Genomic DNA, 72,089 nt, shown 5'->3' with positions numbered 1-72,089 from the left:
TGTACTCAGATATTTCTGGAACTCTGAATTTCGGTTCCACAACGTTAAACCAATCCCATTAAGAAAAGTTTCTCGATATATTGTCCCTGCAGTGCGAACTCATTTTGGTATGTCTATGAGGTCATATTATATCCCATGTATATTCAATGAGATGCCTGATAATGTTTTCAACTTGAACACTCGCAGACAGTTACGTGATGCTATTGCCGAGCTTGAACAGCTCTAGTGCATATGTTTTAATGTAGTACACAAAACAATGAATTGATTTGGTAACACAGGTTGTTGCTGCTGCCGGACGGCGCCCTACAAGCCCAATTGAGGCTTTGGCGCGTCCGCGTCTTGTATTGTTTCTTTGGTGTGAATAAAGTATTTATTTATTTATTTATACCCTGTGGAACCACCTGACCTAGAGGACGCTGAGACCCTGCCCTGCCTCTTAGCTATCTCTGATCTTGCCGATATTGCCAACGAACAGCGCCACGACTCATCTTTACGACCTATCTTTGATGGCATCCGTTCTGCAAACCGATCTCCGTCTCTGAACCTTTATGTGCTCCAGAACGGCATTTTGTATCGCCGAAACCTACGCTCCGATGGCCCCCCGCTCCTGCTCGTGATACCCCAACGTCTACGCTCTTCTGTCCTTGAAGAACTGCACGATCTGCCGACAGCCGGTCACCTTGGCGTGTCCAGCACGTACGCTCGGGTGCGGCATCGCTTCTTTTGGCATGGTCTCTATCGTTCCGTCAAGCTTTACGTGGCCGCTTGCGACCTGTGTCAACGTCAGAAAAGGCCCTCCACTTTGCCTGCCGGTCTTCTGCAACCCATCGACATACCTCCGGAACCTTTTCACCGTGTTGGCCTCGACCTTCTTGGCCCTTTTCCGACGTCCCTCTCCGGCAACAAGTGGATCGCTGCCGCAACTGATTATACGACTCGGTACGCCATCACGCGTGCTTTGCCATCCAGCTGCTCTACCGAAGTCACCGATTTTCGTCTGCACGACGTCATCCTTAACCACTGCGCCCCTCGTCAACTGCTCACCGACCGCGGTCGGTATTTTCTATCCAGAATAGTTCACGACATTCTTCGTTCGTGTGACACGCAGCACCAGCTCGCGACAGCTTACCACCCACAAACCAATGGGCTTACGGAAAGGTTCAACCGCACGCTCACCGACATGTTAGCCATGTACGTATCGCCAGACCACCGAGATTGGGACGCAGCCTTGCCTTATGTGACATTTGCATATAACTCTTCCCTTCATGACAGAACAGGCTATTCTCCTATCTACCTTTTGTTTGGTAGGCATCCCACCTTGCTTTTGGACGCACTCATGCCGCCTTCCTCAGCCCCCACCACTGCTTACGCTCGGGACGCCATCTCCCAGGCCACGCTGGTGCGCCAAATAGCACGTAGTAGGCTCGAAGCCTCTCAAGTTTCCCAGAAGTCAGCCTATGACCGCCGTCACCAGGCCGTCGAATTTACCCCAGGATCACTCGTCCTTCTCTGGACGCCCTCTCGCAGCGTCGGTCTCTCCGAGAAGCTCCTTTCGCACTACCGTGGCCCTTACCGTGTCGTGCGCCGTGTTACCGACGTGAACTAAGAAATTGCTCCCCTTGAAACCTCCCCATCGTCCTCTGGCGCCACCACCGACATCATCCACGCCTGTCGCCTTAAACCTTATCACGACGCTCATACGTCGCCGCCCTAACGCCGAGACGGCGTTTCAGCAGCCGGGGGTCCTGAAGCGGGTAGACGACGACGACGACCAAGAGCGTGGGAAGAGTAGAAGACGACAACGAAGTTCGGACTGTGTTCTCGGTGCCGCTCGCAGCTGTTCTTTTCTATTTGTAAATATTTGTAAATATATTCTTTCCCGAAACAATATCGTTATAAAGAGAAATGTTCAATCATCTTGGTAGTATATATTGCAGCATAGCAAAACCATATTTTATTCTACTTCTGGGTACCAAAAACATTTCAGTGTTTCTAATGGTATATGGAGTGTTGTGTGGCACCAGCTGCACAATACAGGACAAAAAGGGGTCATTTCTTGCCATCTGCGTTTTGGAAAAACAGGTAAACCTGTACTCAAACAACCTAGGAACTGGAATCATTTTGTATTTTATTCGTGTGGACGCTTCGGGGTGTCATAGCAGGAATTGTAATGACTCGTAGCATTTTCTTCTGTTGAAAAAAAAGCTGTAGCAAATTCGACACTGGTATTTCCCCATACCAAATAACAGTAGCCTAAGTATGAGAAAAAGAATGCATAGTAAAGGTCATGTTTTGTTTTTGCAGGTAGGATATGTTTATTGCGAGAGACGACACCTATAAATTTTTGGAAAGCTTGATGCAGACCTTGTTTATGTGAGCATCCCATGACATTGAAGGAGCAAACTCTACGCCAAGTGATGTGAATGATTGAATATATTGAATTTGTGTGCCGCAGAAAAAGATAGCGCTTGTCCTTGTCTTCCTTCTCTGTTTCTTGTTCCTAGTCGCGGCGCTGGCGAAATTTTAAAGATAGGTGGTGCATGCCCTACGAACTTGAACTTAGCATGAAATATTATCGCCTCGTTTTTTCCTTGCTTAGTTTTAAGGAGTTTGAGGATGGCCATTCCCTCAGAGTAGTCAATACTATGGTCGCTCATTCGGTTAACTGATTAATATCAGTGGAGGAGCAAAGCAAGCTGCTGTCGTCAGCATAAATAGTAAATTTTGTCTCGTTGTTTATATTAGCGATGTCATTTATATATAAGTTAAAAGGTATAGGAGCCAAGAGACTACCCTGTGGCACGCCATTTGAAATTTGTAGGAGATCAAAGCGGCAATTATTGATGACAACATATATTGAACGTGAGGACATATATGACTTGAAAAGGTTTAGGGCATGGCCACGTATACCGTAATGCTCAAGTTTGGCAAAGAGTGTATTATGATTAAGGGTATCAAACGCCTTGCTGAAATCTGCGAAGATTCCAAGAATGAGCTTCTGGGGTTCAATGTTACCTAATATATATTCTTTTTGATCAAGCAATGCATGTTCCGTTGATTTAGTTTTGGTAAACCCGTATAGGCAGTCATTTACAATAGAGTGCTTTAGAAGGAAATTATGAGTTCGATGATGAATTACGCGTTCTAGCCTCTTGGAGAAGAAAGGTAAGAAATATATGGGCCTGTAATTAGTTAAATTATTTCTATCCCCCTTTTTGAAGATTACTGCCACCCTAGCAAGTTTCATATCAGCAGGAAAGTGGGCTGTAGTCAGTGCCGTGTTATATATATGCGTTAAGCAGGGAACTATTGAAGGCAGGACGTAATTTATTGGGCGACTCTGGCAATCACAAGAGTCGAAGCTTGTCGTGTCTCGGTAGTTTTTTAGAATAGAGTACACTTCATTTTCAACTGTAGGTTCAAAGAAGAGGGATTGTGAAATTCTATCACCCAGAAATTTTGAGAAGTCAGGGCTGTGATACCGATGGCCAACGGTAGTAAAATATTTATTAAAAGCACCGGCCAAACGAGACGCACTCAGGTTAGTGCCGTCAACTGCTAAACCTGTCATGTTATTTGGATGTGCAATTCTATTCAAAAGTAGATTAAGGCGCCTCCATTTTTCTTTAGGGCGATTGGAGAGTTCCTTATGAAAAAGGTTATTGTGGTAAGCCAGCCTAGCTGTCTTGAGTTCTTTGTTCAAACAGTTCTGAAATGCTTTAAAACGGGCCAGTAGTGAAGTATCCCTAGTAATAATAAATTGAGCGAACATCCTGTGCTTCTTTTTTTCAAGCCGTATAAGTCTTGGGGACCTCCATGGTTTGCGAGCGTTTTTAGGCAGTTTTACTTCAACAGTAGGAAAGCATTCGTGATAGATTGGTAAAAAGAGTCGCAAGAAAGCTCCATAGGCAGCATCCGAGTCGGTGCTTAGGAAAACAGGTTTCCAGTCTACTAGCTCTATGCGACTTCTAAGTGTTTCAAGGTTTTTCTGGGAAATAAACTGCCCACGTGGATTAAAGGTTTGTGTTGGGAGGGGTTTAGTCTCAACGCGCGGAGAAACAGGTAGATGGTCACTGATGTCTACTGCAAAACGTCCTACGGTGAGAGGCGCATCATAATTAGTGATGAAAATGTCGATAATGGTAGATGAAGTGGAAGTTATGCGTGTTGGGTTATTTATAACGTTCTGGAAGCTAGTGGCTTGAAGAAATCTTGTGAGTTCTTGTTGTGCAGGCCTGTTTACACCCATGCCTATATTAAAATCACCTCTTCACTTCACTTCACTTTATTTCCTTAAAGACCCCACTTTGGGGGTATTACATAAGGGGTGGGAGTACAAATATAGGTTGAATATGATTGCTTACATGATATTTAAGAAATGCATATTTAAATTGTTCACAAAACTTGATTGGCAGGTGATGGCATCAACGTCGTGGGGAAGGCCATTCCAGTCTTTAGCAGTGCGAAGAAAAAAGGATGCGGAAAAAGTGACGGTGCGGGCGCGTTGGCATGACACTTGCAGTGGATGGCCGGTGCGATGAGATATGCGAGCGGGCGGTGTGATATAGGGTTGCTGTCCGAGGGAACTGTAAAAAAACTTATGAAACAGACTAAGAGAAGCAATGCGACGACGATGGGCAAGAGTTGATAAACCTGATTGTCGTTTAAGTGACGATACACTGATGTCGTATGAATAGGCAGAATGAATGAACCTCGTGGCGCGATTTTGGACAGATTCTAGTGAACTGATGAGATATGCTTGTTGCGGGCTCCAGATAGCAGATGCGTATTCTAGTTTTGGTCGAATGAGTGATTGGTAGGCGAGAAGTTTAATACTTCGAGGGGCGTGCCGTAGATGACGTTTCAAAAAACCCAATGACCGGTTAGCTGATGCGATGATGTTCGTTACATGAGAACGCCAGGAGAGATCCTGGCACAAGGTGACACCTAGGTACTTGTATGAGTATACAGATTCTAGTGGAACGTTAGCAACTGAGTAAGGGAAAATATAGGGGTTACGCCGGCGGTGAAAAGATACGAGTTTACATTTGTTAGGATTAAGCGACATTAGCCAGTCATCACACCAGGCATGCACTGTGTCAATGTCGTTTTGGAGCTGTGATTGGTCAAAGGTGTTAGAAATCGTGTGGTAAATAACGCAGTCGTCTGCAAACAGACGAACATTGCAAACCAGGTTTGAGGGTAAGTCGTTAATATAGATTAAGAATAGGAGGGGAGCAAGTACAGAACCTTGGGGTACGCCTGATGTTACTGGAAGAGGGTTGGAACTCTGGCTGTTAACGAGAACAAACTGGGAGCGGTTAGAAAGGAATTCTTCGATCCACAATAAGACGTTAGGATGCAGTTTTAGCATGGTTAGTTTTAGCAGTAAACGCCTATGGGGAACTTTATCAAATGCTTTAGCAAAGTCTAGAAAAATAGCGTCAGTTTGTAAATTTAGGTCGAGGTTAGAGTGAACGTCATGAAGAAAGACGGCCAGTTGAGTTTCACATGACAAACCCTTGCGAAACCCGTGTTGTGAGGGATGAAAGAAGTTGTTAGCGTCAAGAAAGTCCATGATTTGAGAATAGATGACGTGTTCCATGATTTTGCAAGGTATGCTGGTTAATGATATCGGACGGTAATTTAAAGGAGAATCTTTGTTACCGGACTTAAAGACGGGAATGACCTTTCCCACTTTCCAGTCATCCGGAATGGAACCTGTAGAAAGCGACTGTGAAAATAATAACAATAAGTACATTGCAGAAATATTCTTAGTGTTGCGCAGTATTTTGGAGTTAATTTCGTCGACGCCGGCCGATGATGAAGTTTTAAGGTGTTCAATGAGCGAGGAAATGCCGGCTTCAGAAAACGCGATAGCAGGCATGCTGGACTCTATATTGACGGCGAAAGTTGCAGTTGGTGGGTGAATTTCATTAGTGAACACAGATGAAAAGGCGTTATTAAAAATGTCAGCACACTCAATGTCATCAGCTTCTTCTCCAGACTCTTTAGTTAGAGTGATGGTATGTGCCGGGTGTTCACTTATGACCTGCCAAAACTTTCTGGGATTGGAAGTCAACAATTTGGGGAGGTCCTATACAAGATAAGAAATTATCTGACAAAAAAGCGATTTCTTTTTCGAAAACACGAGGGAACTTATTCATATTGCCTTGTGGTGGGTGGTAAAGACGGTAAATGATTGACGGCTAGATTGCACTGTAAGCATTTCAATATTCTCGTCGCTCAGACTGTGCTCCGATAAGATATGGCACGAATAGCTTTCTTTTACTAGAAGGGCGACGCCCCCACCACGTTTTGAGCGTCCGTTAAGAAAGACTGTATTACAGCCCGGAAATCGAATACAGTCACTATCGAAGCGATACCATGTTTCAGATAGCATGATTACGTCAAATGTACACTTAAGGCTTGTTAAAAAAAGGTTCAAATGATCCGTCTTTGTTCAAGTTTAGCATTTCCAAACATTTTCACCGCTTATTGTTTGTTAGGGAGCAGTTGAACTCCGATGGTGTGAAAAGGGGCGTCTCTTCCATATTAGTCTAAGTAAAGGAAAATAGATGGATCTGCTGAGCGACCAGTTACTATTCAATTTTTGACAAATCACCGCGCAGATACAGGCGAATGACATGGATCCATCAGTTTTGCGTGCGTAAATAGCCACATATCTTGTCCACGCGTACTTCCAGTCAACTTTCTTTTTCTTTGCTATTGCAGCTCAAAGAAGTTTTTTTGTTTTCGGGCTTTAGATGTTCGTTGATATAGATTGAAGCCGTGCCTTCCAGTCCAACATCCTCGGCAGTCAGCCGCATCTTTTATGATTTCTACTGCATATCATCACGCTTGGCTTTGGATTTCAACCTAAGAACAATATTAGATTTGCACGAGTTGCGAGTGGGAACGCGGTGGAAGGCCTCAACATCCAAGACTGTAATTGGTTCATTGACTGCATCACCAAGTTTTGACAGAATCAGAGCGACATTTTCTTCCTCATTCTCTGGGGCACCTTGAATTTCAATGTTGTGGTTTCTGGAGTATTGTTCACAGTGAACAAGCCGTATCTCAAGATCTCGAGCCTTTTTTTCTAAGGAAGCACATCGGGAGTTGAGCTTCTGATTTTCGAGCATTAGTTTCGAGTTTTTCTTCACTTCTAGCTGCAATTTTTTCTCTAGTTCCTCTATGTCCTTCTGCGTATGCTCAGTTCTGTGAGTAAGTTCCATCTGCTCCTTTTTGACCTCGCGGACTTAGTTCCGCATGCCGCTTTCGGAAGATTCAAGTAACGTCTTCACCTCTCTTTGAAATTCCTCCTTAAGCTTCACAAACTCGTTAGGAAATTCCCCTTTTAATTTTGGAATAATTTTGCAATTTTGCCATTCTAGCACGCACGCACGCACGCGCGCACGCGCGCACGCACGCACGCACACGCGCACACGCACGCACACGCGCACACGCACGCACACGCGCACACGCGCGCACGCACGCACGCACGCACGCACGCGCGCACGCACGCGCGCACGCACGCGCGCACACACGCGCACACACACGCGCACACACACGCGCACACACGCGCGCACACACGCGCGCACACACGCGCGCACACACACGCGCACACACGCGCACACACACGCGCACACACGCGCACACACACGCGCGCACACACACACACACACACACACACACACACACACACACACACACACACACACACACACACACACACACACACACACACACACACACACACACACACACACACACACACTTGTGCTTGGCAGCAGCGATGACAAAGAAAGGGGTCAGGAAAGTGTACTTTTACGAACACAAACCTGCAGAAGGAAGCAGGGCACCGCATTCGGCGTGTCTCACAAGCTGTCGTCAGTGTTGTCAAGTTACCGGGCCAGGAAGTGAATGCTTCTTATATATTAAGCGGCGCTCCACCGGAACCAGGACTGAGGACCACGTGCGCTGCTGACGAGTATCGCCTCCTGACGCCCGTTGGCGCTGATTCCGTGGTTGATCGTGCTGACGAAGCGCGATAATACGCCGGCTTACGTCGGGCGGCTCGTGCACATCGCAAAAGTGATCTGCAGAATTAAGCAGGGCACCGTGTTAGGCGTGTCTCGCAAGCTGTCGTCGCTGCTGCCAAGGCTTGAGCTCAATGTTCGCCATTAACTCGTGACCAGCCAACTAGGGGATATCTCCCGTGATGGAAGCATTGAGCTGCTACCGACGACAAGAATAGCCCTGCATTCTCGCTACAGGGTCTGCAGCATTTTTGCTAAAAGATAGCAAAACAGCAGGAGCACATGAGCTCAATATTCCACAGTAACTCGCGACTAGCCAACTAGGAGATATAACCTCTGACGGAAGTATTGAGGTGCGAGTGACCACAAGACTGACCGTGCATGTTTCCCACTGGGTTCGCGGCTCTTTTGCTAAAAGGTTGCAAAACAGGAGGTGGGCTTGAGCTCTATGTTCGACAGTAACTCGTGCCTGGGCAACTAGGAGATATCTCCCCTGTTGAAAGTACTGAGCTGCGAGTGATCAGAAGAATGGTCCTGCATGCTCGCTACAGGTGTCGCAGTACCTTTGCTAAAGTGTAGCAGAACAGCAGGAGCGCATGAGCTAAATGTTCGACAGTAACTCGTGCCCGACCAACTAGGCGGCATCTAACCTGTTGGAAGTGTTGAGCTGCGAATGACCGCAAGAATAATCCTGCATGCTGAATACTCGGGTCGCATCACTTTTCCCAAGGGATTGAAAAACAGCAGGAGTGCTTCAGCTAGATGTAAGACATTAACTCGTGACAGGCCAGTTGGGAGATATTTCCCCTGATGGATGTATTGAGCAGCGAGAGACCACAACAGTGGTCCTGCAGGCTTCCTATCGCGATCGCGGCACTTCTGCTAAAGGATAGCAAAACAGCAGGAGTGCTTGAGCTCAATGTACATCAGTAACTCGTGACCGGACAGCTAGGAGATACCTCCCCTGATGGATGTAATGAGCGGCGAGAGACCAAAAGAGTGGCCCTGCCTGCTTCCTATCGGGTTCGCGGCACTTTTGCTAAAAGGTAGCAAAACAGCAGGAGTGCTTGAGCTCAATGTTCGTCAGCAACTCGTGACCGGACAGCTAGGAGATATCTGCCCTGATGGATGTATTGAGCTGCGAGAGACCACAAGTGTGGTCCTGCATGCTTTCTATCGGGCTCGCGGCACTTTTGCTAAAAGGTAGCAAAACAGAGGAGTGCTTGAGCTCAATGTTCGTCAGTAACTCGTGACCGGACAGCTAGGAGATATCTCCACTGATGGATGTATTGAGCTGCGAGAGACCACAAGAGTTGCCCTGCTTGCTTCCTATCGGGTTCGCGGCACTTTTGCTAAAAGGTAGCAAAACAGCAGGAGTGCTTGAGCTCAACGTTCGTCAGCAACTCGTGACCGGACAGCTAGGAGATATCTGCCCTGATGGATGTATTGAGCTGCGAGAGACCACAAGTGTGGTCCTGCATGCTTTCTATCGGGCTCGCGGCACTTTTGCTAAAAGGTAGCAAAACAGAGGAGTGCTTGAGCTCAATGTTCGTCAGTAACACGTGACTGAACAGCTAGGAGATATCTCCACTGATGGATGTGTTGAGCGGCGAGAGACCACAAGAGTTGCCCTGCTTGCTTCCTATCGGGTTCGCGGCACTTTTGCTAAAAGGTAGCAAAACAGCAGGAGTGCTTGAGCTCAATGTTCGTCAGCAACTCGTGACCGGACAGCTAGGAGATATCTGCCCTGATGGATGTATTGAGCTGCGAGAGACCACAAGTGTGGTCCTGCATGCTTTCTATCGGGCTCGCGGCACTTTTGCTAAAAGGTAGCAAAATAGAGGAGTGCTTGAGCTCAATGTTCGTCAGTAACTCGTGACCGGACAGCTAGGAGATATCTCCACTGATGGATGTATTGAGCTGCGAGAGACCACAAGAGTTGCCCTGCTTGCTTCCTATCGGGTTCGCGGCACTTTTGCTAAAAGGTAGCAAAACAGCAGGAGTGCTTGAGCTCAACGTTCGTCAGTAACTCGTGACCGGGCAGCTAGGAGATATCTGCCCTGATGGACGTATTGATCAGTAAGGCATGTTGTCGGGCTAGTTGGTTTTTCATCTTGAAACTTGGGAAAAAACCCACCTAGGCGCAATTGATTTCACGACACAAAAATAGACGAGGAGACAACAGACAGGCGCCAACTTCTATTTATTGCTCGAAAAAGACAGATACATTTACAGTCTCAGGCAACGCCCACATTTACACACCACTTGCCTTATCGCAGCCCTGACTTATCGCCTAGCACGAACATTATTGCTGAGAAAATCGTACTCCGCCGCATACAACTTAATTGACGTGTCACTCACGCACAAGGCTGCCTTTTTCTTTATGTGAAAGGCTTCCCATAAAAGCCTCGCCTGCGTGAATTTGCTTTTGCCCAGAATCCTCGCCTTTTCCAGTCGAGGTGCACACTTGCACACGTTAACGTGGCCCACCAAAGTGGCGTATTTATCTTTATTATTCACTACCTTTTTGTCATGTTTCCCAAGGCGTTTGTTGATGCACCTCCCCGTTTGCCCTATATAGGACATACCACAGGTCAGGGGTATCTCGTACACCACTCCTTCCATGCAGCGTATGAAGGTGCGCTGATGTTTTATGCTGCACCCAGGGCGCTCAGTGCCACAAGTCCGGGGTATAAATTTGCTGAACTTGTTTGGGGGTGAAAAAACGAGCGGTACCTTGTGCCTTTAAGCCACCTTCTTCAAATTGTGTGACACTTTGTGCACATAAGGCATGACTTCCGGTTTTACCGCAGGGCCCCTTTCTTCAAGATTCTTTGGACTGGTGCAGCGTTTTGTTTTTTGGAGGAGGGTTTCAGCGACAGCAGTCAACACTACCGAGGAGAAGCCTGCAGCCAAAAGGCGCCCAATCTGATTTCTTAGGCTATCGTGCATTTGGTGCGGACAGGACTTCGAGAAAGAAAAAAACAGCGCTAAATTCTACACAAACTACACAGAAAGACGGACAGGACGGGCGCTGACTCCAACTAAGTTTATTGAAAGCCACATGTAGCATATATATAGACCGAAGCAGGTGAACGCATGCGCATTTCCCACATGGCAACAACACCCACACACACACGCACGATAACTTCTCACAATCGCGTATTTTTTAACAATCTGTGCTCACTTCCTCGTAGGGAGATAGAAGTGGTGCTGACGCACATGCTACCCCTCTCTGATAAAAAAGGCTTCTGCCAGTTCGCGAGCTAATCTATCCTTACTTCTCGTTAGAATTTTAATCTCTTCAAGTCGTGGTGCACAGTGCTTTTTATTTTCATCAATGCAAGAGCGGCCATGGGCGGGAAGGTTTTCGAACGAATCCGGTGCGTTCCCTAAGGACCTTCTATGTTCCCCGGCACGCTCGTTGACGCAGGGTCCGGTCTGACCGACGTACACTTTGCCACATGTAAGGGGGATCTCGTAGACCACTCCCGTGCACACCTTACGTAGGGCTTTGAGTGCTTCTTCCCACACCCAGATGTGGCTTTCGCACCGCTGCTAATCTTGGGGCACATCTTTGCCAATTTTAAGGGGGCGGAGAAGACCATGGGGACTCCGTACTTGTTGCCAACTCGTTTTAAATTGTGGGACACCTTGTGCATATACGGTATCACCACTGGTTTGGCTTCACCGAAAGGTTCTTTCCTCCGTTGCCCCTTTGGCTTGCCCTTAAGTTTCTGCAGCCATGCCTCGGTTACGGCGGCCAAGACGTGGTCAGGCAACCCTGCTTTACGCAGTCTTGGCTGCCGTAACCGAGGCATTGCTGCAGAAACTTAAGGGCAAGCCAAAGGGGCAACGGAGGAAAGAACCTTTCGGTGAAGCCAAACCAGTGGTGATACCGTATATGCACAAGGTGTCCTACAATTTAAAACGAGTTGGCAACAAGTACGGAGACCCATGGTCTTCTCCGCCCCGCGCAAATTGGCGAAGATGTGCCCCAAGCGGTGCGAAAGCCACATCTGGGTGTGGGAAGAAGCACTCAAAGCCCTACGTAAGGTCTGCCACGGGAGTGGTCTACGAGATCCCCCTTACATGTCGCAAAGTGTACGTCGGTCAGACCGGACGCTGCGTCAACGAGCGTGCCGGGGAACATAGAAGGTCCTTAGGGAACGCATCGGAATCGTTCGAAAACCTTCCCGCCCATTGCCGCTCTTGCATTGATAAAAATAAAAAGCACTGTGCACCACGACTTGAAGAGATTAAAATTCTAACCAGAAATAAGGATAGATTAGCTCGCGAACTGGCAGAAGCCTTTTTTATCAAAGAGAGGGGTGGCATGTGCGTCAACACCACTTCTATCTCCCTACGAGGTAGTGAGCACAGACTGTTAAAAAATACGCGATTATGAGAAGTTATCCTCCGTGTGTGTGTGGGTGTTGTTGCCATGTGGGAAATGCGCATGCGTTCACCTGCTTCGGTCTATATATATGCTACATGTGGCTTTCAATAAACTTAGTTGGAGTCAGCGCCCGTCCTGTCCGTCTTTCTGTGTGGTTTGTGTACAATTTAGCGCTGTTGTTTCTTTCCGGAACACAATGTCACACCAACTAGACCAGAAAAAGGTACCGTTAAACAGGACTTCGAAAGCGAGGACTCAAAGCATAACGAGGCGATAGCGCGCTTCACAATTTTTGAATGCGCCGTATTGAAGGGAAGCAGTTCCTTGCTAGTACGAGGAAAATAGTTGGCGCCTGTGAAGCCTGTGAAAATAGTTGGAAGTTGGCGCCTGTCCGTTGTCTCCTCGTCTCTTTTTGTGTCGTGAAATCATTTGCGCCTAGGGGTTTTTTTTCCCCAAGTTTCAGGATGTATTGAGCTTCGAGAGACCACAAGAGTGGCCCTGCATGCTTCCTATCGGGTTCGCGGCACTTTTGCTAAAAGGTAGCAAAACAGCAGGAGTGCTTGAGCTCAATGTTCATCAGTAACTCGTGACCGGGCAGCTAGGAGATATCTGCCCTGATGGATGTATCGAGCTGCGAGAGGCCACAAGAGTGGCCCTGCATGCTTCCTATCGGGTTCGCGGCACTTTTGCTAAAAGGTAGCAAAACAGCATGAGTGCTTGAGCTTAAACTTCGTCAGTGACTCGTGACCGGACAGCTAGCAGATATCTCCCCTGGTGAATGTATTGAGCTGCAAGAGACCACAAGAGTGGCCCTCCATGCTTCCTATCGGGTTCTCGGCACTTTTGCTAAAATGTAGCAAAACAGCAGGAGTGCTTGAGCTCAATGTTCGTCAGTAACTAGAGCCCGGCCAACTAGGAGATATCTCCGCTGTTTGAAGTACTGAACTGCGAATGACCACAAGAATGGTCCTGCATGCTCCCTACTGGGGTTGCTGTACCTTTGCTGAAGTGTAGCAATAGAGCAGGACAGTAACTCGTGACCGGCCAACTAGGAGATATCTACCCTGTTGGAAGTACTGAGCTGCGAATGGCCACGAGAATGGTCTTGCATGCACTCTGCTGGGGTTGCTGTACCTTTGCTAAAGTATAGCAAAACAGCAGGAGCGCTCGAGCTCAGTGTTCTACAGTAACTAGTTAACAGCCAACTAGGAGATATCTCCCCTGTTGGAAGTATTGTGCTGCGAATGACCACAACAATGGTCCTGCATGCTTTCTACTGGGGTTGCTGTACCTTTGCTAAAGGGTAGCAAAACAGCAGGAGCACTTGAGGGCAATGTTCGACAGTGACTCGAGCCTGGCTAACTAGGATATATCTGCCCTGTTGGAAGTGTTGAGCTGCGAATGACCATAAGAATGGTCCGCGTGATCCCTACTGGGGTCGCTTTAGTACCTTTGCTAAAGTGCAGCTGCGAAATGAGCTGCGATGTGTCCAATGTCATCAGCTACTGTCAGAGCTTCGATGAGGTGCGGAAGCAGCGCCTTTCCATCCGGCGCGCCGGCTTTTAAGACGCCACAATATCCAGGTTGGTTCTTTCCAGGGACCGTGCTCTGGACCACCAGTTGCTTTTCCAGCACATTCAGCAGTTTATCCGTGAGGATATCGCCCGCGAGCTATGCTTGTTTACCTGCCCACTTAAGCCTGCTCCGCCGCTCACTCCCAACATCCAGCGTGTCTTACAGGAGCAGGTCACCGAGGTACTGCCCTCTCCTCCTCCACCTCTCAGCAGTCACTGATCGCGGCTCCTTTAACAAACGCGGATGCTGTGATGCGACCGCGGCCGTCGCCTGCTGGTCCTGTCTACGGCCCTCTTCCCAGCACATCTGCTGGCAACCGCTGGATCATCGCCGCCATCGATCATCTACCCGCTACGCCGAAACGTCAACATTACCATCTGGTACAGCCCACGACATTGCATGCTTCATGCTCCATCGCATCATGCTTCGCCACGGTGCTCCCAAAGAGTTGCTGAGTGATAGAGGTCCAGCCTTTCTATCTGAAGTTGTAGAAGCAGCCCTTCAGGAATGCAACTTGTTCACCGCACCACCTCCGCCTACCATCCGCAGACAAATGACCTGGTTGAGCATTTTAATTGCACTCTTGGTGACATGCCGGCCATGTATGTAGCTTCTGATCACTGCAACTGGGACTGTGTGCTACCTTTCGTCAGCTATCCTTATAACTCCGCTGCTCAAGCCAGCACCAGATTCTCTCCATTCTTTTTCCTCTAAGGCCGTGAGCCTGCTTGCACAATGGACACAATTCTCCCTTACCGCCCTGATGATACTGAATTTAAGACTCTTTCTCAAGCCCCCACTTATGCCGAAGAATGCCGCCAGCTTGCCCGGTCTTTCACTTCACACACCCAGCAGCAGCAGAAAAGCATCCGTGATCCTTCTGCACTACTTCCCACTTATCTTCCTGACTCTTTGGTTTGGCTCTGGGTTCCTTCCTCAAGTCCCAGCCTTCCTCGAAACTTCTCGGTAAGTACCAGGGCCACTACCCCATTCTTAAGCAGACACCCCCCGTCAATTACCTCATCGAAGCCCTTACACCGTCTACAGATCACCGTCGCCGAGGCCCTGAAATTGTCCACACCTACCGCCTCGAACCATACCACGACCCCGCCGTTGCACATCACCCTAGACCGCCAGGCTGGCGCCTTTTAGCCCGGTGGCAGTTGTAAGACAGGCCTTCGGCTCCCGAACCTTCGGCGGCTGGCTTAAGGAACAAGACGACGGAGACCATGGCGCCGATGCCCGTGCGTGTGCGCTGATCGCTGCCTCTGTACTGAATGAAGCCTGTACCGCTAGCCGCTCGCGACAAAGCGCCTTGGATGACGTCCACAGTATCATTGATGACAATGATGAAGTAGGCTTTATGGGTCAGTGCGGAGTATCTCTGGACACCTTTCTTGTACTGCTGCCAGTTTAATCAAAATCTGCTCTTTGGTGGCGCCTGTGTTGAGCAATATTAGCTGGATTGATAAACAAATCAGTAAACATAGTTATGGAATGGCAGTGAAGAGTTTCAGATATGTGGTGGATTTTTCGGTGCTCATTAAAAGAGAGAACTTTAGCAGGAGTACAAATCAGTAAACATAGTGATGGAATGGCGGTGAAGAGTTTCAGATATGTGGTGGGTTTTTCGGTGCTCATTAAAAGAGAGAACTTTAGTAGGAGAATGATAGACATTTTGAAGTTGTTTCCGGAGTGTGCAAATGATCTGTCGTTTACATATTGCAGAAGAACTGAGGATTGGGCGAGTTGGTGGTGAACCATCGTACAAAAACCAGCGCTTACGAACACGGACAGAGGACAAGGTGAAACAGACTGACTGCGCTGAACTTACAACTGCTTAACTTTGCAAACGCTCTTACTCTCACGCAGTATCCCACAGGCTTAAGAGAGTAGGGGCCCGATACGGAGTAAGCCTGGTTTTTTCTGCTCCCAATAAACTAGCAAAAGTAGGGCCTGCAGTGCAGAGGAAACGCGAGGGGAAAGAGGGCAAGAACGTTTGCAAAGTTAAGCATGGAAACAAGTACGTTGCCTGTAGGAAGGGAGTGGTGTATCTTATCGCTTTGTCTTGCGGCCGTGTGTACATCGGCCAGACGGGCCGTTGTATCAACATTCGCCTCACAGAACACGCCAATTCGGTCAGCAGCAAAGATAATTGAAATGTAGCACAACACTGCCTCACGTGTGATTGTGTTCCGTATTTTGTTGACGCGAAAGTGTTGTTTGTACATCACGATCAGCGCACGAGGGAGATCGCGGAAGCATTTCACATCATCAGGAAGGGCGAGGGATGCGTAAGCAAATCCTCGATTAGCTTGTCAGGGATGGAAATGAGCCTGCTTCATTCTGGGTAGGGAGGGTGAGGTAATGACACACGTGCCTTGAATGGATGATTGCTGTTTTTTGTTTCCTCTATTTTTACGCATGTGAGTGGCAACAGTGTATCCGGGTTTGACAAGATGTCTTTGCGCATGTCTATGTAAATGTATGAATTCACTGCCTACGTATGAATAAAATTCAGTTGTAAGTTCAGCGCAGTCAGTCTGTTTCACATTTCCCTCTGTCCGTGTTCGTAAGCGCTGGTTTTTGTACGATGGTTTACATATTGCCACGAATGTTTGTAGTGTTTGTTCGTTCATGCTTCAAAGCAGCTGGCGCGCGGCTATATCGCTTTGTTTTTGATGCAAGACGCGCCCAGATTTATCTCGATTGATCGCATCCAAGCGGAGCGAACTCTACGTGGTTCCACAGTGTCCCAGTAACTTTCCAACCTTTATCTCGAATGTCCGCTATCAACTTTAAAAAGAGCACGGCCGAGAGCGGTGGGCATTCTGTTCGACGACCGCCGAGCACGCTTGTTGCTTACGCCGCCGCCGAGTTTTTTTTACCAGATCCAAGGAGCACTGCTGAAAATGGTCAACGGCTTTCTTCCGGATGGGTTACGTCCGAACTCTTTCCGCGAATGTCGCATCATACTCATTCCGAAAGCGGGCGGTGACCCCTCCGACCCGCAAGCATGGCGGCCCATAAGCCTCTTAAACACAGACTACAAAATAGTCGCATCTTTACTAAACAGAAGAATGCGGACGATCCTGCCTCACCTAATCCACCGGGCTCAAACCAGCAGCGTGCCTGACCGCTTTGTGTTTTCTGCGTTGGCACTCACAAGAGACCTGTTCACATTTGCCAGCAGGACGGGCTTCACCGGGTGTTTTGTTTCGCTCGATCAGGCGAAAGCATTCGATCGGGTGGAACACTCGTATTTGTTCGGAGTCCTCGAAGCCTTCGGATTCCCGCCGCAAATTGTCAGCAGGCTGCGCCTACTTTACGCAGACCTGAACGCTCATCTCTCCGTAAACGGCCGCCAGAGCGCTCCCTTCTCAGTCACCCGGGGCATAAGGCAAGGATGCCCTCTCTCCCCAACATTCTTCGTGTTATGCCTGGATCCACTCATCCGGCGCATTAACGACAGTCCATCCATACGCGGCTTCCCTCTGCCTGACCAGGGCCAAATCAAAGTTTCGGCCTACGCCGACGACGTGTCGCTTTTCCTCAAGGACGAGGATAGCTACGCCGCTTTTTCGCGGCTGTTTCTCGAGTACAGCGAGATATCAGGGGCCCTATTGAACAGGGGAAAAAGCAAGGCACTAAGGTTTGGCACCTTCACACCGACCCTTGCGGGCGAGGTGGAGTGGGTGCAGGGAGTGAAAGTCCTGGGAGTAGTATTCCTCGCCAGCGGAGAAGTAGCCCGCGAAACCTGGACTAACCTCCGCACGAACGCTGAGAAACGCCTCTTGGTGGCGTCAACTTTCCGCCTTTCAATGGCAGAGCGCTGCTATTTAGTTAACTCCACAATCCTAGCCGCATGTTTTTTTGTCGCTCGCGTCGCAAACCCACCGCGCACGTTTGCTCGCAGGCTAACCTCGGCCTGTGGCTCTTTCGTTTGGGCGGGCAAAACCGAACTTGTGTCACAAATGTTATGGGTGGGTTTGGTATACCTTGTATCCGCACCATGTGCAATGTGCTCGCCTTGCGAGGAGTACGAGATCTTGTACGCAACCCAGACTATCCCGGGAGACCACTCCTCACATACTTTCTGGGTACAGCGCGTAACGTGTTTTTTACACAACACGTGGTTGGCCCTACAGCCGAGCAGCCGCCGGCATTTTTAGTTAACGTGCGTCGCACACTGGCGTCGTTGTCTGCCAGCGTGCCTGATCTGGATGTTGATGAAACCCCGCCCTCCAGGATGTGTGAAGCACTAACGGTAGCTGAGCTGACACGCGAACAACTCCAGAAAACGAGACGGGCACGCTGGCGCCAACTTACCTCAGCTGCGCTTCCTGCAGATGCCAGGGACTTCGGCTGGCTGCGAGGCTGGCGGGTCCTGCCCACAAGAGACCGTCTTGCGGCGTGGGGCGTGGCGCCCTCCGCCCGATGCCCGCAATGCGGTCTTTTAGAAATTTGCGGCACGCTATGTTCGTCTGTGTAGTGGCGCGCACCTTTTGGGTATTGGTGTCACGGATGTTTTTAACCCGCCTCGAATCGCGCACTAGTTCACGCGAACTGTTTACAAATATGCTCTTGTGTGTCGGCATGTTCGTTTTGTGGCGTCAGCGTGGAGCGGCTTCCTTAAATGGGCGTCCGCAAAGAGCAATGTTTCCAATGTTGCAGCGCCTCCGCACGCGCCTCTTTGAGCAAGCATGCGTGGACGCACTGTCAATGAGTGAGGATGAGTTCTTGCGCAAATGGTCGACATATTTCATCGTCCTGCGCGGCGGTCGAGTGTCGGCTTTCTTACTGCCTTACTGACGTGCTCAGTGCGGCGTCACTGCGCATGTGCTTGACTGATCAGAGCATTGAGTTCCGCAGTTTTTATTGTATTTTTGTACACATTAGAAAAAAATAAACTTCTCTTTCTACGCCGCCGCCGAGTGATTCAATTTTTTGCGGGCACAAGTCACCCGAAATAAAGAACTTCGTTTGCAAGTGTTTGTTGCTGTCTTCCTGATCCCTGGACTGCCGTCCCTACAACGTGACATCTTGTGGAGGTGCTGACCTGCTACCCTGCTATGCCCTTCACGATGGAACCTGGCGCACAGCCAACGCCCGTCGTGCTTCGCCCGCCCCGTGAGCCACCGACTTTCCGTGGAGAACATCACGAAGATGTGGAAGATGGGCTGGACTTGTACGAGCGTGTGGCAGCGCTAAACAATTGGGACGAGAGCGCTAAGCTTCGCAATTTTTTTGCATTGGATGGCACTGCGAGAACGTGGTTTCAAAACCACGAATCTTCTCTTACGACACGGGCGACCTTCAAGAAGCAGCTAGTGGGTGCGTTTACCAGCGTTTTACGTAAGGAAAGAGCGAAGGTCCTGCTGCAGTCAAGAATCCAACGCCCAAACGAGACCGTGACTGCGTATGTAGAGGACATGAAACGCCTTTTCAGGCGCGCCAACACCGACATGACTGATGAAAAGAAGGTGTCCTTATGCATGGCGTGAAGGAGCAACATTTCGCCGGCCTGATCCGGGATCCTCCACAAACCGTCACCAAGTTTGAAACTGAAGCTTCAACCATCGTAAACACCCTGGACGCCCAAACCCGGCACTACAACCGACCAATTGAAGTGCTGCCAACAAGCCCCCCACAAGACACCCCCGCAAGCGAGTAATACGCCAAATTGTTTGCGAAGAACTTCGCCGACTGCTTCCATCCCCAACACGGCCGACGCAGGAGACTCAGGTGGCATCGCTCACGGACGTTATCCGTGAAGAAGTAGATCATCCACTTCGGTCCCCGTAACCAACAACACCAACGGAAGCTACAGCCATGACCTACGCCGCAGCACAACGCAGTCCTCCGCCCCGACGAGATCCCCCAAACCCTCTTCGACGGGCACCAGCTCTACAAGAACGACGACCCCTAGCTTCCGACTGCTCAACTTACGAGCGAAGCAACGGAACTAGGAAATGCGACTAGTGGAGGACTCCGGATAACCGCCCAATATGTTTCCATTCTGGCCATGCCGGGCACATACTTCGCCACTGCCCGTACAGACGCATCGGGCTACGAGGTTTCGCCATCGACGCCCCACGACCGCTCTCCGGCCAGCCACCACGGGAAATCGACGACTACCTGCGCTGAGGGGAGTACGTGTTTTCAAGCCGTCTTTCCCGCTCCTCGTCGCCTCTCACCACACGATTTGCATCACCGGGCCGAAGCTACGCCGCGGCTGTCCGAGGAAGGTCCCCTAGCCCTCGTAGGGGAAACTAAATAAAGCAACCTGTGGAGGTCAGGTTGCTTTCCGAGGAAACGACGAAGATCCTCCAGCGACCACGCCGTATGAAGACGCCGCACCCACTACGCCGACGCCGCATACAACGACAACCTCGACCACGACGCGAACCATCTTCAACATGACGTCGCCATCAAGAAAAGCTTCCTCCTCACGCCCCACCTATGATTCACATACTAAAACGCATCACAGGTGAAACGCCGTGTGCCGCTGCGCTGAAAAACTATAAGTTTAAATCAAGTATACCAACTGGCCCAAGATCTAACTCTACGGACATACCTATCCCGCGACCTTCGTAGGGCTGCGACAGTGTGCCCGCGAAGTTATCTTGGGCATAGATTTCCTCAATGAGCATCAGGCGATCACCGACTTGCGATCCAAGTTGATCACACTTTCCACGGACGAGGCCATCCCGTCGATGATAACTCCGGAACATCACGTTGCACTTAGTGTCCTGGAGGAACAAGTGATTGTCCCATCCTGCTCAAGCGTCATCGTCACCGTAGGTGACAAGGAAGCGAATAACACAGAGGCCATTATAGAGGGATACATGCAGTTGCTTCTAGACCGAACAATCGGCATCGCCAGAGGCATCGCACATTACAGCAAAGGACAAGCCGAAGTACTCCTGACATACTTCAGCGAATAATACCGGCACGTTAAAAGAGGAACGACGATTGCTTTCCTCGACGAAACATCTGACGTACGGGACTCTTTCGCCCTCTCCGATCCATCCGAAGAAAATTCGCCCGACGAAGAGAACTCACCCACTTTCGACATAACCCCAGCCCCGCAATCTCCTTTGAAGCTACAGCGAGTGCTTCTCGTCATCGCCGAAAGTCCTACAAACGCCGATTGCCAAGCATCGCATTATAACCGACCAGCACGCCTGACCTCTGCGCCAAAGCACCTACCGACTGTCGCCGCGAGAACGACAGGCCATCCGGGACCAAGTGGAAGAAACGCTGCGCGACGACGTTATTCTGCCTTCAAAGAGCCCCTGGGTGGCACCGGTTGTTCTAGTGAGAAAGAAAGACGGTGCATTTCGATTCTGCGTTGATTACCGCCGCTTGAACAACATCACAAAGAAGGGCGTCTACCCCCTCCCCCGCATCGACGACACACTGGACCGGCTCTGCAACGCGAAGTATTTCTCATCGATGGACCTCAAGAGCGGCTACTGGCAAACTGAGGTCGACGAGAGAGATCGCGAGAAGACCGCATTCATCACTTCAGATGGCCTTTTCGAGTTCGAAGTGAAGCCGTTTTGTCTCTGTTCCGCACCAGCGACATTCCAGCGAGTAATGGATACAGTGCTGGAAGGCCTGAAGTGGCAGATTTTTCTGGCATATCTAAATGACGTCATTGTCGTCGCCTAGACCTTTGAGGAGAACCTTAAAAGGCTTCGAACAGTACTAGACGCAATCAAATCGTCGGGACTAACCTTGAAAGCTGGGAGGTGCCACTTTGCCTATGAAGAGCTGCTGTTCCTAGGCCACATCGCTAGCACGGAGGGAATACGTCCAGACCCGCAGAAAACAGCTGCTATTGCAATGTTTCCGCCACAAGCCGATAAGAAAGCTTTGCGTAGATTCCTCGGACTGTGCGCGTTATTACCGACGTTTTGTCAAGAACCTTTCGCACATCGCCGAGCCGCTGACCCACTTGACAAAGGCAGGTGTGCTAGTTAAATGGGAAACGCCGCAAGCGGAAGCCTTCAAGGAACTTCAGCGCAGTTTACAGTCCCCACCGATCCTCGCGCAGTTTGATGAAAACGCCGACACTGAAATTCATACCGACGCAAGTAGTATGGGCCTAGGTGCTGTCCTCGTTCACAAAACTGACAGAGGGGATAAGGTCATCGCATACGCTAGCCGTTCTCTGTCCAAAGCCGAGGCTAATTATTCGACAACCGAGAAGGAGTGCATTGCCATCATCTGGGCTACGTCGAAATTCCGCCCCTACCTGTACGGACGACCATTCAAGGTGGCCCGCGATCACCACGCGCTCTGCTGGCTTGCCAGTTTGAAGGATCCCTCCGGTCGCCTCTCTCTCGATGGAGCCTGCACCTCCAGGAGGTTGACGTCACCGTCGTTTACAAGTCCGGATGCAAGCACTCTGACGCCGACTGCCTGTCACGAGCGCCTGTAGATGCACCGCCGCCGGACGACGATGAGGACGACTTCCTCGGACCCATCAGCTCTAGCTCGTTTCCACAACAGCAACGCTCGGACCCCGACCTAAAATGCCTCATCGAATACTTGGAAGGCAAGGTTTATTCATCCCCCGCCTCGTTCAAGAGAGGATTGCCTTCGTTCTGTCTACGGAATGCTGTCCTCGTGAAGAAGAACTTTGCGGCGAACAAAGCAGCCTACCTCCTTGTTGTGCCTGCAAGTTTGCGGGAAGAAGTTCTTCAGGCTTCACACGACAAGCCGGAAGCTGGACGTCTCGGGTTTTCTCGTACCCTCCGCCGCATTCAATACAAGTATTACTGGCCCCGACTGTCTGCCCAAGTTGTACATTATGTGAAAACCTGCCGAGATTGTCAGCGACGAATGAGCCCTCCAACACGACCAGCAGGATTTCTGAATCCCATTGAACCCTTCGCAAATCCCTTTCAGCAGATCGGCATGGACTTACTTGGCACTTTCCCGAAGTCAACATCTGAAAATAAGTGGATCATTATAGCTACTGACTACCTGACTCGCTACGCCGAGGCAAAAGCCCTACCGAGCGTAACAGCAGCAGAAGTCGCCTAATTTTTCGTGGAGTGCATTCTCCTGCGATACGGCGCCCCCGATGTGCTCAAGCCATCCTCCACTAAAGCCAAACCAACTACCGGAGAACAATTGCATGCCTCCCGCAGCCCAACAGACTGACCGGGCGCCTCAACAAAACCATCGCCGATATGCTCGCCATGTATGTCGATGCCGAACACAAGACCTGGGATGTCATCTTGCCTTACGTGGTCTTCGCCTACAACACCGCAGTGCAGGAGACCACCGAGATGACGCATTTTAGGCTCGACCATGGCAGAGAGAACACGACAACGCCAGACGCCATGCTGCCCAACGTTACCAAGGAAGTTAACGTCGACGTCGCTGCCTACCTTCAACGCGCACAAGAAGCCCGAAGACGTGCCCGATTAAGGATCAAAGACCAGCAGCGGACCGACGCCAGAAGCTACAACCTACGAAGACGCTACGCGGAATACAAGCCAGGAAATCGAGTCTCGGTTTGGACGCCCATTCGCCGCCGAGGATTGACTGAAAAGGTTTTGCGCTGCTATTTCGGCCCGTACAAAGTTCTTCGTCGGCTAGGTGAATTGGACTATAAAGCCGTCCCTGACCAAATGACTGCAACCCAGCGACGGCGCGTACGACCAGAATATGTCCATGTCGTGCGCCTAAAGCCCTATCGTGCACGCTAAAGGACGCCGTATTTCCACATTCGGTGTTTATTTTTGCACAATCCGTTTTTGATTGTTTGTAGCCGTATTATGTTCTAAAGCATCGAGTCGATGCTTCTTTGAGAGCGGAGTAATGCCGCGAATGTTTGTAGTGTTTGTTCGTTCATTCTTCAAAGCTGCCGGCACGCGCTTTATCGCTTTGTTTGTGATGATCGCATCCAGGCGGAGCGGACTGTACGTGGTTCCGGAGTGTCCTAGTAACTTTTCAGCCTTTGTCTCGAATTTCCGCTATCAGCTTTAAAAAGAGCACGGCCGAGAGTGGCGGGCATTCTCTTCGACGACCGCCGAGCACGCTTGTTGCTTCCGCTGCCGCCGAGTGATTCAGTTCTTTTGCGGGCGCAAGTCAGCCCAAATAAAGAGCTTCATTTGCAAGTCTTTGTTGCTGTCTTCCTGACCGCTGGACTGCCTTCACTACGACGTGAAAATATGAAGTGCCCTTGAAGGATTCTCTCTAGTTTTTGAGTATTAAGTTGTTATTCAAGAGCGACTATATATGTTGGCTTTACTCCCCAATGTCCCAGAAACAAGTATTACACTTTCCTTCCGGACACTAAAAAAATGTCAAAAGTGGAATTGCTGTGTCGGCCCTTCGCTACAGCTTACAGAATTCGTGTTTTTATTGTATCGAAGAGAGTGTATTGTTACAAGTCCACAGGCTGAAAACCGCAGGGTTCCCTCATTCGGTTATTTCGGCAACGTGTGAAAAGTTGGTGCGGCTGGTGAGGACGGATTTCGTCAAACATAACAGGGACAAGGAATGTAAGAAAATGGCAGTCATTCCCTACTTACAAAAAGTAGCAAATAATCTCAAAAATGTAGCGGGAAGGTTTGAAGTTGATGTTGTTTTTTCGGCACCATATACGTTGAGCGAGCTTTGCAGTGGCCATCAGGAATCACAGTGAAAAGGCCTTAAGAGTTAGTCCGTTCAAATGCCGGGTTGTACACAGATCACCGTAGGTGGATTGAGCATGTTTTGTAGTTTACGAACTTCCACTATCATGAAAAAAAAGCCTACATATATCTAACCGGTCGCTGTATTAACGTTCGCCTGAGCGAACACCTTAACTCACTTTCAGGCTCTAGATATTCGGATCTTAAAGATCACTGCCGCGATTGTCGGAAATATAAGGATAAAAAGAAACAGAAAAAGTGCCGCCCCTTGGTCACAAAAATTAAAAATTTTGTGTCGCCAACGGGATAAAATGACCAGGGAAATAATTGAAGCTTATTTCTTCAGAGAGAAGCAGTCACAGTGTGTCAGTCAGCCTTCATTGGCATTAGTTGAAAAAGAGGTTTCATTTTGAGATAATTCATGACTTTTTTTACTTGGGTTTTTCAGGGGGTCTTTGATCTGACTTCGACACGTGTCGGATGAGTTGCGATTGTTGTTGGTCTTGATTTTGCTGGACCAGTGCTCTTTGCTCGGTTTTTCCACGTTATTATTGCGTATACATGTTCGCTCCTTTCAATAAAAAAGTCAGTTTCGAGTCAGCGCTCGTCTGTGTAGTCTTCTTCTTGCTTCGTCCTTCGTCTTCTTCGCGCTGGAGCCCCCATGATGAGTAACTCGTGACCGGCCAACTAGGACATATCACCTCTGACGGAAATATTGAGCTCCGAGTGACCACAAGAGTGATCCAGTATGCTGCTTGCTGTGTTCGCGGCACGTTTGCTAAATGGTTGAAAACAGCAGGAGCGCATGAGCTCGATGTTCGACAGTAACTCGTGACCGGGCAACTAGGAGATATCTCCCCTGAAGAATGTATTGAGCTGCGAGTGACCACAAGAGTGATCGTGCACGCTTCGTAGTAGGTCTGCGGCCCTTTGTCTAAAGGGCTGCGAAACAGCAGGAGTGCATGAGCTCAGTGTTCGACAGTAGCTGATGTCTGACCAGCGAGGAGATATTTAGGTTGAGAAGGTGAAGCGGCGTACCGCAGTGCCCGAGAGGCAACTAGGAAGCCTTGTATACGACCGCCTGCTCTGTTGTCCCAGCAGCACAAACCGCATTTGGGACCTTGTAAGAGCTTTGAGCACACACCGGCAGTCAACAATGGATATAAATACTGCAGATATCAAAAAAGATGGCCGCGTCGCTCACCAGGTCATGAGCCGGCCTGCGCCGGAGCGTATTTTGAGGAGTAGGTGTGCTCGTTTGCACTAACCCAGTATGCGGACTACGTGATAGGCTCAAACTTCACTAGATTGCTGAAAACGCTGCTTCTTCCTTTACTTCGTGTAATGGTAGCACAGGGTACCTCAACCTAGGTTTTTTCTAGTTTATTGTTCTATGATGGGAAGTGAAAAGCATTCAACAGATAGAAGCCTCTGGCGAAATGTTCTCGCGGCATGTGAAAATGATGTCATCCTTGAGGGCCGGTTTAAGTTTTTAATCAGATAAAAGCCTCTGGCGAAATGTTCTCGCGGCATGTGAAAATGATGTCATCCTTGAGGGCCGGTTTAAGTTTTTAATCAGATAAAAGCCTCTGGCGAAATGTTCTCGCGGCATGTGAAAATGATGTCATCCTTGAAGGCCGGTTTAAGTTTTTAATCAGATAAAAGCCTCTGGCGAAATGTTCTCGCGGCATGTGAAAATGATGTCATCCTTGAGGGCCGGTTTAAGTTTTTAATCAGATAAAAGCCTCTGGCGAAATGTTCTCGCGGCATGTGAAAATGATGTCATCCTTGAGGGCCGGTTTAAGTTTTTAATCAGATAAAAGCCTCTGGCGAAATGTTCTCGCGGCATGTGAAAATGATGTCATCCTTGAGGGCCGGTTTAAGTTTTTAATCAGATAAAAGCCTCTGGCGAGATGTTCTCGCGGCATGTGAAAATGATGTCATCCTTGAGGGCCGGTTTAAGTTTTTAATCAGATAAAAGCCTCTGGCGAAATGTTCTCGCGGCATGTGAAAATGATGTCATCCTCGAGGGCCGGTTTAAGTTTTTAATCAGATAAAAACCTCTGGCGAAATGTTCTCGCGGCATGTGAAAATGATGTCATCCTTGAGAGCCGGTTTAAGTTTTTAATCAGATAAAAGCCTCTGGCGAAATGTTCTCGCGGCATGTGAAAATGATGTCATCCTTGAGGGCCGGTTTAAGTTTTTAATCAGATAAAGGCCTCTTTCGAAATGTTCTCGCGGCATGTGAAAATGATGTCATCCTTGAGGGCCGGTTTAAGTTTTTAATCAGATAAAAGCCTCTGGCGAAATGTTCTCGCGGCATGTGAAAATGATGTCATCCTTGAGGGCCGGTTTAAGTTTTTAATCAGATAAAAACCTCTGGCGCTATGTTCTCGCGGCATGTGAAAATGATGTCATCCTTGAGGGCCGGTTTAAGTTTTTAATCAGATAAAAGCCTCTGGCGAAATGTTCTCGCGGCATGTGAAAATGATGTCATCCTTGAGGGCCGGTTTAAGTTTTTAATCAGATAAAAACCTCTGGCGAAATGTTCTCGCGGCATGTGAAAATGATGTCATCCTTGAGGGCCGGTTTAAGTTTTTAATCAGATAAAAACCTCTGGCGAAATGTTCTCGCGGCATGTGAAAATGATGTCATCCTTGAGGGCCGGTTTAAGTTTTTAATCAGATAAAAGCCTCTGGCGAAATGTTCTTGCGGCATGTGAAAATGATGTCATCCTTGAGGGCCGGTTTAAGTTTTTAATCAGATAAAAGCCTCTGGCGAAATGTTCTCGCGGCATGTGAAAATGATGTCATCCTTGAGGGCCGGTTTAAGTTTTTAATCAGATAAAAGCCTCTGGCGAAATGTTCTCGCGGCATGTGAAAATGATGTCATCCTTGAGGGCCGGTTTAAGTTTTTAATCAGATAAAAACCTCTGGCGAAATGTTCTCGCGGCATGTGAAAATGATGTCATCCTTGAGGGCCGGTTTAAGTTTTTAATCAGATAAAAGCCTCTGGCGAAATGTTCTCGCGGCATGTGAAAATGATGTCATCCTTGAGGGCCGGTTTAAGTTTTTAATCAGATAAAAACCTCTGGCGAAATGTTCTCGCGGCATGTGAAAATGATGTCACCCTTGAGGGTGATTTAAGTTTTTAATCTTGCGCAAAAATCTGCTTTGGTGAGATATGTAAATATAGTTTCTTCCCCAGAGCAATGGAACAATGGAACAATGGAGAATGGAACATGCCTCCGATTCCGTAGTTCCATCTTCTTCGCTCAGTGCATTTTTTGTTAATTTAGACTCTTTTATTTATTCCGGGAGCGCGGTGTGCTAACATGACTGGGTTAAGTCCGTGTATTGTGTTTCGTGTCTTTATATAGTGTTTTACTGTGCAGATGCTCTTGAGTGTGCGTGATTATGTTTTTTGTTGCTCTCTTCTACAATGTAATAGGGCACTGTGTACACTTCTCTCGTCCTCTTTAATGATTTGTTACGTGTACAATGCGCTTGATGACAGATTTGTTAGTATTTTTGCTTTCTTTTTTTTCCCTACCACTCCTGTAATGACCCTTCAATAGGGTTAACAGTATCAATAAACAAACAAGCAAACAAACAAACAATATTTCGCGTTTGGCAGAAGTCTAGCATTTGAATCCTGAAAACAGCAAATGAGCCGTGTTATGAGCAAACAGCTAACGCTTCTGAATAAAGCGCGCACAACAAGTAACCAAATGTCTTACATATCCTTTATTAACACAATGATTTATCACAACTTCATATCGAGTCGAACAGTGCACGCAAACTGTCACGAACTCACGGCAGTAAGACCATCAAAAATAAATAAAAATAAATAGACATGTTCGCTTCAGTAACGTCAAAAAGACGAACGCAGTAAAACAGATTGTGCTGCGCTGCTTGCATTGATCCACAAAGATCACACAAATCTTCACAGAAAAAACATTCAAGAGCAATAACTAGAAAAATAGGCTTTTGTGAGTATTCGGAAATGCATGCTTCTACCAACATTGTCAGACTTGCACTGCATTCTTCGCAGGTTAAAATGAAGACTATGATCGCGAGACGCATACGATGAGTATTTTTTACTTTATAGTACAAAAATAGTGCCTCGAGTTAAAATTATCTCTAAAGCCGCCGCGATATTTTTTTTACCTTGTATTAAAAGCTTGATGAACTTTTTGTCCCACAAATGCAGGAGCTCGAGCTGCGCATAAAACATTCGTTATGTAAGAGGAAAAACAAGTTTAATCTCCGAGGAATACATGCATACTCTTAATGAAGAAGGGAATGATGATTTCACAGAGCAATGCCAAATAACTGGACGAAAAGCAGGCTGGAGGAAAGTTCTGCAAGAGTACAATGTACATTATTCAATCTGAGCTCTGGTTCCCATTATTTCTACGCCTAATCAAATGCAATCTTCCTTTTTAGCAAGAGTATTAGACACTAACAAAAAATAAATGGTTTAACTTAGTGGAATACAAGCGAAACCTAGCGCCCAAGCTGCTTTCTAGGTTCATGGTTGTTAAGAATATACATCCTCCTAAAGTTCTTCGTAAATCAAGAGAGCACTTTGTTGGGCGAGTCGGTCGTACATACTTAAAGAAGGGAATTGCGCTAAAGAGACACGGACGAGAAAGGACATGGACGGGCGCAAACTCGCGACTGATTTTATTCAGAAAAAACACAAATATATATAAACCTAGATGCTTATCCAATCATTGCCTAAGCACACATGCCAGGAAAGTTTTTCTTATACAATATGATACTGGAATCGCTTACGCATTCATCACCTGACTTATCAATAAAGAAAGCCTCTGCGAGTTCACGTGCTACCTGGTTACGACTGCGCTTAAAGATTTTGGTTCTAGCCAGCAAAGGCTGGCATGCTTTATCAGGTGTAGCCAAAGGGCATGCACCACAATGTAAGGGCAAATTTGACCCTTTTCCGTTAATCATAGAAAGCTTATGTTCCCTTAGTCGTTCATTTATACAACGGCCCGTCTGGCCGATGTAAACTTTTCCACATGTCAGGGGAATCTCATACACAGCCCCGACAGAACACCTGACAAACTGGGTAGCGTGATGTTTCGTGCAGTCTCGCACGGATTCCTCGCCGGAGACAATCCGGGGGCACAAAGAGGCCAACTTGCGCGGGGCAGAACTCGCAGAGGCTTTTTTTATTGATAAGTCAGGTGATGAATGCGTAAGCCATTCCAGTATCATATTGTATAAGAAAGAGAAAACTTTCCTGGCATGTGCGCTTAGGCAATGATTGGATAAGCATCTAGGTTTATATATATTTGTGTTCTTTCTGAATAAAATCAGTCGCGAGTTTGCGCCCGTACATGTCCTTTCTCGTCCGTGTCTTTTTAGCGCAATTCCCTTCTTTAAGCTTCTTCGTAAACACGTCGATATCGTTTTCGGTCCTATACGGAGCTTAAGAGCTCCATCGTACCGTCAGCAGCGGAAGAAAAATCGTATCGACGGTTTATATCAATATTTTAGCTTAGCGACCAAGGAGCGCTGGTAGAAGCTGATTATCAGTGCGATAAGCGCAGCCATGATAGTTGCGTTCAAGTGCAAGTGAACGATGAACGCAAGCTGTTTAGACAATATATACCCAGTAATGCAAGTTGCGGTCGCTGAAGTGAACAATTGAAGCTAGGCATTGTGTTCTCCGGGCTCCTTCGCGCAGGTATTTGCTACAGTGCCTAGCATTACGGGGAACTTCTACGAAGAGTTTGAAACCCAATGCATTGCATATTTCATCTATATGATCCCATGATGTCAGCGAAGCCGTTCGTCCGCTAAAACCAATAATGTCTGTTGAGTATGACGTCGTGCCATCATACATTGTTAAAGGTTGGTCAAATGTTTTTTTTTTAGGGGAATCCCCCAAGGTGGAGTAGATTTGTAATAAGGGAGTAATTACTCATTGGCATCCACCCGAGCGCAGCCATATGGCTACAGAAGAAAGCTATACAGCTTTCTCAGAAACTTCGTAGTTAAAGAAAAATTCGACCTGGTGCGGGGTTCGAACCCAGGACCACCGGTACACCGGAGCAGTCGCTCTACCAATTGAGCTAACCAGGACGGCAAGCTTATGGTAGGGCGAGAGCGACTTGATCAATAACTCGAAGTGGGAACAGTGTTGATCAAATGTTTAGGGGAATCCCCCAAGGTGGAGTAGATTTGTAATAAGGGAGTAATTACTCATTGGCATCCACCCGAGCGCAGCCATACGGCTACAGAGGAAAGCTATACAGCTTTCTCAGAAACTTCGTAGTTAAAGAAAAATTCGTCCTGGTCAGGGGTTCGAACCCAGGACCACCGCTGAGAAAGCTGTATAGCTTTCCTCTGTAGCCGTATGGCTGCGCTTGGGTGGATGCCAATGAGTAATTACTCCCTTATTGTTAAAGGTTGTGATATGTTTCTTGTTGATGCGCCTTTTATCTATGCTTTTCGCATGTAGTATTCCCGGAAAACTGGAAGGCGTAAGCAGTTGTTCTGGGGCATAAGAGTGGCACCTCTCTTGATATTAAACACTAGCGGCCAGTTTTCTTGAGTTACACCTTCGCAAGAATGTCCAATATTATCCTCCGAAAGCCAGTTGCTTTCTACTTCCGGAAAAAAAAAAACAGCTACTCGTCCTCAAGGCTTTATGAAAGGAAGATTGATTGAATCTAACTTGGAGTCCATTCTTGCTCACGTTGCTTCAGTTTTTGCAACCGGAGGACCAAATAGTTGTGTGCATTTCGATCTTTCTTTAGCTTTCGATTTAGCAAGCCACTCCTTACTAACAAAAAAAATTGAAGCTTATGGGGTGAGCGTTCCTCTGGGTAACTTTTTTGGAAGTTATCTGCATGAATGCAAAAACTACGTCCCCGTTTCTGGAGTGACATCGCGGACATTCATTGTAGTACACGATCGTTCCGCAATGCTAAGTACATGCTCCCTAGTAGTTTAATAATTTTGTTAACTTGTCGGCCATTCTCAAAGGAGCAGCCATGCTACTGTATTAAGATGACAGGACGTTGCTTATGCCTGTTTGTGATTTAAAGGGATGTGTCTGGAAGCACGAAGATAACGGTAGTGTTGAAAACTGGTGCACTATAAATGGCCTTATTTTAAACCCGTGCAAGACGAAGATTGTTTCGTTTAATACGAAGGACGTTGTTATTTATTTTTGTTTTTTTTCTGCGCAGGTAGCCTGAAGACGAAGGGCATTTGGAATCTCAGAGTTCACGTGGACTCGTGCTTGAGACTTCATCAATATGTTAACTATATTATTATTTCTGTTTCCTCAGTGTGTGTGTTCGTTATGATCACACACACATTCACTTACTCCTATTGTATTATTCCCCTGTTCGTCCATTTGCGCGCCCTGCGCATGAATTTGCATCTGTTATTTGAAATGGCACTGGAGAGAATTTAAAACGTTTAGCGTTGTTTCCCACGCTTTTACTGTGACGAGTCCCTCGGTCGGCGTTCTTATTACCAGTATGCAAGAATGATTAAAAAGTGCAGCCAGGAAGATTTGTCAGCTAAGAGAGAAACGAGGTCTGATAATCCTTTATGACTGCATAGACGGCCTACTATATTTCTCTTACATATCAGAATTAATATTTGCAATGCACCAAAATAAGGCTTGGGTGCCGATATATTTTCTCGGTCAAAAACATTTGATTTGACTAACCCGGCTGTATCCGCACAGTCGTTATTTAACAACTTAGCTGACCGCAATAATGGTAATGTTGTCGAAATTCTTGAACCCACTCCAGACGCGTTCAAGATGCATTGTAAACAGCCAATCCATTGTAAACAGCGCTGTCAATGGCACTAAATAGGCAAAAGCCATTTTAAGCGCCGCAGGTTGAAACTGAATGTAGGGCAAACAACGTACCTAATAGCTGCCGCCTAATATGTTTACTTCCAGCCACATACGCGGACTATCTTTGGTTGCTGACGTCATGGTAAACTTGGACCTTTAAGGCAGCACGCAGTTGAATTTTTAAAAGTGAGGAGCACAAATGCTTGTCAAGTAGAGCAGTTCTAAGGCCCTCATAACCTTAGTATTGTATGCATGACTGCATTGTTCCTAATCGAACAGCTCATCAGTAACAGATCTGTAAGTAGACTGAGCGACATTCAGCCTCAGGCATCGATCCGCGGTGGATTCAGGTGGTTATGGGTAATACGAGCACCACGACAGTTCTTGTTGCAGATCATTTGCCGACAAAAAGAACAATGCGGCAATGTTAGCACTGAGAGATGCTGACAAGAACTGCGAGCATGATGGAGCCACTCGTAAAACAACACCGACCGCAACACTGTGCACTAAACAAGACTCCCTTCCAAGTGCGCACCGTTTCGCGGCTGCGATTTTGACCCTGCCACGGGCTCACGAGGGCCAGGTGCGACCGAAACGCGTCCACAGTGGGCGCCCCTGCCAGTCACGGCGAGTGGCTGTCGATCCCCTCACGCCCCTGGTGTCAGACGGTGTAGTCCAGCAGGCGCTCGCAGTATGCGCGCACCGACTCGGTGCTGTTTCCCGGGTCGTCGAAGCAGCACATGCGGTACGCCTTGGAGCTCTTGGTGAGCACGGCGCAGTCTTGGCATCGCTTGCGCACGTGCGTGCCCCACAGGCAGTCGCCGATCTCGTCGTGCCTGAGCGTCACGGGTGGCGTCACGGTGCTGGGGGGCGGAGGACGGCACCACGCCAGCCCCGCCGCGAGGAGCAGCAGGATGCAGATGGGCGGCACAGGCGGCTGCATGTCTTCTGCACACACGTGGAAGAAATGACTCCTGTTAGTACACGGCCCTTTCTTTCGAGCTTTTTCAGCTTCACGAATTCGTATCACGCACGAAAACCTCAAGCCAGTACTAGGGCAGACAAATAAATTCTGAAGAGTCCGGCGCGGTGGCTCAGTGGTTGTGGCACTCGGCTGCTGACCCGAAAGAGGCGGATTCGATACCGGCTGCGGAAGGCGAAATTCTAGAGGCCCGTGTGCTGAGCGATGTCAGTTCACGTTAAAGAACCCCAGGTGGTCGAAATTTCCGGAGCACTTCACTACGGCGTCCCTCATAGCCTAGGTAGCTTTGGGACGTTAAACCCGAATCAACCAATGAATACTGAAGACAACCACTCAAAATCCAACACATTCAACCATTCGTTATATATTTTAATATGTTTTACAATTTTATTTGAATAAATTCTCTGCGTCACCTCATCCCAGTTTCGGCGAACAATTTCTTTTTAAAACGTTATTTCGCATAGCCGAGGGTTCACAAATTAACTGATAACTATATCCCTAAGCGCATCGTCACCTCTAATCCACAAGCACCTTGGCACAACTCTTAGATTAGGCGATTATCTAACAAAAAGAAACGTTTATACCGCCGTGCGAAGCTTTCACCATCTATCACGCGATGGGCGAAATATAAGTCTGCTTCGGACGCTTACGTCAACGTGATTAAACTAACAAAGAATAACTTTTTGTCTGCCACATTACCAAATATTTTGAAAACGAGTGTTAAGAAATTCTGGCGCGTATACACCCTGAGAACGACCCATTAATGAGACTACAAGATGCCTCCGGTAAACTTATCCCCAATGATCTTTGTGCTTCCGTGCTGAATGACACATTCGTTGAGCACTTTTTCCTCCATTTCAAGCGTTAATCTGCCTCACATACAGCACCACAGGTTCCCGACAAGGTCACCTATAACTATCGATCCACCTGGCGTAGCCAAATTAATTTAATCTTTAAAAATGATTCTTCACCTGGTTCTGATGCGATTAGCGCTAAATTACTAAAAAAATACTTGTGCTTATAGTTCAGTTATACTAAACAAACTTTTTCGACAGTCACTTGACACAGCAAGCCTTCCTAACGACTGGAAAATTGGGAAGGTGGCTCCACTTCACAAGTCCGGTGGTACGCACTCCCCTCAAAACTTTTGTCCCATTTCGCTCACTAGCACATGCTGCAAATTACTAGAACACATCATTTTCAAGCATGTCGTTACCTTTCTCGATGAGAATTCATTTTTCACACCTGCACAACATGGTCTTCGTCAAACATACTCGGGTGAAACTCACTTGCCTTTACTGATAAGCTATACCGCATACTAAACCACTGATCTTGTGCTGACTGCATTTTTTTTTTAAATTTTTCCAAAGCCTTTGATAAAGAAGAGTCTTCTGGCGGGCTAGTTGGTGCTTTTCGTTCATGGTTAAACAGCGCGAAGAAAACACGGAGAGAGACAGAAAAAACACGTACACACACTGAGCGCAGATTCTGCGCTCAGTGTGTGTACGTGTTTTTTCTGTCTCTGTCCGTGTTTTCTTCGCGCAGTTTAACCATGACACCTTTGATAAAGTATGTCATAAATTGCTGCTACATAAATTGAGCCATCTGAATCTCAATCCTAACGTCTTCGACTGGATTAAATCTTTCCTTCTTAACCATGGGCAATTTGTGCATGCTAATAACACTAATTCACCGATTGCTAACTTGCTATCTGGTGTTCCACAGGGATCGGTCCTTGGACCAATCCTATTCTTAATCTATATTAATAACCTTCCTTCTACCATATCCTCCAACATTCACCTTTTTGCTGACGATTGTGTAATATTTCGGGAAACAAATAATGTTAACGATACTGACACTCTCCAGTCAGACCTCAATTTGGGGTCTGACTGGTGCACTACATAAAATACGGAATAAAACACTAATAAATGTAAAGCTTTGCGTGTTTCCCGTGCACCTATCGCTCTCCCTTCATATTATCTTAATGGCACACCTCTTGATTGGGTAGAATATAGGTATTCATATTAGGTATTAGAAACCTAGGTATTCATATTACTCAAAATTTAACATGGTCTATTCATATTGACTACGTTATTAATAATGCTAACCGCATGTTAGGGTACTTACGTCGCAATTTCTCAGCCGCTCCCTCATCTCTTAAGCTTATACTCTATAAAACACTTCTACGTCCTAAACTAGAATACGCAGCATCACTATGGGACCCAACACTTGAAAACCTCGTATGTTCCTTGGAACTAGTTCAAAATAATTCCGTTCGCTTCATTCTTTCAAATTACAACCGTACGGCAAGCATCACAGCCATGAAATCTAACGTGTCACTCCCACCGTTACAATCTCGCCGTAAAATTGGTCGCCTACTACTATTTCACAAGTTATATAATCATGTTGCGCTTCACGACTATTTCATATCACCCCCAGAATACATTCCACGTCGCATCGGTCAAACCGCCACAAGGTTGGCATCCCAACATGCCACACCAAATCTTCTTTTCAGTCATATCTTCCTCGAACCTCCGTGGAATGGAACCGCCTTCCCCCCGATATTGCAGTGATTGCAGACAACAAAACCTTTCACGACGCAATAGCTAACATTGTTTATTCAGAAGGAAGTTGATCATGTGTTATACCTGTTTCCACTGTGTTGTGTACATTGATTTTATGTTATTTAGGCTTTGTGAATGTTGTTTGTTTTACTCTGGAGGAAATTTATTTTGAACTACCTGTTTTCACTGTATTATATTCATTGTTCTTTATCCTAATTAACCCACTCCCCTCTGTAATGCCTCGGGCCGAGAGGCCGAGGGTACGCAATGCCTCTGGCGAGGGTAATTCCTCTGGCCGAGGGTACACAATAAATAAAAAAATATATTTTACATTGGCTTTGCCTGCTAACGCTAGTGGTGGAGACAGAGAGATTTATTCCTTTTTCTAATTCGTTTCAATACTGCCACAGTCCTCTTGGGACATGGGCAAGGGTTCGCATTAACAAAATGGGACGGTCAAACTATCAAAATTTTTGGAGATATCACGAGCATAAAGAAAATGCCTAGCAATGTAAACAGCCAGTTCCTGCCTCTCGCGCTGCAGCCGAAAGCGGCTCATCTCCGGTTGACAAAGGAGCAGAAGAACCACCAATGCCAGGTGAATATTGCCGCGAATCTTTGTAGTGTTTTTTGTTAATTCTTCAAAGGTGCCGGCGCGCCACTTTATCGCTTTCTTTGTGATGCAAAGCGGGACCAGATCTATCTCGATTGATCGCATCCAGGCGGAGCCAATCCTACGTTCTTCCACAATGTTCTACTAACTTTGCTCGCTTATATCTCGAAAGTTCGCTGCCAGTTTTAAAAAGAGCACGGCCGAGAGCAGCGGGCATTCTGTTCGACGACCGCCGAGCAGACTCGTTGATACGCCGCCCCCGAGTCATTCTGTTGTTTGCGGGCGCAAGTCAGCCCGAAAAAAAAGTTTCGTTTAGAGGCCATTCTCGCTGCTTCCCTGCTCGCCGGACTGCAGTCACCGCTAGGTGACAATATGAAGGCCAGAAGCCCACTGTGCATAATGCGTAGTTTTCGGTTGCTACAAGTGCGGCTGGCAAGTTATTTTTTTTTTCAAACTTCATTACTTCATAGAGGGTGTCCGTTCGCTATTCGAGCTTTTGTTGTTTATCCTGATAATCGTCTGACATGCTAACCGTCTTAGCAAACAGAATTTAAAAACGATCTCAAATAGTAGGAAGGAATGCTTATTGTTTAGCGTGGGCCGCGTAAAAAACGTGGTGTAAAAGGACTGATTTTAGCCGCTGTAAGTTTATTGAGTGTGCTTTTGCTGTTTACCATTTACGACAAACCGCATATACTAGCGCCGGTATAGAATACAGAGGCCTGGATAATTTTAACAACATATGTAGTCGGTTTGATGAAGTGCTCAGGAGAAAGAAAAGGTGCGGAAATTTTGGGACAAAACCGCAAGCATATACCATGGCCCGGCATGCCATCACTACCAAGCACCACGACAACGAAGAGAGCGCTGACATTTTTTTTTTTTTTCAAAATAACGCAGGTGCGGTCGCCTTCTGGATGCTTGAGAAAAAGTACAAAAAAATACACTGAGCACAGCACCGTCTTCGTCGTTCTAACACTTTGCAGGACGCTCCAAATGGTGCAATGAAAGTCCGCACCTGTCTACAAGTGGCTTCTCACTCTCCCTTGCTCCGATGCTTTTCTTCTACTTCAAGAAACTCGCCAAAAGCACAACATCGCCGGCTACAGTGCCCCACCGAACCACTCCTTTCCTCCTTTATCCGTTGGGACCTCAAATTTTAAACCATCGATGTCTCAACCTTCTGTCATTTACCTCTCTCAAAAAGCACGGCCGCTATGCTTCCTTAATATTTACAACTGCCCAATCCAACAGCGTCTTTTAAAATCTGTTTTCTCCTTTACTGCAGTCCTATATACTTCCATAAACTGATCCTGGTGGGAAATTTTATTGCCCCACAAGTTAGTTCGGGCTGCCCGACCACATTATACCCTGGCCGTATCCTACACACATCTACATTACACACATCACTTCACGTCCCTGACACGTGACAAAGCCCTTAAATTTTTCTTTAAATGGATGACTTTTAATGGCACAAAACAAGAAATGCTCCATTTCAAATGAGCAAGCAGCGATGTCGGTTCTAGATAATTTTAAACTTCTTGGAAAAGGACTAACGTTTACTTATGAGCTTCCGCAGGAAGGCACTGTCCAGTTCTTAGACGTTTAATACGTAAGGAAAGGCATGTTTGCTGGGCGTATTCCCCTCGTGCCCAAAAAGAGCTCTTGCCATGCAGTTCTGCCCGTTCCACATTAGTAAAGAGAGGCATTCCAACTCTTTGCCTGGATTCCGCGCTGCGCTGATCGCGCGTTCATGAGGTGCAAGCAAGTTTCAATCATCAGTTGGGTTCGCTGTCTTCAGCTTGCTACCCTGGGTCGGCCGTGGCGTCAGTGGCGGAAACGCTGGTAAACAAAATGGAGGCCGGAACGCGCACGACTACTGCGAAGGGCCTGGATGGTCAACAGGGACCGGTAGTGGTACCCTACCAGCACAAGGTCACCCACAACCTAAAAAAAGGGGGCAAATCGGTTTGATGTGCCGGTGGTTTTTTCGCCCCCAGGAAACTCGCTCAACTTTGCGGTCGTATCACATGCAAAGACAAAAAAGGGGGCTGTCAAAAGAACCAGGGAAAACCTTTTGGTAAATGCGTCATGAAGGCTGTATATAAGATTCTCCTGTCCTGCGGCAAAGTCTCCTGTCTCCTGGCAAAGTTCTCCTGTCCTGCGGCCAGACGGGACGTTGCGGTAACGACCGACTCAGGGAGCATGAAAGAGACCTGGCTAATAGGGAGCGCACGAATCTTGTTGATCACTGCATTGCTTGCAGAGCTTGTGTACCGCGTTTCCGTAGCGTGACAGTCCTAGCCAGAAGTAATCAAAAACCGCTGGTGGAACCTTGGAGGCATTTTTTATAAGGAAAGCAGGATCAGATTGCGTGAGTGACACTTCAGTTGTCTTGTACAACGCTGAGGTGAATTTTCTATCACGTCTGTTCCGATGACATTTTTTCTGTGGCTGTTCCAAGTGGCTTGTTAGGCAGCGCCCGCGCAGGCTTGTGGATATATATTCCTTCGTGTTTCCCTCAATAAAATCAGTTGCAAGTTAGCGCTCGTGTTTTTCTTTCCTTCTTTGTTAAAGCACTGAAGTTTGGGCCAGTTGGTATTGATCCATCTTGAAAATGTAAAAAGAAAAGACCGGGACAAAATAGACACAAGTACGACAGGACGTATGCCGCACTTCCAACTGAATTTTATTGCGAAGACCAAAGCTTAAGTACAGCGCTACTATCGCCTCCAGGCAATCAATCGCAGTGGTCCAAAAACGTCAGTTCACTATCAAGAAGACGCAAGGAAGCGGTGCTAACACACCGACTACCTGCTTTTCTAATGTGATATGCCTCAACAATCTCTCTTTCCATCTGATCATTTCCATGCCCAAGAAACATAGTTTTCCGAAACATAGTTTCTCTTCTTTCCTGGCCGCGCTGCAAATATATATATAATTTGTCACAAATCCAACTAGCCCAACATCTAACTCTTTTAAAACTGCCCTTCATTCGGCAACCCTTTAAATATGTCATCAAACTACTCAATTCACACCTTTCTAGGCCTATAGGTCGCGCTATACCGGCGCTGCCCGTTAAGGGTTGGCCCCTTACAGGCTGATGCAAGAATATCTCCTGTGCCTTCCTAATAAATGTTTTCACCACAACCTACAGCAGAAACTAGCCTAGGCTAGGCTCCTAAGTCGTAAGGAGCATGTCCCAAACTTTCGGGCGACAGCCTCGTCATGCGGAGTGTACACGCTGTGCATTCACGTGTACACGCTCACTAGGCTTGTTGCAGACATCTGAAAGGCAACTTCCCTTCAACACAGCAGATATTACGTGCACCTCGGGAGATTCTCGACTCAGTCGAGGCAGGTACTTGTCCTGTCCTGTTTTTGTAACGTGCCTGAGTATAGCGCGCCAACCTGATGACGATCAAGACACATCCTGCGAGTTTCTCCATTGTGCTGCCCCAAAGCACAACTTGGCAGGTGCAACATACCTGCCATTCTTTGACGCCGCGACGGGAGGTGAAGTACAGCTGTGCCAATCTGCAGAACGTTGATATTTCATAAAGCAGCTGGGCGCGCACACAACCCGAGGTTCGGCTACACGCTCAAGTGAAAGAGCAGATTTGCTCATTACGCCGTAGGTTTGGTGCAACCTATGCTCTGGCTTGGAAAGCCTCGCGATTGCTGTCCGGGCGTTGATTTTCAGGTTTCAAGCTCGTGACCACATTTTAGGTTCATTCTTTTTTTTTTTCTCTCACCATAAAGAAAACATGTCTCGGACCAATTAACCCTCGGCCCCCAGCGGCTGCGTAGCTACTGATCTAGCCGGCGGTGAGATCTGTGACGGAGTGGCGGGTGTCTGGCTCCGGACAGACCCCCATTGGAAACTGAACCTGGCAACGTTTAGCACCAAAACCTTATCCAGCGAAGCTAGAGCAGCTGTGGTGTTCCAAGTGCTAGGCATAGGCAAAAATCCCATGTGTGCGTTAAGAGACAGAGAGGGCGATCTTCTTTGCAACATGGATGAGATAGTTAAGGTAGCGGAAGAGTTCTACACAAATCTATACAGTAGCCAATGTAGTAGAAAGCTAATTAGAGAAGCAGTAGCGCACAGCAATCGAAGAAAGCCTGATAAGCAATGCAGAAGGGGGAAACCAGCTGCTGCAGATATGGTAACAGGAGGTCTGTTGAAGGACGTTGTGCTAGAGAAACTATCCACCTTGTGTAAGCAATGCCTTGCGACCTCGAGCGTACCAGAAGCTTGGAAGAGCACCAATATCATATTAATCCGTAAGAAAGAAGACGTCAAGGTCAGGAAAAGTTAGTGACTCATCAGCTTACTATCAGTTGCCGAAAAGGTATTTACTAATGTAATCAGATATGGACTAAGACCAGCTTAAGACTTCATTCACTGAATGATCTGGCTGGCGTTCGTTAAGGCTACTGAACAATAGACCATATTAACACCATAAATCAGGTGATATAGAAATGTGGAGGCTATAACCACCCCTCTATAACCACGCCTTCGTATACTCGTAGATCACGAGAAAGCATTTGATTCATTAGAGTGTAGAAGAGGATTTTGTAAAAACATGGGAAGATATCTACACCAGGAAGCACTACCGTAGGCCTCCAAAAAGGAAATTTCTGACGGCGCTTATGTCTGCTTACCTGGAGAACGCGAAAGCATGTCTTTGATGGTGATCTTTTTTTTCTGTATCATAACGTGGAGTGTGGCATTTCGCAATTCCCGGTTGCGACATACAACACCAGCTCGGTATTTCCGATTATGACATACTACACCACTTCAACATTTCAGGTTGCGGCATGCGGCGACACTTCAAAATTTCCGGCTCCGACATACTACACTTCGTCGCTTCCAGTTACGACATACTACACCACTTCCTCTTGTCTTAATACATCACAATTTTAATATGAAAATAAGTTTTTGAGGAAAGGAAAGGGCGCAGTAGATCGCACATCTCGACATCTCGGTGGGCACCGCAACCTCACCTTAAATGGTTTGGTTTATGGGGGTTTAACGTCCCAAAGCGACTAAGGCTATGAGAGACGCCGTAGTGGAGGGCTCCGGAAATTTTGACCACCTGGGGTTCTTTAACGTGCACTGACATCGTACAGTACACGGGCCTCGAATTTCTCCTCCAAAGAAATTCAACCGCCGCGGCCGGGATCGAACCCGCGTCTTTCGGGCCAGCAGCCGAGCACCATAGCCACTGAGCCACCGCGGCGGCCCCCACCTTAAATCATGCAGCTGAAGGTGCATATGTCATCGGTCCGAACCCCGGTCGCAGCCCAGGCACACATTTCAACGACCCACTACTGGAAGCGCGTAGGCGATCCGTGGTCCTGGGGTGGCCCGCTCTTGCAAATGTATAACCAGTAATGGCGATACCCCTGGAGAAGCAAACCCGAAAGTTGGGCAAGTTGGATAAAGTTCATGATGTAAAAATAGCGCAAAAGGAACACGAGGGACGGATAGAAAACGACGCAGACAAGCGCTAACTCGCAACTGAGGTTTATTGCTGACACGCGCAATATAAGGTAGTCACTTTAAAAACATAAAAACAAACACAACCACACGTAATCCCTCCTCGAAAGACCTAGTCAAAGGTAAAAAAAAATGGAATTGAAGCCTCAGGTGCCACTCATCGCTGTGGAAGGATCAGTTAAAAAGCCGTTATCAAAAAAAAAAGGAGGTCAGTGCAACGCTGAGGCTAAGAAATCAAATTTCAGACTGCCGGGCCAAGTAAGTTGAGCAGTTTATGCTCTCAGATACGGAACAGGCAAGAAGGTGTTGGCGATAAGCGGAAGAGGCGTGGGTGCACCGTTAGGCACCGCACCCCGTTTGTTCCTTGCAGCTTGGGTGTAGTGTACAAACTACCGTTGTTTGGTTTATGGTTTATGGGGTTTAACGTCCCAAAGCGACTAAGGCTATGAGAGACGCCGTAGTGGAGGGCTCCGGAAATTTCGACCACCTGGGGTTCTTTAACGTGCACTGACATCGCACAGTACACGGGCCTCTAGAATTTCTCCTCCAAAGAAATTCTAGCCGCCGCGGCCGGGATCGAACCCGCGTCTTTTGGGTCAGCAGCCGAGTACCATAACCGCTGAGCCACCGCGGCGGCTCATACTACCGTTGTCTTGCGGAACTGTCTATGTAGGGCAAACGGGGCGTTGCCTCCACGTTATGCTGGGTGAACACTGAAATTCCCTAAAAGATCATTATGGGAATCTTCCTGAGCATTGCCGGGAATGTAGCAAAAAAGAAGAGCAGAAGGGGAAAATTTGCAAACCGATTTTTTCTAGTACCGGCATACTTTTCAGACATCGTGATCAGCGCGTACGCGAGATAATGGAGGCATACCATATTAGGAAATGTCAGAATCTTTGTATCAGTGAGCCCTCTGTTAACTTGGCAGACCGTGAAATTGATTTCTTAGCCTCAGCGTTGCATTGACTTCCTTTTTTTTTGATAATGGTTTTTAACTGATCCTTCCACAGTGATGAGTGGCGCCTGAGGCTTCAATTCCATTGTTTCCCTCTGAGTTGGTCTTTCGAGGAGGGACCGCGTGGCTTGCTCTCCCGTGGCTTGATATGCCGTCACAAGATTTTCTTTACGACATGCTACACCACTGTGCCATAGGTGGTATAACGTGACAAGTTTTTCGGTACGACATATTACATCGGCCACGTGAGTTGGTATGAAGCTGATTCTAACGTCACATGGTACCATTTTCTGTGAACAAATGAGTGAACTGAGCCACATAATGCTTCCGCATTAATAAAAGGCAATAACGAAGGGTGAGAGGTAGGTACGCACGATCTCGCCAAGGATATTCGCCGCCTGTTTACACGAGGCGTTCCGAGACCTGGACTCGGAATAGTTGAGGATACATTTCACTTCATTTATTTACATTAAAGCTCCCTTTCGGGATATTACGTAACGGCTGGGGTTCTCAACACTTTTGTTTGTGTTGAAGAATGAGGGGCACGTGATAGCAGCGACGAAGTGGGAGAGGCCATTCCAGCCTACCGCGGCTCGTGGAAAGAAGGAGTTGGGAAAGGTTACGTGGACGAATACCTTCGAGGAGGTGCAATGGGGTATGCACGGCGGAGGTGCGCAGATGGATGGTTCGTGGCCCAGTTAGTTGTAATAAAATTTATGAATAAGAGATAGGATTGTTATGCAGCAACGGCAAGAAAGACTTCGAAATTTGGACTGTGGTTTCAAGGATGACGCACTGACTTTGTATAAATATTGCGGGTGAATGAAACAAGCGGCGCGATTTGAAGGCTTCATGTGCATCGATTACACATGTTTTGGTGGGGGCGTCATATGGGGGAGGCGTATTCTAATTTTGGCCTTAACATTGACGTATCAGCGAGTAATGGGACCTCTTTTGTTGAGTGACGCAAAGTGTTAATGAAGAATACCTTAGTTATCTGTGATTCAGAAGGGTAGTGGATCGGGCTAGTTAGTGCAGTTATGACATTTTTCGAAGCGCTAAAACAACACGGACGCAGAGGGAACAGACAGGGACGAGCGCTGATTCAATGATGACATTGTCTTTTGAAGTCATTGAGGACAAGAGCTGCAAAGCTGCGGGCTTTTCCTGGCTCTCGCTGCGCTCACCAATCTCCTTCGGTAGAGTGAAAGCTTGGGCGGTTGGTGACGGATCACTTGCCACATAGCGCTGAACAGACACGTTCACACAGGGAGACACACAGGACGGGTGCTATAGCGCCTGTCCTTTAGCGCCCGTTCTGTGTGTGGCCCTGTGTGTCCGTGTCTGCTCAGAGCTATGTGGCAAGTGCTCCTTCGCGAGCGCCAACTTGTCCGCTTGACAGGTACTCTTCATTCGCAATCTGCTGGAGGCTGGAATACTCCTGTCAGCCTCCCTCTTCTAACACACCCGTATAACCTCCGCACTTCACCCATCCTTCGCCACAGGAATCCGGGGTTCACGCAGGACCTCATCTCACCATCATCCTTTCTCTAACCATAAGATGGCGCACACAGACGCCTTCCATGCAGCGGCACGGGCGCGTGTGTCACCCATTGCCCTGGTCGTGACGTGTGGGCCTCTGAGCAACACTCTGTAAGGTTACGGCGGCCCACATTGTTTTTGTTCCGGCGGCACTAGCCGGAGCGCGAGGGAGAAAAACGACGGCGAGCACGGGAAACCTGGTTCGTGCAGCGCAGAACAGCGCGAAGAACGGTGGGCGACGGAGGGGTCTTTGTGAGTGCTGGCGCACCGTGATTCCAGACCTGGTCTTCGCCTCAGATGTTCGAGTTTCCAAACGTGCGCCGCCCGCCATACCCAGCCTGGGATACAAGACCCAGGCGCCACTGTGGCTAGCCTCAGCTGCTCCCGCCGTCCACGGAGCCTTCATTACTCCCCGCTCGACCAGCCGCGGGTCACTTCCGTTTCTCTCAGCTTCCTGAGCAGAACGCGGCAGCTGATTCCTTCGGTCGCCGCTGGCCCTGACTGAGCCGTTGACACCCGCCCTGCAAGAGCCACCTAGACTAGGAGAAGGCCTCGGCACTCCTTCCGTGACGTCACGACACTCAGCCCGTCCACCTCCGCTTGAGGGGCCATCAAAAGAAATAAAAAAGCACAATACTGCAGCATGTTCGTGGGTATACTCCCGGAATTTATTTGCATCCAGTATAAATTCAGCACTGGCGTGATTTAAGGAAGCAAGGCAAGGTCATTCCCCGTTAACTTCGACAACATTTGTAGCAAAGCTGACAATGGCCCCCATAAAACAAAATGCACTACAAAATTTGGGACTAGAAAGACGTTGCGCCGGAAAAACATTTCTTTTTTCAGTCTCTCACAGAGCTCTACAATTCATTTCACAAATTTTATTTGGCATTGGTTTGCACTGTAACAGAATGACATTCGAACACACAACACTCACACCAAGAAAATATAACATACATGAAGCTCATTAGCTTAATAAGAATAATCTGCTGAACTTCACAACGCTGAATAATTTAAAAAAATTCCAGAGAAGTCAAGACAACATAACACAAAGTTCATATATTGCATGTATTGTAGCATACGCATTCGCGAAAACAGCTCACATTATTTTCACTTGAGAGTAATCAACTTTCTCTTTTCCGCCTTATTCTTTTCTTTGTTAACCTTGTCGTTTTCGAAGGCTGCGTAATTCTTCAGCAGAGTGTTTACTGCTGGATTAAGGATGATCTTTAACAATGACTCTTGACTGTGACCAGTTGCACAAGTGTCGAAGTCTTCATTGTCACAGAGCAAATACTTCATCACAATTAAAAGTTCCGCTCTATGATTACTCTCTGCGTGAAACGTATTCTCACAGTCTTTGCCTGCAATATGTTCTAGCACAATCTTGGTGCACAGCATCAGATGAACGACCCGTGGCTGCGGAAATTTCAAGCCACCTCTGCTCATATTATAAATGAGCACATGCTCACTGAGCTCACGCTTTCTCTCCGTAATTGGCAATAAATCACAGCAGTCATTGGAAGGCTAGAGCTTATTCCTTATTAAAATCATTATTCCTCTTCATGAGGAGATGACACTGCTCTTTGAGGAACATCACAGCGCCCACCTTTTCGTCCTCCACTTGAAATGTCATCAAGAAGTGAGATCACCGATTTCAGCGCAGCCTTTACCTTGTCAACTTGTTGTGGTTCTCCTTTAGTTCAGTGGTCCTCAACATTATCCAGGAGCTGAAGAAGATCTTGAGAACAAACAGCGCTTACAGACAAAGGACCAGAACAAGAAGGACACACAACTGCGCTGACTTACAACTTTTATTTGGGAAGGGAGCCGATCCGCACCTTTTATACAGAACTGGAGGGAGTGAAGCGCATGCGCAAAGATCAGGAAAGTGGGAGCACGGAAAGTGCCAACACATAGACCAAGTATTTTTATCGTCACTGATAACCAATAACACAGCAAAAAAACAAGCGAGAAAAGCAGGGGAGACAATGGCAGGGAGCGTTAAGAAACAATTCTAAAAAATCTAAAAGATCCTGAAGAAGCCAACAACCAACACGGCTAAACGAATGACGATGAAAGGTGACAAAGATAAAGGCACTAAAAACTGAACAGACTGAAGCATAAAAGGTGCAGGAAAAGCCTGCGGAAGATGCAAAAAATCGGCACGGCTGAAAGATGACGGAATTAAAAGCGTTAAAACAGATAAAAGCAAAAACCTGAGAAGCCGATGAGTATAAAAACAAGCAGGAAAGGTGGTCACTAAAAAAATGAAATTGAACAGACAACAGATCTCTAAAAACAAGCAATGAATCGTAAAAACGTGTGGGCGATAAAACCTAAGGTGAGAACAGAAAACTTTTTACAGAAATGTTTAGGATAAAAAAAAAAAAAAAAAAAAACCACGGGAAAACCAAAAGAATGCGCTGTATCAAATCGAAGCAGAGAGGAATGAACACTCTTTGTCTAACAGGGCAACTGACGGCGTGCTAACGCACTCATCTTTTAGCTTGATAATAGTGGCTGCTTCAATGATTTCGCGGGTCAGTTGATTTGAGTTTTTCGCCAGAATATCTGTTTCCTTGAAAGTGGGGGAGATGCGACGGCAAGGACTGCAATCACGGCAGTGGATGGCCAAATTGCCGGACCTTTTATCCTCAGCAGGAAACAGATATTCTGGCGAAAAACTCAAATCAACTGACCCGCGAAATCATTGAAGCAGCCACTATTATCAAGCTAAAAGATGAGTGCGTTAGCACGCCGTCAGTTGCCCTGTTAGACAAAGAGTGTTCATTCCTCTCTGCTTCGATTTGATACAGCGCATTCTTTTGGTTTTCCCGTGGTTTTTTTTTTTTTTTTTTTTATCCTAAACATTTCTGTAAAAAGTTTTCTGTTCTCACCTTAGGTTTTATCGCCCACACGTTTTTACGATTCATTGCTTGTTTTTAGAGATCTGTTGTCTGTTCAATTTCATTTTTTTAGTGACCACCTTTCCTGCTTGTTTTTATACTCATCGGCTTCTCAGGTTTTTGCTTTTATCTGTTTTAACGCTTTTAATTCCGTCATCTTTCAGCCGTGCCGATTTTTTGCATCTTCCGCAGGCTTTTCCTGCACCTTTTATGCTTCAGTCTGTTCAGTTTTTAGTGCCTTTATCTTTGTCACCTTTCATCGTCATTCGTTTAGCCGTGTTGGTTGTTGGCTTCTTCAGGATCTTTTAGATTTTTTAGAATTGTTTCTTAACGCTCCCTGCCATTGTCTCCCCTGCTTTTCTCGCTTGTTTTTTTGCTGTGTTATTGGTTATCAGTGACGATAAAAATACTTGGTCTATGTGTTGGCACTTTCCGTGCTCCCACTTTCCTGATCTTTGCGCATGCGCTTCACTCCCTCCAGTTCTGTATAAAAGGTGCGGATCGGCTCCCTTCCCAAATAAAAGTTGTAAGTCAGCGCAGTTGTGTGTCCTTCTTGTTCTGGTCCTTTGTCTGTAAGCGCTGTTTGTTCTCAAGATGTTCCCCAACCAACTCGCCCAGCAACATACCTTGCTAAAGCTGAAGAAGCATGCGGAAATCATGGATATAATCCGGGATCTCAAAACACTTGTCCGATCACTAAGGTTCTAGCCTAGTCTAGTTTAGGCTAGTCGGTACATTGTTAAAACTGAAGGCACAGCGCACGAAGGACAGGACTAAGGAAGAGACAAACACAGCGCTGTAAGACGAGCACCTCTCCAAAATACACTGACACAAACACTGACAAAAAACACTGACACAAAAATCTCGGGAGCATCTGTTGTCACTGTGACGTGAGCAAAGACCACGCAGCTGTCGCAAGGTACCGCCGCATCCAAAACATTTTCTCTCCTACCTTGTGCAGGCCTGAACTGATGCCTTGGAGGCTGTTAACTAAGTTTTCTCGTTCCTCGTTCTCGTGCGCTAAAGCTGACTGCTTTAAGGGTCTTTGAAGCTGTTCGCTCTCCACACGTGTTCGCTTTGCATCGGGGTCTTCTCTCGACTGGCGAGAATCCGAAATATATTGCGGGCAGTCGGGAAAGATCGTTGGAATGGCATCAGGCGCAAACCGGGTGAGCTTCATTTGAACCTCGATGGTCCGTCCGTCGCAGCCCATGCATTTTGATGTTGTAAGTAGGTGCTCGGGCTTGAAATACCGTTCACAAACAGGCGAAACAAGCAGCGCCGTTATATTATCAACACACCTTCATGCCTACAAAACTGTGACATACGCTTACAAATCTAAGCGTGAGATGTGTGAAAAGCGCATTTTACTGACCCATGAGCCATTCAACGAATGAGCATATACACAGGATCGCAAACGTACGCGAGCCCACGTGGTTTACAAGTGTAACTAAAGGGCGACTTCAAAACGTATCTATATAACAATAGAATATCTGAGTTTGTGCTTATACACTTTCATTGTACATTGTTCATATAAATCATCACTTCCCGAACTGAAACGTGAGGCAACACTTACCAGCGGATCTTTCAGTTTTCCAACGTCGACATCGTCCCGTCGCACTGCCCGCTGCCATTTTTTCCTTCGTTCGGGATCACTTGGGAACCTTTGGCCCGTTGTCGTAGTTCCCTCCACAGTTTGGCAAACAGCATCGGCCCATGGCATCGGACAGACCGCACGCGTTCACAGAGGAATAAATGCAAAAAAAAAAGCGAACCACGTGCAGCGACGTTCTCCAGCGGTGTCTCGACGGCGCAGGCGGTTCTGCCGGTTCTGCGCACGCTATGCGCGTTACGTGCGTCGCGTAGCCCCTAGCGCTGTGTGCTGCTCAAGGGCGACACCACGCGCAGTGGAACGGCTAGGGCAGAGTGGGGTGACGTCAGGGGATAGGTGCAGGAGAGTGCCGAGGCCTTCTCCTAGTCTAGGTGGTTCTGACCCTGCACGCCATCGCTTGCCGCAGGGGCCAGTCTCCATGCGGGCTCCCCACATAACATCCACCCCTCGTTCAACCACCCAGTCCGAGGCACCACGGCTAGAAGCCTGGAAACACTGCCCTTCGAGTAGACACTTTTCTTACATGTTTTGCCCTCCTCCTTTTGTTTTTGTCATTTTTCTTTTTCGCCTGTGTCTTTATCTTTCTGGCTACTTAAAGCTTTAAAATAGAGTGTTTTTGTTTTCATGCAGCCTTGACTACTGCTATTGTCCCACCGAGGTAGCGCCCGTCGTCCTCCGAGCGTTACATATGCGTTCTTCTCTTACACACTCACAGCTCAAGCACCCCCAAAGTGCGCGCCATTCAAACATCCCTGGGCTGCAGCAAGCCAATTCCACTGCCGCTTCCACCGCGCCAAATGCAGAAAACCGCCCGGGGAGTCATGTGTCCAGCGAGCCCTCAATAGAAAGGTCTACACCTTCCCATACGAGCCGGTCTCGATGACGCTCTTGTCACACTATGGCCAGTCACGGTAACAGCAAAGCGTATCCCTAGAAGCTCACCTGAAATAAGCTGCTTAATGAGATCACCCGCGAATCTCATAACCGGGCTGCGGTGATCCTCCGAGTCAGTCTACCAACGAGTTACGTGGCACATGCTCTCAAATGCACCCTGAAAGAACTGCCCTTCTGGCATTATCCTCCAAACCAAAGTCATTCGCAAAATTCCAAGAAATGCGCTCATTGCTCCGACGCACCTTTTTCTTTACCACATCCGAGCTGCCCCTCCCTCTACATGAATGTGGAGCACTCTCTCCCGCCACCACACACTATCGCCACCCACCACCGGTCACCGGAGGACCTCCCGGCCTTTACACGACAGGCCGCCTCTCTTGTGTCCTAAATAAAGCTGCTTACTGCTACTGCGTAAAAGTAATTGCCATTAAACATATTGCCAGCACAGCAGGTGAGACAACGATGGAGAATTTCGCCGGCGCTCGGGCTGCTATGCGTGCTTCGACCTGAGCGCGCGGTGAGCCGCTGACAGGTTATTGTTGGAGTCCCGCCCCGTCAACGCGGGCAGCCTTGACTCATTCATGAGCGGATACGAGGCGGCTAAAAATGGCGCCTCGCCCTGAGCGCCGCGCTCCTCGAATAGCTGCGCACCGGCTTCCGCGTGCCCGAGGACCGCGCGCGCTGCGCCGAGCACGTAGCGCGGAAGTCGCCGAGAAACCGGGCACGCATCGTGAGACCTCCGACGAACAGTGAGGGAAAACTAGCGGTAATGAAACAACGACGACTGCCGCCGAAGCTTCGTTTAACAGTGGTCCCGCTGGCGACGCCATTAAGTTCCGTAGGGTGACTACAAAATCCCTCTCAGTGCTGACGTCGCAAGCTTGAAACAACTGCGAGGAAAAATATGTCCCGTTTTCAAATACACTTTCCTAGTCATTAGTTGTGTCTTTCCCTGCCACCCACACGAGACAACATCCAAAAACAACCATGAATACGAACAACTAATATTCGATGAAGTTGCCCGTCTATTTTGGATGGGCGGGCAACATGAATCAGCACGGATTCCGGTCGCTTGGGGTCGTCTTGTGCGCCCTTGCCTCAAAATCGCCTTGCATATTTCTTCTCGAAGAGCCTTCGTTGTTTTCTCATACTCAGCACCACATTTGCGCAATCTTTTCAGGTGTACGCTTGGATATATTTTCTCGGAAACAGATAAAATCGCTTTGAAAACAAACTACTCTAGCACTGGGAAAAAAGCGTGAAGAGTAGGATGCTTTACTAAGCTCACAACGATCATTATTACGCTGCTTGCGTTGCATCCGTACCTGTGTACATTGAAAAGAAGGATAAACTACGTACTAGACGAAATCTAATAAGGCATTACTCATTATACTGTATGGAAGCAAATCACCCACACCAATGGCGAGAGCTCCTTGATGCGTGCACGGCGTTAGTTCAACACCATTCTCTGTTAATAAATCGGCTGGTTCACATCCAACAGCACTCTGCTCGTGGCTACAATTTGTCATTCTAAAGGAAGGTTTCAATGAATGAATATCAAGGAGCCGTCTTTTCTTACACACGGCTGTACCTATTTGCCTCGAATCCTATTCATTCCCCTCTCTGCCAGCTTCGCAAAGAGCAAAGTTGGTGCACCTTATAGCTTCGTCGAGGCTCGCAGAGCTAGAATTATGCAGTTATAGTCAGGCAGTATCTATTCTTTCCTTACATCGAGTCTCACGATGTGCGTCTCTACTTTGATGTCTCCTTATAATCCGAAACCTCTGCTCCCCGTCCGTTCGAACCACAACGGTATCCCCCAGAGTAAGAATGGGTCCCGACGGTGACGCATGCATCAAGACAAGCTGGTCGCTCGTGGTGGCTTCGACGACTTTCAAGCCTCGTGACGCTACGTGCAAGATCGCTTAGCAGACGTGACTTAAAAGTAATGTTCTCCGCGCTGCAGCTTTCCAGTCAGGCCAGCCCTATGATGGACAAAAAAGGGGACGAAGACAAGTCCCCTTGTCGAAGCGTTGGCTCAAGCAACCTGAGGTTTTTCCCTCCCTTGTTCATTTTGTGATCGCCAAGGACCATCTACCGCACCCTCTCTCTACCATGGATTCCCGTTGTGGCGCTACTTTAAACTGAACCTCATAGGTGACGCAGAAATTTCAAGATTGCACAATGAGCTGTAAAATTACAGGGGCCAATTACGTGCCAGTAATCTGAAATTCTATTTCAATTCTATGCTACTCCTTGGCAGTAGGTGCAGTTGTAAGTTCAAGTACTAAGTGTTACTAGTAGGTCAACAACATTATGTGCTTTCCTGCCATCGATCACGTCAAACCATTTGGACCAGTCTCGAATTTTGCAACGCCAGCACTTTGTGGCCGACGCTGGCTTTTAATGCAGGGGACCCTTCTAATGCTTTCGACTCCATACCCCGCCCCGCCAACAGCCATGATAGACGCCTTCAGCATAACGCGTCACCGGCAGCCCAACTACCGCCGGCGCTGACTGGTCCCGACCCACAATACATTTTCGGCGAGTTGGTTACCACGTGAAATCTGACACGTGCCGGCTGACCGCCGTTTTTGAACCCTTGCGCATGCCTGTAGCTATTCTTGTATGTTTTTTTTTTGCTGTTCTGATCGCCAGGTGGTATAAAAACCCTGCTGGTCTCGAATAAAATTTTGTTGACAGTCAGCGCTGTTGTTTTGTGCTGTCGTTGCGCTGTAGTAATGAATGGTTGTCCCGACGCTGCAGGAGCAGCTGCCGGGTGCAAGGCGCCATCTGGCGCATTGGCTGAGGCTCCCGGTACTGGTCTATGAATATTAGGAACGCGTTAATGCATCCATTAGTTTGGCGCATCGCAGTTCTGCATTCGCGTGCCCAGTGTTCTCGTCAAGTAGGTGCAGTCTTTGTAACGACAAAATCTAATTGCACACAGATGTCGTAGGCGGGTTGCGACAAATCCATTCAGTGCCGGAGCGACACGTTCTGCGAGACCCATGCGGCTGCGCCTCAGTTAGCTCGATCACATTTGCACAACGGAGAGAATTCAGAACGAGGAGCGCAGTGAGTAACTAGGCGCAGATAGTTCCAGCGCAACTGCCGCACAGCAACTGAGCAGAGTTGTGATGTGCCTACCTGTTGCTTGCTTCCGCTGAGCAGATGCCCGAAAAGCGCCTCCACGAAGGACCGATGCGTAGCTGGGACGAGCGCCTAGTTATCGCACCACACCGACGCCCGCGACTGCGCCCGCATACCAGCCGTCGCCTGGCTTATGAACGAGGAGAGAAGGCCTCCTCCCTTCCTCGACGCGTCATAGCTGACGTCAGGCGCGATATTGTGATACTCCGAATGGCCGCGGAGAAGCCGAACGGACTTGCCTCTTCGCATGCCTTCGGGCTGAGCTCACAAAGCGCGCCACGCCCCCGTGTTGACGCTGCGTTGGAGAGACGTAGTGGCGTAGATGCGTCCATCACTCATCAGCTCTGCAGGAAGAGCGCCGGCAGGGAAAGCTTTTGTTTTGAGGGGCCGTCAACAGCCACAGCAAACAGCCGCATTTTCGGCGGGGCCACGCGTCCGGTATTTTCGAGCTCTGGATAGCGTCTCCATGGGATGGGCCCTCTTATCTCGGAGCAGCAGAAACCGCCTTACCGGAACGAAAACAACTTCTGCTCAATGGAGATTCGCGCTGTCCTTAACCGGCTTTCGGGCGCCGAGCTTATTTTTGCCCTTAAGCTATTTTCGTTGCTTAGCTGGCAGTTAAATATATCTCTCTCAAAAGTAAAAGCCCTTGTTTTTCTTACAATGTAGCCAGTGTCAGTACGGTGAGAATGCGCTGCGCAGCAGGATGCGACTGCTACCAGTGGCCCGCGCATTACGTCAACGTCGTCAGCGTCGGTGCCGCGCTCACCTGACACCTCCTCGACAGACTTGCCGTGGATACGGTCAAGCAGAGAACCCGCCATGACCGTGCGGCGCGCTGCCTCAAGGGTTTGGCGCTTGGTTAACTCATATTTTAACTCAGCTAAGCCTTAATGGCGTTTCGGAAGCCACAACTTGCACCCACAATCAGCGGCTGAATTCTCAAGGCTGTTATCGCGTAAAAATGATCAGTTTGTCTCCCAGGTCTGGGCAAACGGGTGCATGGGCAAGCACACGAACGGGGAATTCCGGTTCGATTTGACGTGAAGGAAGAGCAGTGAGCCACTGCACGTGGCGCAGGGAGCGGCTAGGGGGAAGACACTACGAATGCGCCATAGAGCGGCGGACGGAGCAGCGTGGCGTACCTCAGAGTCATCATCATCATCCGCCTGACTACACCCACTGCAGGGCAAAGGCCTCTCCCATGTCTCTCCAATTAACCCTTTCCTTTGTCAGTTGCCGCCACTGTATCCCCGCAAACTTCTTGATCTCATCCGCCCACCTAACTTTCTGCCGCTCCCTGCTATTCGTTTGCCTTCTCTTGGAATCCACTCCGTTACCCTTGAGGATCAGCGGTTATCTTGCCTTCGCATTACATGCCCTGCCCAAGCCCATTTCTTCCTCTTGATTTCAACTAAGAAGTCATTAAACCGCGTTTGTTCCCTCATCCACTCCGCCCTCTTCCGATCTCTTAACGTTACACCTATCATTTTCCGTTCCATAGCTCGCTGCGTGGTTCTTAGCTTAAGCTGAACCCTCTTTGTGAGCCTCCACGTTTCTGCCCCATAGGTGAGTACCGGTAGGATACAGCTGTTGTATACTTTTCTCTTCAGGGATATTGGTAAGCTACCATTCATGATCTGAGAGAACCTGCCATATGCGCTCCACCCCATTCTTATTCTTCTAGTTATTTCCATCTCAGGATCCGGATCTGCGGTCACTACCTGTCCTAAGTAGACATATTCTCTTACTACTTCCAGCACCTCGCTACCAATTGCGAACTGCTGTTCCTTGCTAGGCTGTTGAACATTACTTTGGTTTTCTGCATATTAATTCTTAGCCGCACCGTTCTGCTCTGCCTCTCTAACTGATTGATCATGCTTTGCAGTTCTTGTCCTGAGTGGCTTAGCAAGGCAATGTCATCAGCGAATCTCAAATTACTCAGGTATTCTCCATTAACTCTTATCCCGAACTGTTCCCACTCCAATCTCCGGAATACCAGTGAAGAGCATTGACGAGATCGTGTCTCCCTGCCTGACACCTTTTCGTATTGGAATTTTATTGCTGACTTTATGAATAACTATAGTAGCTATGCAATCGTTATCAATATCTTTCAATATTTTCATATAACACTCTTTTACACCCTGATTCCGCAATGCCTGCATGACAGCTGAGGTTTCCACTGAGTCGAATGCTTTGTCGTAATGAATGAAGGCTATATATAGGGGTTAGTTATATTCTGCGCATTTCTCTATCACCTGATTGATAGTGTGAATGGGGTCTATTGTCGAGTATCCTTTACAAAAGCCTGCCTGATCATTTGGTTGACTAAAGTCCAAGGTTGTCCTGACTCTATTAGCGATTACCTTAGTAAATACCTTGTAGGCAACGGACAATAAGCTGATTGGTCTGTAATTCTTCAAGTCCTTGACGTCTCCTTTCTTATGAATTAAGATAATGTTAGCGTTCTTCCAAGCTTCTGGTACTCTCGAGGTCACAAGGCATTGCGTATACAGGGAGGCTAGTTTTTGTAGCACAATCTCTCCTCCGTCCTTCAACAAATCTGCTGTTACCTGATCCTCACCAGCTGCTTTCCCTCTTTGCATTGCTCCTAAGGCTTTCTTTACTTCCTCCTTCGTTACTGGCGGGATGTGCCATTGCTGTGCTCGAATGCCTCCTTCAGTAACTTGATGATTACATTCGCTACTGTGTAGATTTGTGTAGAACTCTTGGGCTAATTCAACTATCTTATCCATATTGCTGATGACATTGCCCTGTTTGTCTTTTAGTGCATACATCTGGTGTTTACCTATGTTCAGTTTTCTCCTCACTGATTTTAGGCTACCTCCGTTCCTTAGAGCATGCTCGATTTTCTCCTTGATACTTCCTTATGTCGGCTACCTTGCGCATATTTATTAACTTCGATAGCTCTGCTAGTTCTATCCTGTTTGTGGAGTTAGACGTCCTCATGCTTTGGCGTTTCTTAATCAGATCTTTAGTCTCCTGAGATAGCTTCGCGGTATCCTGTCGAACCATCCTACCGCCTACTTCTACGGCGCACTCCGTTATGATATCTGTTTCAACATTACGGTCGTCATCTTCAGTTAAAGCGGAAAATCTGTTCTGCATCAAAATCCTGAATTCATCTACTTTCCCTCTTAATGATAACTCGTTAATAGACTTCCGCTTCACTAATTTTCTGCTCTCCCTTTTCAAATCTAAGCTAATTCGAGACCTTATCATTCTGTGGTCGCTACAACGGACCTTTCCGAGGACCTCCACATCCTCTACGATGCCAGGGTGAGCGCACAGTATGAAGTCTATTTCATTTTTAGTCTCACCATTGGGGCTCTTCCACCTCAGAGTGGGTATGGTCCAAGCGTGCTATACCGAGGGAGGGCAGCCGGGGCCCAATTCCAAGAGAAGGCAATCGTGAGAGGGTGCGGCACAGAATCTGTTGGGCGGATGACATTAGGGAGTTCGGGGAGATAAAGTCACCGCTGCTGGCATAGGACAGCGTCAAATCCAAGAATATGTGAGTGGCATTTGCCCTTCAGGACGCATAAATAGGCAGATGCTGATGCCCCCAGTCCCGCCTTATGTAACCAGAGGCTGCGACAAAAAGCCCATATCGCTGCACAGTTCGTCCAGTCCTTCAGTGCGCATGTTTAGTATGGTATCCGTACCATGCTAAAAACATCGAACAAGTAGGCGTGCAATGGCTTTGCCTCTAGGTTTATCTCATCTGACTTTGGCAAGTTTTCATCAATGACAGTTCTGCTCAAGAAGCGGAGACTGAGGCGCTCCAAGTGCACCGGTAGGTTGAAGTTCGTGTACAGGCTGCATCACTTGAAAACAGGCGTCCCAACTCATTAGAAACTACTTGCTACTGGCTGTGCATGTTTTGGGTGCAAAAAGGCAAAGCTCGAAACATGACCTGGCTGTCCAAGCAGAGCGTCACCAGCGTTCATGAAGACAGCCATTAAAAATTAACCCAGCCGTATTATGTAAGATCTAACCTTAGGCTTCAATCAACCTAATGATCACGCAGGCTTCCGTAAAAGATACTCGACGATAGACCACATTCACGCTATCAATCAGGTGATAGAGAAATTTGCAGAATATAACCAGCCCCTATATATAGGAAAGTGCAGCTGTTTTGGGCCAGTTGGTGATTCATGATTGGCAGGTTGGCTTAGCGCGAAACAAACGAGGACTAGAGAGGGACACATAAAGAGCGCTGACTTGCAACTGAATGAACGGAAGCAGAACTGTACGTGCTCGAGGAACTGAATGCGCATGCCCAGCTAACCACTTGTTAAGACTCAGATTTCTTTTATGCGCACAGAAAGACGACACAATAAGACAAGGTAGACAGGACGGAGCGCAAACTTTCAACTGTTTTATTCCGGAAAAAGTACATGACATTTATACCAAAAAGAATGGATAGTCATCAGTACCACGTGCAAGCCAACACCCGGGAAAAGCACATAGGAAGGGCACAGGTGACTCACCTCTTAAGTAATTTATCTAAAAAGGCAAAATCTTTATCATATATTGTCACAGATGGTGCACTGACACATGAACTACCGCTTTTCCTTATATGGTAGGCCTCAGCCAATTCTCGCGCAAGCGTGTCAGTGCTCCTGCACAAGATGCTGGTGCCTTGGAGCGTTGCATCACACAGTTTTCGTGCTTTCTGTTTTTTGTCGTTATCTTTTCCACACTCACTGATGTGCGCCGGCAGGTGCGAACCGGTACCGTTCTTCAAAGACAAATTGTGTTCCCTTAGCCGCTCATTAATACATCGGCCCGACTGCCCAATATACACCTTTCTACACTTCAAAGGAATTTTGCACACTACCCCTTTTTCACACATCACAAACTTATTAACATGTTAGATTTCGCAATCTGAGTTGCGGCAACCATCTTGCGAAACTAGACGACACAGTGAAGAGAGTTTCCTTGGGGCCGAGAAAACCACGGGTACCTTAAACTTGTTAGCCACGCGCTTGAGGTTATGAGCCACTTTATGCTGATATGGGATGACCACAGGTATCACTTTCTTTTTTGCAACTGCAACCAATGTCTGGTTCATATTCCTTTCTTGTTTGATCTTCTTGAGAAGAGCTTCAGCAACTGAACTCACTACCATCTGGGGAAAGCCTGCCTGTTTTAGCTTAGCGATCTGATCGTGAAAGCTTTCCTGCGCCATGTGACAACAGGACTTTCTTAGAGATGACTCAAGGCACATCAAAGCGATAACACGTTTAACAGTTTTCGATCGCTTGGAATCAAAAGGCAACAATTTCTTCTGTGCACGCGGTTGGTACTTCCAGCAAAAGCCTTCGTCCTTAAGGGTTATTTTCATGTCTAAAAATTGCAAACAGCTGTCATGGGCGAGTTCAAAAGTAAAATTCAATCCTTTGGAGAGTCGTCTAAAATTAGTAAGTACGTCCTCAACGACTTGTGGATAGGTCAAAGGTGATAGTTTCTTCGAAACAATGAAAAAGTCGTCTACATATCTAAAAATTTTTAGCGTGCTACCGTTTTCAAGCGCCTCGGCCAGTGATCTGTCCACACCTGCGAGAAAAATGTTTCAAAGCACCGGGGCGACGCACGATCCGATACAGATCCCATTTCTTTGTACATAATTATACCCTTTAAAAGAAACAGTGGTGGAACTGAGGCAAAACTCCAGCAGCACAAGGAAGTTGTCAACCGACATACCAGCGCTGTTTTGAAAAGACACCGCTCCGTTCATTTCTATGCACAACCTTACAGCAGCCAACAGCTCGCTCTGTGGAATAGAATAAAACAGGTCAACAACATCTACAGAAAACATATGCCCAGCAGATTTTGTTTCATGAAAAAATTCAACAACCTCAAGACTATTCTTAATGGCAAACGGGTCGTCTATTACAAGTCTGTTAAGTTCCTTTAGCAGGAACCGGCTTAGTAGGTTCTGTCAGGCACCCCTTTCGCTAACTATGCACCTAAACGGAACACTTGCTTTGTGGTTTTTTGCAGTGAAAAAAAAAACATTTGGTATTCTGAATACTACTGGCTAACTTCCGTCGACCAAGGTTTTCGCATAACGCAATGGCTCGGCTTTTTACCTTTGCTGGTTTTTGTTCTGTCTTCTCAAAATTCTTGCGGATAGCCTCCGAGCCTTTCTTGTCGTACGTTCCCGACAGCATAGCGACAAAGCCCCCTTCCTTATCCGCCTGAACGAGTTGCAGGTCGTTGTCCTTAAAGAAGCGCACAATTTTTCTTGTTGGCGTCTTGATGCGGGGCCCCCTAGAAGGCACGGTCCTGATGAGAGAGTCGACTCCCTCCAGAAGACACCTTTCCTTATCCTCCGGGTCGGCCTTGTTGGAAATTCTTCTCGTCAGAGCCAAGAGCTCATGACCTTTAACTTCCGGCTCAAAGCTGTACTTTGGTCCTTTCCTGAGGACGCTAGCGACGTCCTCCGGAATGTGGATGTCGTCAAGAACCTGGAGAGCAGAACTGCCATCTTTGCTTTCTTTGCTTCCCTTGGTTATCACTGCGAGAGTTTGCGTCTACAAAACTCTGTCGACTGGGCGGCCAGCTTCATCAGAGATTGAAGCTTCCTGGCGGCGATATGCTCGGTGTCTCGGGAAAAGCACAGCAAGCGAAGCCAATCCTTGAACAGACGAATCTGTCTCCATTGCTCAGACCTCAAGTTTAAGGTGCCCGTGGTTTTCTCGGCCCCAAGGAAACTCTCTTCACTGTGTCGTCTAGTTTCGCAAGATGGTAGCCGCAACTCAGATTGCGAAATCAAACATGTTAATAAGTTTGTGAAGTGTGAAAAAAGGGGTAGTGTACAAAATTCCGTTGAAGTGTGGAAAGGTGTATATTGGGCAGTCGGGCCGATGTGTTAATGAGCGGCTAAGGGAACACAATTTGTCTTTGAAGAACGGTACCGGTTCGCACCTGCCGGCGCACATCAGTGAGTGTGGAAAAGATAACGACAAAAAACAGAAAGCACGAAAACTGTGTGATGCAACGCTCCAAGGCACCAGCATCTTGTGCAGGAGCACTGACACGCTTGCGCGAGAATTGGCTGAGGCCTACCATATAAGGAAAAGCGGTAGTTCATGTGTCAGTGCACCATCTGTGACAATATATGATAAAGATTTTGCCTTTTTAGTTAAATTACATAAGAGGTGAGTCACCTGTGCCCTTCCTATGTGCTTTTCCCGGGTGTTGGCTTGCACATGGCACTGATGGCTATCCATTATTTTAGGTATAAATGTCATGTACTTTGTCCGGAATAAAACAGTTGAAAGTATGCGCTCCGTCCTGTCTACCTTGTCTTATTGTGTCGTCTTTCTGTGCGCATAAACGAAATCTGAGTATGAACCAACTAGCCCCACAACGCATATTACTGGACTTATTAAGACGAGGGGGCAGGATAAAGAAATTCTGAACTAAGATAATTCGGGGCCAAAGGACGAGATAAAATTGCACGGGAAGTGACAGGAAGCGCCTCTTCGACCTTCAAGCAGGAAAACCCAAGAAATTACGCAGCATATAGAAATATAGATTTCCATCGCTGCAGAACAATAGACGCTTCACTTAAGCACTTATCGCTTTCTAACCTGTCAATAAATGACACTTCAAGAAGCTCACTTAAGAAGCAAGGGAGCTTTTTGAGGGGTCATTTATTCATAGGCAAGATACAGCTGTTGTATACCAAAAATAACATGTCATATTCGACGTCTGGCAAATCTGAAAGAAAAAGAACCGAGTTACCCTTTTAGAGAGCCTGAAACCTGGTTGGTGCCTACACCACGCATAAATACTGGTAAACAGCGCCTGCAATATACACTTCCTTCTCTTCTAAACGCATACAAATCTGCCAATTTTAACTTATTTACCTGTAGTCATCGTGAGCTGCGTTACTTATACATAGACTGTTACAAAATGATTTTTTTTTCTTTAAACTGCACTAAGTGGTGTTTTTTGTTGTCTTTAATTTGCATTGTTTGATGCATTGTGCTTTTGTTGTACTGCTAAAAGATACTTAACTGATGCAATGATGTTTGGATGAACTTGTAAATTGCACACATGTACAAACTAGAGGTAACATTTTTTCTTGGTGTTAATAATGTGTTGTTCTCTGAATTGTTCTCTTTTGTTTTTGTTATTTTTTTTTCGTCGCTTGTCACTGCTGCCCGGTATAGGGGGCTGCGGCTCAGTCAAGCTGTCTATGACAGCTTTTTCTGCAGCTCCTCTGTCACTTTTTGAGGCAGAAATAAAAATTATTATTATTATTATTATTATTATTATTATTATTATATTTTCTCTTGAGGTACTCACCTACGGAGCAGAGACGTGGAGGCTAACAGGGGTTAAGCCTAAGTTAAGGACAACGCAGCGAGCGCGTGCTATGGAACGAAAAATGATTGATGTAAGAGATCGGAAGTGGGCGCAGTGGGTAAGGGAACAAACGCACCTTAATGACATCCTAGTCGAAATCAGGAGGAAGAAGGGGGCTTGGGCAGGGCAAGGGATTCCAAGGAGTGGATTCCAAGAGAAGGCAAACGTAGCAGGGGGCGGCAGAAAGTTAGGTGGGTGGATGAGATTAAGAAGTTTGCGGGGATACGGTGGCCGCTACTGACAAAGGAGAGGGTTAATTGGAGAGACATGGGAGAGGCCTTTGCCCTGCAGTGGGCGTAGTCAGGTTGTTGAAGATCATTATTGATAGTTTAGGAAGGGATTAGTGCGTTAGCGAAGCGTCTATTTTTCTGTTGCGAAAGGAAACTATGTTTCTAAATGCTTCGCGATTTCTTCGGTTTTGCTGCTTGAATGTGGAGGAGGCGCTTTCTGTTGCTTTCCGCGCAATTTTTTCTCGTCATTTGGCTCCACATTTTCTTCGTCCAGATCGTCTTTTCCTGCCCCCTCGTCTTAATCAGTGGTTAGCTGGGCATGCGCGTTCAGTTCCTAGAGCACGTACAGTTCTGCTTCCGCTTCTTTCAGTTGCAAGTGAGCGCTCGTCCTGTGTCCCTCTCTTGTCCTCGTTTGTCTCGCGCTAATCCAACCTGCAAACCTATATATAGCCTTCATAGGTTATGAAAATGCATTTATCTCAGTGGAGGCATACTTAGCAGCGCAAAAAAAAAAAACAGGGACCAAGGCGAACAAGGATGTGTTGTGTCTCCTCGTTAAAGTATGAATCCACACCGACTAGCCCAAGTTTCTGAGCTTATCACTGGAAGCCTGAGCAGTGATGGAGGGAACGCGGAACCAGGGTGTAGAATAAACTTATATAAAAAATATTGGAAGATATAGATAGCGTCAAAATAAGCATAACGGAGATATCTATGAGGACATATGTAATCGGCAATGAACAAAAATCACAGTACACTGCACTAATGAACGACTTCAATGCGAAAGCAGGCAAGAAGGAGGCCGAAGACCAAGCGGTAGGCAACGATTATGGCAAGGCTGTAGGAATGAAAGGGGTAAGTTTTTATTTTTATTTATTGATTGATACTGCTGGCCAAAAACTGGCCATAGCAGGAGGGGCAATACAGTAAAAGGTGTGGCAATGCAAAACAACAACAAACACTAATGAAAAATAATGCTGGGTGTAGCAGTGTTACTCAAACAAGTATCTGTTGGCACCACCACAGTAACTAACAAAACATGAAGAGCCGCACATGAGAAATTACAAACAGGCGGGCAATTTTTACTCTAAACAACAGAACTGTTTTTGAGGAAAAAAAAGACATCACAGAGCGAAGAAATTCGGAAAACATAGTAGATTGCGATCACTCCTTTTGCTTCGGTTAATTTATAGAACGAAAATGTTTTTCCAGCTCTTCTGCAAAGTTTTGTGATTGCAATACTTCGACAGGTATGGAATTGCATTCGTGATAGTAAGCGGAAAAAACCTATTCATATTGCATTTTGCTTTACAAAATATTGGCGAGGTGAAAGGTTATGTCTGTGTCTTGTTTGGCGTGAACTTAGAGGCTTTACGCAATGAGGCCGCTGGGGCACGCCACCGCAGGGGGCACGCCACCGCAACGATGCAGGTCCCAAGTATGCTTTTTTTCATCAAATCTTTACTGATATGGATTACCACGTCAACGCCGCTGGGCTGTCAAGGCAGCCGCTACAACCTGGACATGGAATCCGACGTTTGGCGGCAAGCTGACTTCATGGACAACGAAAGCGACGCCGTGCAGTACCCGCTTGCCTCAACCTTTCCCCATCTGGCGAACCGTTTTCACATCTGCCAACCAAGTACTACGTTCAGCGCCACCACGTTGAATGGACTACAAATACCGCCATCACACTCCGATCACTCGGGGCACGCCACCGTAGCGATGCAGGTCACAAGAATGCCCTTTTTCATGCAATCTTTACTGATATGGATTACCACGTCAACGCCGCTGGGCTGTCAAGGCAGCTGCTACAACCTGGACATGGAATCCGACATTTGGCGGCAAGCTGACTTCATGGACAACGAAAGCGACGCCGTGCAGGACCCGCTTGCCTCAACCTTTCCCCATCTGGCGAACCATTTCCACATCTGCCAACCAAGTACTACGTTCAGCGCCACCTCGTTGAATGGACTACAAATACCGCCATCACACTCCGATAACTCGGGGCACGCCACCGCAACGATGCAGGTCTCAAGAATGCCCCTTTTCATGCAATCTTTACTGATATGGATTACCACGTCAACGCCGCTGGGCTGTTGTGGTGTACTGATAGCGCATGCGCATGTTTTAAACATTGCATTTTCATGTATCGCTTATCAGCCACGCAAGCAGTCGTCGGCAGATCACATGTCCATCGGCCTATAAAAAGGCACTGTTTCAATAAACGTTTGTTCAGTTCCAGCCTGGCGTCCGTCTGATACACAAAAGTTGGCGACGAGGCAGCGACGGCGATGGCCGTCGGCAGGATCGGCGAGTATCGTCTCGGCACGAAAGCGTCATGGGACGAATACGTCGAGCGCCTGGAAATGTTCTGCGAAGCGAACCAGATAACGAAAGAAGAGCAGAAAAGAGCAGTCCTGTTGAGCAGCTGCGGCGAAGAAGTGTACGGGCTCATCGTAACTTTGGTGAAGCCAGAAAGACCGACAGCAGCAACCTACGAAGAAATCAAGACTACCGTTCGCAAGCACCTGCATCCAAAGCCTTCGGAGCTGTATGCAAGGTTTTTGTTCTACAGGCGAAACCAGGCTGCCGAGGAATCGGTTGCGGACTACGTCACGGCGCTTCGGAAGCTAGCCGAAGACTGCGGTTTAGGCAGCGCCCAGCTCCCGTTGGACGTCATGATGCGGGATCGTTTCGTATGTGGACTCCGGAACGAAGGGGTTCAGCAGCGACTTCTCGCAGAACACAGCCTTACGTTTAAGGTTGCGTATGACTTGGCCACAACTGTAGAAGCAACCGCTAAGCAACAGCGAGACATACGCAAGCACGGTTGATACGAGACGGACTGCCAGGAAATGGTACAAGCAACCCGTGCGAAGCAAGACACCCCAGCGGAGGGGTCCAGCTGTTACCGGTGCAATGGTAAGCACGCTCCACATTTGTGCCGTTTTAGAAAGGCGACATGCTTCAACTGCAAAAGGGTTGGACATATTGCTAAGGCTTGTCGGTCGAAAGACGATAGTAGAACTGCTCGGAAGACGGCGTATGAGCAAAAGAAGAAAGGAGAGAAGAGCAAGGGCGTGTACGAAATGAGTGCGTTGTTTTCCCTGTGCGAAGTGAATGAGCAAGAACAGAAGTTCATGGGTTCAAGTAATGATTGAAGGGCAAGAAGTTCCGATGGAGGTTGATTCTGGCGCATCGTGCTCAATTCTGAGTGATGATACGTTCAGTGTTATTGAAAGGAATCACGATAAAATACCACTGCAAGATTCTGGAACAACTATCGTAACCTGGTCAAAGGAGGCGTTACCCGTGCTGGGTCAAGCAACTGTCTTGGTGGAATTCAAAGGCAGGAAGGCAAAGCTACCTTTGCTCGTAGTACAGAAGCAAGGCAACAGCCTGATTGGGCGAAACTGGCTTAACCCGTTAGGTATTGGCTTGCGGGGAATACATCAAGTAAACGTGGAGGACGTGCCTTCGCGATTTCCCGAGGTGTTTCGCAGGGACCTTCCTGGCTTCAACGGACCGACAGTTCACATCGAACTGAAAGATGACGCCCAACCGGTGTTCCTCAAAAGTCGACCAGTTCCACTGGCCCTCAAGGATGACGTGGCCAACGAAGTGGACCGCTTGGTGCAACAAGGTGTATGGGAGCCCGTCAGCTACTCCAACTGGGCAACACCACTGGTAGTGGTAAGAAAAAAAGATGGAACTTTACGTCTTTGCGGCGACTATCGCAGTACCGTAACAAAGCTATTAAGAGCAGTGGATACCCCTTGCCCACTACAGCTGAAATGCTGACAGCTCTAAGTTCAAGCAAGTTTTTTACCAAGTTGGATCTAGCCCAAGCTTATCAGCAGCTTACTCTAGACGACGAGACGGCTGAGGTGCTCACAGTTAACACGATAAAGGGTCTGTACAAGGTAAAGCGGCTGCCGTTTGGCATTTCGGTCGCACCTTGGGTTTTTCAACGAGTCATCGACACACTGTTAGCGGGCATTCCCGGAGTGAAAGCTTATCTGGATGACATTACTTTCTAGATGTAACGCCTAAGAGCACGCCGAGAGATTAGAGACTGTGCTATCGCGTCTGCAGAAGACACAGCTACGAGTAAACAAGGACAAGTGCGAATTTAACCAGACGAGCATCGAATTCTTGGGACACAGGATTGATGACTCAGGAGTACATCCCAGCCGAAGCAAGACGGACGCCATCCAGCAAGCGCCTGCGCCCGCAAGCAAAAAGGAGCTGCAAGCCTTTTTGGGATTGCTGAATTTCTGCAGCAGTTTCCTCAAGGGCAGGACGGAAGCGGCCGAACCGCTTTATCGACTGCTCGACCGTGACTACGAATGGAAGTGGACAGGTGAGCATCAGCGGGCTTTTGAGACTGAAAAATTTACTCAGCTCAGATTCCGTACTTGTGCCCTACGATTGCAAGCGTCCTTTAATTTTGTGCCGCGACGCATCGCCTGTGGGGGGGGGGGCAGTGCTAGCCCATCGTGCGGATGACGGGAAGGAGCAGCCCATAGTTTATGCTTCTCGCACTCTTGGCGTCAGTGAACGCAACTATGCTCAGATTGATAGAGAGGGTTTGGCTGTGGTCTTTGGCGTAAAAAAGTTCCACCAGTACCTAGCTTGGCGAGAATTTACAGTGATAACAGACCACAAGCCGTTAATCGGCCTGTTTAACACCGACAAGCGAGTGCCCGAAGTTGTGTCGCCCCGAATGCTTCGTTGGATTTTACTGTTGTCTGCGTATAACTACCACCTTGAGTACAGACGAGGCCAAGACAACTCCAACGCAGATGCACTCAGTCGTCTACCAGCCCCGGGAGACGAGGACGAGCCAAGACCGCCTGGGGACGTGCTCTTGTTGGAAGCGGTCGACTGCGCACCGCTGCAAGCGGCGGACATTGCTGCGCTGATCAAAAAGGACTCGGTTCTATCCCGGGTAAAGGAATGGCTACTCAGTGGATGGCCGTCAACACAAGTGGACAGCAAGTTTGCGCCTTATGAGGTGAGACGGTCGGAGTTGTCATTGCATCGTGATTGCATACTGTGGGGGAATCGCGTTATAATTCCAACCGCAGCAAGAGAGAATGTGCTGCAACTCCTGCATGCAAATCATCCAGGGATGAGCGCCATGAAAGCATCAGCTAGAGGGCTCATGTGGTGGCCGAAGATGGACCACGAAATTAAGTAGTTTGTTCGGCACTGTCATCCATGTCAGAGTAACCGTCAAAGTTATCCCAAGGCTACAGTACATTTTTGGATCAAGCCAGATCAGCCTTGGAGTCGACTGCACATTGATTTCGCTGGCCCAGTTAAAGGAGAAGTTTTCTTAGTCGTGGTAGACGCGTACAGCAATTGGGCTGAAGTCGAAATCATGCCATCCATGAAAGCTACGGCTGTCGTCAACAGCTTAAGGAAGATGTTTGCGACACATGGTGTACCAGACGTTATCGTTTCAGATAACGGCACCGCTTTCAATAGCACAGAGTTGCAAATGTTTTTGAAGTGTAATGGCGTGCGTGCTATTTTCACTGCAAATTATCATCCAGCCAGCAATGGTATGGCGGAGAGGATGGTAAGAAAAGTTAAAGAAGCATTGAAGAAGCAGCAGGAAGGTTCGACGCAGTGCAAGATTTCCCGGTTTCTGTTTAAGCAACACACGACGCCACATTCGGTCACGGGAAAATCGGCAGCAGAGTTAATGTTCGGACGAAGACTGAGGTCAGCGTTAGACAGACTCCATCCGGACCGGCAACACGCGCCTGAGCTACAACGACCGGAGACTAAGAGGTTTCGTGTCGGTTACGCGGTCTACGCTAAAAGCTTTTGTCCAGGTCCAAGGTGGAAGGCTGCCAGGGTTGTGGCAGTCAGAGGTCCGGTGTCGTACGTGGTACAGCTAAACAACGGCGAGCGTCATCACAGGCACCGCAAGCAATTGAGGAGCGCCTGGACGCGGCTCGAAGTTGACCCAGTCTCAAGGGAGGACTACCACGTCAGGCTTCCTCCTACAGCTAGGCAGCCACAGCCGCTGTCTGCTAACCCAGAAGCAACCCCTGGGGCGAGTCCAGGCCAAGCCACCCAAGTGCCGGTCAAGCCGCGAAGATCAACGCGTGTTCGACGACCTGTCCTGCGTTATGGCATTGATGTCTAGCTAGTCAGTTTTGGATTGTGCAAATAATCTTAGGAGGAAGGAGTGTGGTGTACTGATAGCGCATGCGCATGTTTTAAACATTGCATTTTCATTTATCGCTTATCAGCCACGCAAGCAGTCGTCGGCAGATCACATGTCCATCGGTCTATAAAAAGGCACTGTTTAAATAAACGTTTGTTCACTTCCAGCCTGGCGTCCGTCTGATACACAACAGCTGTCAAGGCAGCTGCTACAACCTGGACATGGAATCCGACGTTTGGCGGCAAGCTGACTTCATGGACAACGAAAGCGACGCCGTGCAGTACCCGCTTGCCTCAACCTTTCCCCATCTGGCGAACCGTTTCCACATCTGCCAACCAAGTACTACGTTCAGCGCCGCCACGTTGAATGGACTACAAATACCGCCATCACACTCGGGGCACGCCACCGCAACGATGCAGGTCACAAGAATGCCCTTTTCCATGCAATATTTACTGATATGGATTACCATGTCAACGCCGCTGGGCTGTCAAGGCAGCTGCTACAACCTGGACACGGAATGCGACGTTTGGCGGCAAGCTGACTTCATGGACAACGAAAGCGACGCCGTGCAGTACCCGCTTGCCTCAAGCTTTCCCCATCTGGCGAACCGTTTCCACATCTTCCAACCAAGTACTACGTTCAGCGCCGCCACGTTGAATGGACTACAAATACCGCCATCACACTCCGATCACTCGGGGCACGCCACCGCAATGATGCAGGTCACAGGAATGCCCTTTTTCATGCAATCATTACTGATATGGATTACCACGTCAACGCCGCTGCGCTGTCAAGGCAGCTGCTAGAACCTGGACACGGAATCCGACGTTTGGCGGCAAGCTGACTTCATGGACAACGAAAGCGACGCCGTGCAGTCCTCGCTTGCCTCAACCTTTCCCCATCTAGCGAACCGTTTCCACTACTGCCAACCAAGTACTACTGTCACCATGTTGAATGGACTACAAATATCGCCATCACACTACGATCACTCGTGGCACGGCACCGCAACGATGCAGGTCACAAGAATGCTTTTTTTCATGCAATCTTTACTGATATGGATTACGATGTCAACGCCGCTGGGCTGTCAAGGCAGCTGCTACAACCTGGACATGGAATCCGACGTTTGGCGGCAAGCTGACTTCATGGACAACGAAAGCGACGCCGTGCAGTACCCGCTTGCCTCAACCTTTCCCCACCTGGCGAACCGTTTCCACATCTGCCAACCAAGTACTACGTTCAGCGCCACCACGTTGAATGGACTACATATACCGCCATCACACTCCGATCACTCGGGGCACGCCATCGCAACGATGCAGGTCACAAGAATGCCCTTTTTCATGCAATCTTTACTTGTAGATGGGTGCGTAACTGATTGCCCAATATTGCTTTTTGTATAGCAGGTGGTTCTACAGTGGTGTGAACTGTATTGCGTTTCAATGCTCTCTTGTATTGTATGCTCAAAGAAGCTTGTTCATTCATGGTTATATGTGCATTTCTTTGTCTCTTCACTTTCCCTCCCTGTAATGACCCTCAAATGAGGGTTGACAGTATTCATAAATAAATAAATAAATAAATAAATAAATGATATGGATTACCACGTCAACGCCGCTGGGCTGTCAAGGCAGCTGCTACAACCTGGACATGGAATCCGACGTTTGGCGGCAAGCTGACTTCATGGACAACGAAAGCGACGCTGTGCAGTACCCGCTTGCCTCTACCTTTCCCCATCTGGCGTACCGTTTCCACATCTGCCAACCAAGTACTACGTTCAGCGCCACCACGTTGAATGGACTACAAATACCGCCATCACACTCCGATCACTCGGGGCACGCCACCGCAACGATGCAGGTCACAAGAATGCCCTTTTTCATGCAATCTGTACTGATATGGATTATCACGTCAACGCCGCTGGGCTGTCAAGGCAGCTGCTACAACCTGGACATGGAATCCGACGTTTGGCGGCAAGCTGACTTCATGGACAACGAAAGCGACGCCGTGCAGTAGCCGCTTGCCTCAACCTTTCCCCATCTGGCGAACCGTTTCCACATCTTCCAACCAAGTTCTACGTTCAGCGCCGCCACGTTGAATGGACTGCAAATACCGCCATCACACTCGGGGCACGCCACCGCAACGATGCAGGTCACAAGAATGCCCTTTTCCATGCAATATTTACTGATATGGATTACCATGTCAACGCCGCTGGGCTGTCAAGGCAGCTGCTACAACCTGGACACGGAATGCGACGTTTGGCGGCAAGCTGACTTCATGGACAACGAAAGCGACGCCGTGCAGTACCCGCTTGCCTCAAGCTTTCCCCATCTGGCGAACCGTTTCCACATCTTCCAACCAAGTACTACGTTCAGCGCCGCCACGTTGAATGGACTACAAATACCGCCATCACACTCCGATCACTCGGGGCACGCCACCGCAATGATGCAGGTCACAGGAATGCCCTTTTTCATGCAATCTACTGATATGGATTACCACGTCAACGCCGCTGGGCTGTCAAGGGAGCTGCTACAGCCTGGACATGGAATCCGACGTTTGGCGGGAAGCTGACTTCGTGGACAACGAAAGCGACGCCGTGCAGTACCCGCTTGCCTCAACCTTTCCCCATCTGGCGAACCGTTTCCACATCTTCCAACCAAGTACTACGTTCAGCGCCGCCACGTTGAATGGACTACAAATGCCGCCATAACAATTCGATCACTCGGGGCACGCCACCGCAACGATGCAGGTCACAAGAATGCTTTTTTCATGCAATCTTTACTGATATGGATTACGATGTCAACGCCGCTGGGCTGTCAGGGCAGCTGCTACAACCTGGACATGGAATCCGACGTTTGGCGGCAAGCTGACTTCAAGGACAACGAAGGCGACGCTGTGCAGTACCCGCTTGCCTCAACCTTTCCCCAACTGGCGAACCGTTTCCACATCTGCCAACCAAGTACTACGTTCAGCGCCACCACATTGAATGGACTACAAATACCGCCATCACACTCCGATCACTCGGGGCACGCCACCGCAACGATGCAGGTCACAAGAATGCCCTTTTTCATGCAATCTTTACTGATATGGATTACCACGTCAACGCCGCTGGGCTGTCAAGGCAGCTGCTACAAGCTGGACACGGAATCCGACGTTTGGCGGCAAGCTGACTTCATGGACAACGAAAGCGACGCCGTGCAGTACCCGCTAGCCTCAACCTTTCCCCATCTGGCGAACCGTTTCCACATCTTCCAACCAAGTACTACGTTCAGCGCCGCCACGTTGAATGGACTACAAATACCGCCATCACACTCGGGGCACGCCACCGCAACGACGCAGGTCACAAGAATGCCCTTTTCCATGCAATATTTACTGATATAGATTACCACGTCAACGCCGCTGGGCTGTCAAGGCAGCTGCTACAACCTGGATATGGAATCCGACGTTTGGCGGCAAGCTGACTTCATGGACAACGAAAGCGACGCCGTGCAGTACCCGCTTGCCTCAACCTTTCCCCATCTGGCGTACCGTTTCCACATGTGCCAACCAAGTACTACGTTCAGCGCCACCACGTTGAATGGACTACAAATACCGCCATCACACTCCGATCACTCGGGGCACGCCACCGCAACGATGCAGGCCACAAGAATGCCCTTTTTCATGCAATCTTTACTGACACGGATTACCACGTGAACGCCGCTGGGCTGTCAAGGCAGCTGCTACAACCTGGACATGGAATCCGACGTTTGGCGGCAAGCTGACTTCATGGACAACGAAAGCGACGCCGTGCAGTACCCGCTTGCCTCAAGCTTTCCCCATCTGGCGAACCGTTTCCACATCTTCCAACCAAGTACTACGTTCAGCGCCGCCACGTTGAATCGACTACAAATACCGCCGTCACACTCCGATCACTCGGGGCACGCCACCGCAATGATGCAGGTCACAGGAATGCCCTTTTTCATGCAATCTGTACTGATATGGATTACCACGTCAACGCCGCTGGGCTGTCAAGGCAGCTGCTAC

General features: G+C 48.0%; 1 protein-coding gene and 1 pseudogene across 1 annotated transcript; one reads left to right on the top strand and one right to left on the bottom strand.

Annotated features, from left to right (window-relative positions):
* Positions 1-31,116: 31,116 nt before the first annotated feature.
* On the bottom strand, positions 31,117-53,385 carry LOC149334705 (uncharacterized). The gene is made up of 2 exons (XM_089555300.1): positions 53,256-53,385; positions 31,117-33,473 (listed from the first exon to the last, which is right to left on the bottom strand). Exon 2 carries the CDS (start codon positions 33,466-33,468, stop codon positions 33,187-33,189), a length of 282 nt encoding a protein of 93 aa, XP_089411426.1. The 5' UTR covers positions 33,469-33,473; positions 53,256-53,385; the 3' UTR covers positions 31,117-33,186.
* A 10,803-nt stretch (positions 53,386-64,188) lies between these two features.
* LOC149334704 (uncharacterized) lies at positions 64,189-65,564 on the top strand (annotated as a pseudogene).
* Positions 65,565-72,089: the final 6,525 nt, after the last annotated feature.

Source organism: Amblyomma mixtum, chromosome 8 (assembly GCF_055824585.1).
Source record: "Amblyomma mixtum isolate Tamu chromosome 8, ASM5582458v1, whole genome shotgun sequence".
Classification (NCBI taxonomy): Eukaryota; Metazoa; Arthropoda; class Arachnida; order Ixodida; family Ixodidae; genus Amblyomma; species Amblyomma mixtum.
The sequence above is the reverse complement of the archived record's forward strand: the minus strand, read 5'-3'. Positions and strand labels throughout refer to the sequence as shown.

Excerpts from the sequence above, each read along its gene's own strand:
- LOC149334705 (XM_089555300.1), bottom strand. The coding sequence starts at position 33,468 with ATGCAGCCGCCTGTGCCGCCCATCTGCATCCTGCTGCTCCTCGCGGCG.